The 72,089-nt window shown below is 48.6% G+C and overlaps 2 long non-coding RNA genes across 2 annotated transcripts; both read left to right on the forward strand.

Moving 5' to 3' along the window:
• The first annotated feature begins 1,493 nt into the window (after positions 1-1,493).
• On the forward strand, positions 1,494-12,094 carry LOC144334895 (uncharacterized). The gene is made up of 3 exons (XR_013405149.1): positions 1,494-2,036; positions 6,897-6,955; positions 11,063-12,094. It is a non-coding gene; the product is annotated as an uncharacterized LOC144334895 (long non-coding RNA).
• Positions 12,095-16,526: 4,432 nt separating this feature from the next.
• On the forward strand, positions 16,527-31,136 carry LOC144334896 (uncharacterized). Its single transcript, XR_013405150.1, has 3 exons — positions 16,527-17,596; positions 28,916-29,827; positions 30,390-31,136. It is a non-coding gene; the product is annotated as an uncharacterized LOC144334896 (long non-coding RNA).
• Positions 31,137-72,089: the final 40,953 nt, after the last annotated feature.

Raw genomic sequence — 72,089 nt, forward strand, 5'->3', positions numbered from 1 at the left:
AGTGAGGCGCCTTTGCAGGGACCCCACGTGGCCCCTGCAGCTCTCTCCTGCCCCCTGCTGGTTGGCCAAGCAGCCTTGCGACAGTGTGCTCATTGTGAATGTTCACTGGGGCAGGCCGAGGCTTTTGTTCCAGAAACACTGACTTCAGAAACGGCCGGCTGTGTGTGTTGAGCATGGCAAGAAAGACTTACGTGTGTCTTAAACCTCTTGAACAAAGCAAGTTGATGTTTCAAATGCATCTCAAAGGCTAATGACTTTGCTATGGTCAATATTCAGGAGAAAAGAGGGTTTGATGAAACAGAAAGACAGGAGTGGCAAGTGACATGCTTGTGCCCCGTATGGCTAAGCGATGTCCTGGCCGTTCCACACCACGGCCTCTGAGCAGCCAGCCTGCAGATACTGGGTCAATTTAGATATCCCTGATCTCTGTAGAGGTTTGATCAGGTAGCCCAAGAGCAGATAAACACAAACGCTGACTGGAAACCCTGGCACACGGAGACACTGGAAACAGCAAGCTGCTATTAACATCATAGTAAGAGACAGTCGCCTGCTCTCAGGGGTGTCCGTTTCTTTTGCTTCTAGACGTTCATCTGCGTTACAATACAGTTTTGCTCAGTTTATCCCCATTACTCCACTGTCTTCGCCGTTAAAGTCTCAGTCAGCACTTAGCTCTGACACTGCAGGAGTTTCACTGTGCGGCTGACCAGGCCTACCTGGCTTGGCTGTAAAGCAGGTGAGATTTTCCGGAAGGCAGTGACGAGAACCCGAGGCAGGAAAGAGTGTTGCTGGTCTACATATGGCAGTGCCCCTGCAGCAGAGCATGTACGTGCACGTTCAGGCTAAACAGGTGTAGGAGAGAAGAAAACCACCTACAATTAGTCACTTAAAATGCCACACACCCAACCCTTGAGACCCTAGCACATAGAGTAGTAGTGGTCTTGGAGATGGCAGGTGTGCTGAAGTCTGATTTTCTCACTTAGCTTTTCCAGCAGCGTTTTCCTCATCTCTAAGCTGGGGCTAACAACTGCCACGCGTAGATTTGTGCATGGAACCGTGCGTGTAAAGTGGGGTAGCCCCCAGGACCTAAGAAGGACTCGTGGTCAGTGTCGGTGGTCATGCGTGCTGTACGGGTCCCCCAGGAAGATGATTGCTACATATAACTCCCTCCGTTCAATGTCACTGAATGTAAAAGGTGGGACATTGGCTTCTGATGTGTCTGGTTTGCTGCAGGCCACGCTGCACCCCGTGGTTCCTGAGCCCTGAGCTGAAGTACATCCTGCTGCATCGCCTGTGTCGCTTTTGCTGTGTCACTTAGAGCTCCTGCCCTGGGAAACTTCCTCGCGCCTGACGAGCACCACAGTTTGCAGCAAGACCTGTCCAAAGCGTGGACTGCGAGAGCCCCGCTGTGGTCCTGTCCTCTCCATGTTGGGAGCGACTTTGTGGGGTTTGTCGGCCCTTCTCTCGGGTGTCCTGTGTCTCATGGATCAGCCGACGAGCCCCGTCTGGAGGAGCACTCTGCAAAACGTTGCCGGCCACCCAGATCTCCTAGCGCAGAGTGAGGCCACATCTGCAGACTTGACCGCACAGAGTCCCGAGGCATTCGGCAAGAAGGGGAGTGGGATGTGTGTGAGATCCCACTGCGGAAGCCGGCTCTGCTCCGTACTCTGCGTGCGGGGTGCCTGATGTTCAGACCTGCTGTGTCTATCGGGGGCCATGGCGGGGTGGTGGGAGTGGGGGCAGGGAGCAGCGCGGATGGATCCAGGAAAGGACTTAGTTGAATCCCAGCTGCCCACATACCTGTTGCTGGTCTTGGACAAGGTCCCTAGTTTCTCTGGGCTTTCGGTTTGATTGTAAGACTAGGACGCCGCCCCAGTCTGAAGATGTCGGTGTGTGCGGGAATGCCTGGCGCAGTCACCATGGGTTTTCCTTCAGCCTCCTCCGTGCCCCTCCCTGGGTCAATCAGTATCCATGCGTGCCACAAGTAAATTACAGTCCCTCCGAAAAACCAGTTGACCCGAGTTTTATGGTCGAGCATGGTGAGTGTCCTTGCCAGGAAATGCCACTAGATGTCTTGGGCCTGCTCCTCTACCTCCACAGCAATCCCCGGAACAGGCTGGTTCAGGACGTGGGAGGTGGGAGTCAGTGTTGTACCTAGGACAGGCTGAAGTCAAAGGCTCATTTGCTCTGTGAGGGGTGATCAGGATGACACATCAAGTGGAGCCCCATGGCTGACCCTGGAGGTGGACGGTCGGGTCGGATTGGCTGCCCTCCAGCACGTGTTTCGAGTGATGCCTTCCCTGGGTTACGCAGCCCTGATCTGTAGCGCACAACTTCCCAGCTCCAGCCAGTCTGGTCTTGCCATCTCCTTCCAAGAAGATAGGTGCGGCGCAGTTGCCTTTAAGCGGCTCCTTCTGGACACCGCAGGGCAGCAGCAAGCAAGCATGGGCGACTTTTTTCTTACGTTGACCACAATACGCCGGGCCAGCTTTGCACGATCCCATTCAGCATCACACGTGTGCATCGGCCACTCACCTGTCCATCTGCCACAGACAGGCTTGCACAGGACCATTGAGTGGCCTTTACGGCAAAGAGCCTAAAGGGCTCACAGGAAACCTGGACCCAGCGCAATGGTAAGAGCGCAGCAATACCTGTCATTGATCAAGGGGTATTCTGGGCCCGACATGGTGTTAAGTGATCCAGTTCGGTTAGCACTCTTAGAATTAACCCCCTTTTGCCTATCAGGAAATCGAAGACGGAGGGCATTAACGCCAGGGAGCAGGGAGTAAGGGGACACACAGAGGGGCTGAGGGGCTGGGCATTCTGAGCCCACGGATCTGCCCACAGGCCCCGGCTGCACGGGCACCAGGGCTGCTGCTCTGGAGGGGATGAGGAGCTCTGGGGAAAAGATGGAGCCTGACGTGGGTAAGATTTGGATATTTTCAGAAGAGATTTTCAGCCTGGAATGAGGGTGTAAGTGACTGAATCGGAGTGATGAGCCAGATAGCCCGGCTGCGGGAGCTCCCCTGTGGGGTGAGGGAGGAAGGCCTTGGGGGCGTGTGGCTGAGCAGAGGCGCTGGGTCGCCAGGAGCCGCCGCGGGTTTGGAAAGGGGGAGAAACGCAGCGCCCTGCACTGCAAGGGCACCGAGACGTGGTTGTGGTTCTTCCTGACCGTGACAGGCACAAATGGTGCTGATGGTGGAATGCACGGAGTTTGCCTTCAGAGAACTCCTGCTGTCTTTTAAAACCTGGGCCTCTCATTTAAACTTGGTGGCCTCAGGTGAATGGTCAGAAACAGTTTCTGATGAGGTTGCAGAGACTGTGCATGGCCTCTGATTGTGCACATCCTGTGATTGTGTATAGTCTCTGATTGTGGCCTCTGGCCTCTTTGTGGCCTCTGATTGTGTGGGTCTCTGTGTGTGGTCTCTGTGCAGCCTCTGATTGTGTGTGGTCTCTGATTGTGCTCAGTCTCGGATTGTGCGCGGCCTCTGATTGTGGGTTGTGTGAGTTTCCCGGGATTAAGTAGATGAGCCTCGTGCTGGGGCAGGTGTGCCTTGTGTTGGGCGTGTGGATAAAGAAGTTTAACCCATCTCCTCTTTGAGAATGGCAGGGCAGTAACAAAGGCGGTTGATTTATACATGGCCATCCTCGTGAGGTGAGGACCTGAAAGGTTTACTGCTTTCCCGGAAAGCTGCTCTGGGCGTCACCATCACTGATCATGGACAGCAGCTCAGAAGCCCCCTTAAGGTGCAGGGAGGGACCGGCGCTGGTCCTGTCTGTGCCCAGGCTGCTGGTCACCCTGACGGCCAGGCGATGGCTGCCTGTGCACGAAGCTGGGGTTAGAGTGCATTTGGGCAGTGTCGGCTTTGATTTAGGTCAAGACTGATCAGTCTTCCTAAAATACTAGCCATGAAAGCTTTCATAGATTGTAGTTCTTTGGGAGATTTATATGTGGTTTTTAAAGCACAGGGCCCATGGCCAGTGTTGAATTACATTTTGTTCAGTGTAACTGACAGGACACTGGACCTGAGTCTCAGGCCTGCCACAGGGTTCAGGGAGCTTCAGAGAGGGAGATGTTTGTGCTCAAGTTTTCGCAGATGGGATGGGACATGGGCATGGGGCTGGAATGCTCTAACCTTCAATCTTCAGTCATCGGTATCACCTGTGCACACGCATATCGTTTTCAAAGATGGACAAGCTTTTGGGAAATATCTGAAGACTTTTCCAGTTTTGAAAGAAGCCGGGATGACACTGGAAACGGCAGGTGTCTTGGCTGCTGATCAGGTCCATCACCACGCACATGGTCCCTAACCTGGCCCACCTCTGATCATGCACAGCGGGTGACGAGGTCCATAACCTCACACTTCTGTGCACAGCAGGTGACCAGGTCCCTAACCTCAAAAGCTTCTGATTGGGTGCAGCTGGTGACCAGGTCTGCAACTTCGCATGGCTCTGATTGTGCAGAGCTGGTGACCAGGTCACTAACCACCCACACCTCTATTCATACCCAGCGGGTGACCGGGTCCATCACCTCACACCTCTGATTGTGCATAGTGGGTGACCAGGTCTGGAACCTTGCACACCTCTGATCGTGCACAACGGGTGACTAGGTCCATGACCTCACGCCTCTCTGCACAGTGGGTGACCAGGTCCATAACCTCACACCTCTGATCGTGCACAGCTGGTGGGCACAGGACCCACTTCAGTGAGGGGCTGACTTCCCAGGTGTGAAGGGGGAATGCTGTGTGGCTCGCTAAGCCCCTCCATGCTTTGGGGGCTCCAGGCTGTGGCCGGCAAGTAGGAAGTTGTCCCAGGAGGCTGCTGTGTGTTGGGGATGGGAGGCAGCTGCAGGGTGGAAGTACGATGTTGTCGTAGGGGGCCACTGTGGGGGGGTGGGACGGGAGGCAACTGCAAGTTGGAAGTAGGATGTTGTCCCAGGAGGCTGCTGTGTGTGGGGGAGGGAGGAGGCAACTGCAGGGTGGTGTGGTGGTCCCCGTGCCACTGATTTCAGGTTAAAATAGAATGTGGACCTCTTTTTACCATAGTTTTTAATTACTCCGCTAGTTTGTGTTGCTGTCTCTTGCTATGAAGTCCACAGTCTGATGTCTCTGTGGTCCCCATGTTTCCCTTCTGCTTGTGTTACCCGATCCTGTGGGTCAGCTGTGAGGAAACCACTCTCCACTCCTCATCTGGAGTGGTCTCGAGCTGGGTGTGCTGGTCTCCTTGTGGGCTAAAGTGTTCTTCTGTTACTGTTTTCTCTGTTTCTTGACCAAATTTAGCAGACTTGCGTATGATGCAAACACTTTAAAAAATGTCTTTTGCCTTTATAAAGAAAACACCTGCATTGCTTTAAAATGAACCTTTCCTGTGTCTCCATCCTTCCTCACAGATTGCTCTGTGTTAGAAACTCGGTGGTGTGTGTGCTTCATGGCCTCATTCCATCAAGCACTGTAACCTCTGATTGCAAAAGTGACTATACTCAAGGCAAAAAACTTTGCAAATGTTGAAAAGAAAGAACAAAAACAATATATTGTTCTCTTGTCATCCTGAAATGGCTACTCTTAAGATTTTGATGTAGTTCAAACTACATCAAAGTCTCACCTACTCCTGTGCCAATATTCATCCTTCAGCTCTGCCTCCGTTCTTCCTTTCTTTTTTCATGCTATGGGGTCTGCTTTGGAGATGTTATCTACTTTCATTCTTCCAAAGTCAAGCTTCTAGCTTTGGTTGGAACTGCAGACCCATTTACCCATTCAGCAAATACTTTCTAAGCACATGGATAGTCACTGAGAATACCGTGGTTCACCAACATGACTGCGGCCCCTGCTCACACGAACTTGCGGCCTGATGGGGAGAATGGGCACTAATATGACAATCAGTCTAATGGGTTTCTGATGAAGAATTGAGGAAAGCGCACCAAAGAAAGGGAAGCGGGGTTCTCTAAATTTATGCTGTAAAAGAATCTGGCGTATCTTGGGATGAGAGGTAGAAAACCGATGCATTCTGGAAGGTATGATCCCCTTGCAGTCTGGAGAGAAGTAGAGGTTGCTTGTTGAGGGGGGTGGAGTGTAGGGACACCACGGTCTAAACAGAGATGGGGGTGCGTGCGGAATGCCTCTTGCAGCAGGAAACAGGCACGTGCAAGGAAGTAAACACGGGAGAAAGTGGCACAAGACAAGAATGAAGGCAGGCAGGCAGGGGCTGGGAGATGATGGTAGATGCTTTATTCTCTTAATAACAGCAACAGGATGCTGTTGAAAGCACTTGAGGGAGGTGGGGAAGTGGGTATGACATGTTTTGTGTTTGTAAAATTATCACATTGTCTTACCAAACTATACTCCCTATTTTTTATTTTTACATTTTCCTTTAAGTTCTTAGATACATATGCAGGTGTGTTACATAGGTATACATGTGCCATGGGGGTTTGCTGCACCTGTCGACCCATCATCTAGGTTTTAAGCCCTGCATGCATGAAGTATTTGTCCTAATGCCCTCCCTCCTCTTGCCCCCACCCCCCAACAGGCCCCCGTGTGTGTCGTTCCCCTCCCCGTGTCCATGTGATCTCATTGTTCAACTGCCACTTATGAGTGAGAGCATGTGGTGTTTGGTTTTCTGTTCCTTTTAGTTTGCTGAGAATGATGGCTTCCAGCTTCATCCATGTCCCTGTAAAGGACAGGAACCCATTCTTTTTTATGGTTGCATAGTATTCCGTGGTATATACGTGCCACATTTTGTGTATCCAGTGTATCATTGATGGGCACGAGATATCCTCTTAACATGTGCTCCAGCAATTGCACTCTTAGGTATTTATCCAAAGGAGTTGAAAACTTGTGTTCACAGAAAAACCTGCACATGGACATTTATAGAAGCTTTAATCATAATTGCTCATTTTATTCCAGCTTTATTCATAATTGCTCAAACTTGGAGGCAACGAAGAAACCAAAATGTTCTTCACTAGGTGAGTGGATAAATAACCTGTGATATATCCAAACAATGGAATATTCTTTAGCACTGAAGGGAAGTGAGCTGTCAAGCCATGAAAAGACACGTAGGAACTTTAAACATGCACGGCTACACAAAAGAGGCCCCTCGGAAAAGACTAAATACTGTAAGCTTCCAACTAAAGGACATCCCGAAAAAGGCCAGACTATGGAGTGAAAATGTCCGTGCTTCCCAGGTGTTGGGAAGAGGGAGAGATGAGGAGGTGAAACACGGAGATTTTTAGGATTTTAGTGCAACTGCTCTGTACGATGCTATCATGGTGGATACATGTCATGACATATTTGTTCAAACCCATAGAACAAGCACCAAGACGGAGCCCTCATGTAAACGGTGGACTCTGGGTGACAATATGTCAACGTAGGTTCTTCAATTATTACAAATGCTCCTTCTGGGCAGGAGTGTTGTTAGTTGGGGAGGCTGTGCACGTGGGGGAAGGGAAGGCATATAGAAGGTCTCTCTGCACCTTTCCCTCAATTTTTCTGTGAACGTGAAACTGCCTAAAAGATAAAGTGTATTTTTAAAAAAAAATAAAGGAAACAAAAAGTCCTCACAAAAATCAAATGAGAAAATGATCACACTGGGTGCTTCAGGTCAAAATGGAAGAACAAGGGCTGTATTTACCATCCCACCTGATGACTTTTTTCTCACTGCTTTTCAGCATTTTTTTGGAGTCTAGTCAGTGCAATAAGGCAAGTTAAAACACATAAAATGCACCCTTATTAGAAAATAAGATTTAAAACTATCTGTATCTGCAGGTGACGTGATCACCCGTGTGGAAAATCTCCTGAAATCACAAAAAGCCACTAAAACTACTAATAATAAATTACTTACTAATAAGTGAGTTTGGGTTTAGCTTGTATCTTGCAAACTTTCCATAAGCAGTATTTATCTCTTTATACACTGGCAAAGAAATAATTGGAAATGGAAATTTACAAAGTAATATTAAGACTAAATCTGACAAAAGATGTGTAAGATCTATGCACTGTAAAGCAGGCAGTGATGCTGAGATAAATTAAAGAACTAAATAAATGAAGTGATATACTGTGTTCATGGATCAGCAGGCTCAATATTGTTAAGATGTCAGTTCTGCCCTTGTGGAGCAGAGGTTTAATGCAATTCCAATCAAAATCCCAGCATGATTTTATTTTATTTTTTTTCAGTAGAAATGAACTAGCAGATTCCAAAATGTGTCTGGAAATTTAAAGAACCCAAAAGAGCTAAGACAACTTGGAAAAAAAATGGTGGAGGACTTACCTGAACTATCAAAACTGGGTTAATGAAACCTCCTAGAGGGTCTAGTAATAATCTCACAAACATGTTACCTATACATAGTGGATTTTTGAAGAAAGGTTCAAAGACATTAAATTAGAGAAAGGACGATAATGATGATAGAAGGATTAACTACTACAGGCCAAAAAGGGAAAAAAGAGCTCCTGTTAAATATCTTCACATTGTTGGTGTCACTCATGCAATTCAATTCACATTTTGTATATCTAAAAGTTGAACAGACTTCTTCATTCTCTTTCCCCAATTCACTCCACAGAGATGCTGATGTCTTTCCGTGGAACTTGGAAGTTTGCTATTCTTTTTAAAATGACTCTCTTAGATACTGTTTCTGCAAGAAGTTGTGGGACTGTAACTTACAAATACTGTTCTAAACCTTGGAATCACACGTTTCCCTTTTTCTCTACTTATCGTTTCTAGTCAGTTTCCCATTTCCTCTTCTTCATATTTGCACTGCATTCCTTCTAGTTCAGGCTCTTGTTACCCCACTTGATCTCTTGATGTGGTCACCTGAATGTCCTTCATGTTCCAGCCTCCTGGAATCCTTCCTTCATGACCCTGAAGAACTGCCCTCCAGACCCGCAGGTGTGACCCGGAATCAAGGATCTCAAAGCCGAGTGGGATCTGAGAGGCTATCTAGACCAATCCTCCATTACAGACGTAAACCTTTTGATGACTTCACTTCAGAGCCCAAAATATTTGCACTGCAGGCAGAATCACCTAAATCACTTAATGTGATGTTCAGTCTTCCCGTGGTATCTTCCTCTCTGCATCTCCCTACTTTCGGTCAGCCATTTCTCACTCATGACACCGAACCCTTCATTCACATCACATTATTGTTCTTCTCCACACACACTTGTTTGTTTTCTGCCTGGGTTTTTTGTTACATTCTTCCCTCTACTGGCAATATCATTTTCCAAGATCTGACTACAGAATTTTAACGTATTCCTCAGAATGACTCACATATCACATATTCGACCAAATGGCTGCAGATTCTGTCACTTCCTCTCTTGTCCTATGGCAACCTGGAGAATCTTCTTCTCTTAGCCAATAGGATTTATCATGGTCCTTCTTTATCTTAACAATAGTTTAGCAGGACTGAGAACTGGGAAGTAGATTTTTCTCCCAGGGGTGAGAACTGTCTTAGTTTAGCAGATCTCCCTGGGTCTCCATTCTGGTTGTAGAAAAGCAGCCCATAGGGCATGGTGGGGAGGAGAAGAAGGGGAACTAAGCTGTGTTGCATGAAGATGGACAGTTGTGACCCTTACTCCAGGGTTGGGAGTTGAGGCCCCTAGGAAGGAGAAGCTGTAAGGATGAAGACGAGGCATAAAAAGTGATGCAGGCCGGGTGCGGTGACTCACGCCTGTAATCCTAGCACTTTGGGAAGCCAACGTGGATGGATCACGAAGTCAAGAGTTCAAGACCAGTCTGACCAATATTGTGAAACCCTGTCTCTACCAAAAATACAAAAATTAGCTGGGTGTGGTGGCACATACCTGTAGTCCAGCTACTCGGAAGGCTGAGGCAGGAGAATCACTTGAACCCAGGAGATGGAGGTTGCAGTGAGACAAGATCATGACACTGCACTCCAGCCTGAGTGACAGAGACTTCATCTCAGGAAAAAAAAAAAAAAAAAAAAGTGATGCATAGTAACAAGACTGCCCGAGGAGAAGAGGCAATCAGCAACCTTCTCCAGGGTGGGATGGCTGAAGACCCTTTAAGAACAAAGGTGTCTACTTTCCTTCTTTAGGATGCTCTATCGTGATTTAATGAACCCTCCCAATCTACTGTATTCAGTATTTGGCATGAGTCCATTTAGGGGAATTCTAGAAAACATAGCTGGCTGTTATCAGGTTAATGTAGATTGGGAGGTAGGGAAAAACCCCAGGAGACACGTAGGAAGGACAATACGTGAAAACAGAAGAAACTTGGAGTCAGTTCACCCTTCAAACAAAATCCAGTTTCCAGAAGACATTGTGAGGGCTGCTGGGTCTTCCTCGCCTGCAGATGGGGGATTCCAGATAATTATTATACTTGAATCTCACAGGATGGGGTGATCACCACCTGCTCTCAAATGGGATGAGTTACAATATCTTCTATCGGGAGGCGGTAAATAAGAGGTTAGGTACACGTCTGTAGTCATCACAATTTTGTCAAGATTGCTATTTTTACTTCCATGTCATAGATGGGGAGCCTGATGCTTGTGGAAAGGATTTGCTCAGGGTCTCACCATTAAAAGTGGCAGAGGAAAGATTCCAACATGTTTTAAAAGCTGCAAACTGAGCCGACTCCCATCCTTGCTGTCATACCGACTTTGAGATTTCAATCCTCCTGAAGGCAGGAAACTTATTCCATTTGCTTTTATACCCTCCATAACACTAGTGAGCAAGTTTTGCTCAAAGTAACATGGAATATTTTGCTGACTCAAGGGGAAAAAGTAAGAGACTTAAATGACACCATCACAAGTCAACCCTCAAGGAACAGAGACATATTTAGCATTAGCTGTCTCAGTCCAATCAACATAGACATGCACGTTTATCCTTTACATGGCAGTAAGACAGCAAACACAATTGAAAAAATGAGCCAAGTGTAAAAAATGTGTCACAAAGGGATGGATTTAGACAGGAGAGCAGTGAAGTAGGTTATAAAATGGTCAGCATAATCCATTTCAATGAATTATTAGCTGAAACATGCAAAGCATTTAGGATTTCTGGGAGAAGGGTACAAACACACCAAATGTTTGCCCGACATTTTCTTCACTGCTGCTGTCTTTCCACAGGGCTGGAGATGATGTTAACCAACGGCCTTGGGAGGAGAGATTGCAGCTGAGCCCACACCCTCTCAAACTCCTTCAGACTGTTTCTGTTTTTGTAGACTTTACCATTAACAACAAATCCTAAGATTTACTCAATCAGTACAGCAGTCGCTGGCCAGAGTTCAAATTTCTGATTCGAAGGAATCTGCACTCTGCCTGCCAGGATCGACTATTAATGGCTTCGTCCATAGAGGAGCTGTGTCTTTGCTCACTATGGAACAGTATTGAGGCTTCGAAAGGGGTATTTTGCTGGTCACCTCCTTGGTCATCCTTCTGCTCACCAAGAGCAGATACTGTTCTCAGCCCCTTACATTTACAAGGTCGTTTAATTCTCACATAGCCCTTTCAGATAGATGCGACTATTACCCCCCTTTTACAGAGGAGGAAACCGAGAGGCAGAGGACATAGGTGAATTGTCCCAGATCACAGAGCTGGCTATGGAGCTGGGACTTGCACCCGGCCAGCCTGGCTCCAGAGTTCACTGCCCTCCTCCTGTACAGCACGTGTGACCTGCAGTAATCACCGCCCAAACAGGCAGGCACTGCGGATAGCCAAGCACACCTCTTCCGCCTTCAGCACGGAGGACGGTTCGTTTTCATTCTGGTGTTCAGCTCAGGACTGTTTTTATCACAAGGACGCACCACCCAGAAAGCTCAGTCATGTGCCGTTACCTTCTACGGTCATGGTTTTCTACTTTTTGGCCCCATTTTCCTGAGGACTTGGCCTGCTGGGACGTGAATGATGCGTTACTACTGTAGAGACAGAGGTTCAGGTCTAGTGGCACAAACAGCGACGGACCCCATGGAAATGCGGGCGTGGCCCCTCCATCCCAACAGCCTGCATGGCTGCTCCATTCTGCTCCCATCACACACATCCCCACACAGCCAAGCCCCTTCTCCTTTCCCCCACTGGATTCATCAAATCAAACCTCGCTGTCCTTGGCAAATGTACCATTAATTTCCTTTCTGCCCAGTAAAAAAGCACACTTCCAGTTAACATGACACCCCCGCTACGATAGAACAGCCTTAATTCACACATGACGCAGAGGAACAGAGGGAGGGAGGGGTCGAGGACCATCCTGGAATCGGCAGCTGTTTTCTGGGGGAAAGCCTCCGTCCCCCCTGAGCCCGACACTTGTGCCACACTATCCCCATGGTGTCTGAAAGCTCCATGAAGACAGGCTCACTCTGACCCCTTCACACCCACAACGCCAAAGAGGAGCAGGTGTTCAGGAAAAGTCTCCTGCTAGTGCTGAAGACAGGAATGATTCCTCGTGGTGCCCAGAATGTCAGGAGAAAAGGCACCATGTGGACACCTTCCAGGTCTGCTCAGTCTCTGCACAATCACAGACTTGAGACCTGGAGGGCAGACACCTGGCACTGCTGACCACCCCAAGGTCATGGCCTCTGCCCCTTCTCTGCTGCCCATCAGTTCCAAGCTTCTGGCAACACCGCCTGCTGCCCCCACTGCCTCATCGACTCTTCGTGAAAAGCAAATGTTGCCAGGATAGCGTATGAGTACATTTGCCAGGAAAGCAGCTCCGATTGACGCTGAAACCCCCTTCTCACACCCCTGGCAGCTCCCTTGCCCCCGATGTGCACATGCTTGCAGCTCTGACCTTGCTCAGTGTCCACACAGGCTCTGTTCACTGGAGAGCCAAAGGCAGACTCAATGTTGAGTCAGAAATACACAAAGAGGGTGAAGATTACGAACTGCCTGCCCCCCAAAACACAGGTTGAAATCCTCACCCTCAATGTGATGCTGTCAGGAGGTCTTTGGGAGGTGATGAGTTCCCGAGGCTGGAGACCCTTGAATGGGATTTGTGCCTCAGAAAGGGGCCCAGCAAATCCCTCACCCTCCCATTGTGTCAGGGCCAGAGAGCAGGTGTGTGCCAACCAGGAAGGAGCCCACACCAGAATCCACCCGTGCGGCACCCTGATCCTGCCTTGCAGCCGCTAGAACTGTGAGAAACAAATTCCTGTTGTTCATAAGCCGCTCAGTCAATGGTGTTTCGTTACAGCAGCCTGAGCTGCCTGAGATGACGATGCTCACCGCCCTACAGAAACGGCTACTCCCCTCTCCCAGAAAGAGGGGTTTAATTAAAATCCCTGTCTCTCCTCGCGGCCACCACAGATCTCACTCCCCCACCCCAAAAGCCAGCAGTTGCTAGGATTAAAGGAAACAGAGGATTGTTTTAGACCAGCCCCTCCATATCGATCTGAAGCCTATAACTTTGCCCACTTCCACGGTGGCCGTGTCACTGCAGTGCCCATGTCAGCTCTGTGTCTGCACTGGGTCCCAGGCTGTGCACAGACTCTTCTAGCTGCCCATCCAGCACAGCCATTTCCCCTTCTGCTTTGGAGGCTGTCCTTCGATATCGAACTCCCACCTTTCTGCAACCCAAGGCCTTCTGATCCAGACATTCGGGGTGAGCTCAGCCATGTACTGGAGTCCTTGACTCAGGTAACCCAGGCCCAAGGCGTTGGCACCCACGATCTACTGGCTGTGGGGTCTGCACAGCCACTAGCTGTCCCAGCCACTCCAGGGCCTGGGAGGGGAGGCAGAGGAACCTGTGAAGCTGCCAACAGCCATACGGGGACAGGGGCCCCTGGGATGAGGAGGATGCCATGGAAGGAAATTCAGAGAAAGAAAGAGCCCCAAGGCTGGACGGGTCATGCCCAAAGCCTACACTGCTGAATTTTCCAGGTTTCTGAACTCAATCGCTGACCCACACAGCACATGTTTCCTGAGTGCTGACCCCGCGTGCCATTGGATACGGCAATAAAGTAGGACCCCCACCCACCCCTTCCCCGACACATACACAGGCCTGGGCACCCAGTTGGCACCGTGAGCCAGGGAAGGGGGCCATTTCAGACGGACAGTGGGTGCAGCCTTGCCAAAGCCCAGCAGTCACCTGCACTGCCACAGCCAGGCTGAGTCCAGATCAGCCGCACAGAAACCTGACCCTCTCAAGGGCATGCCTGAGCTCATTAGGGACAGACACCGTCTCCTGCTGATCTCCAACACTTTCTCTGCATGTCTAGTTACAAACGGACGACGCAGTCTCGGAAGCACAGCTGTGACTCTGGAGACAGATCCCAGACCTCCCCCTGCTCCTCTCCGTGGTGCCATTGATGGGGAGGGGCCGGCATGGCCGCATACCCACAGCCACCATGCCACGGAGACACGGGCCTTCGACGGTTACTTCTGCCAAGGAACCCTGCTGCGTCTTGGAGCACACCATGGTGGGCGGGAAGCTCCACCCGGAGAAACAGCGATGCTTCTCCCCAGAGCCAACGGAGGGCACTCCCCGCCCTGCATGCAGCAGATTACTTACATTCTGGAAAACATCTGAGTTAGTGGGGAACAGTAAAATGAAAAGGTCACGCTAGAAAGTTTAGAAGGTTGTGTGGAGTCTCAGGAGGTCCAAAGATTTCTGAACCAAGACTGCTGTGGGCAACGAGCTTACAGGGAAAGTTTCCACACGGGCCTTCAACAAGCAACGCTCAGCAGGGAGGAGCCACGTTCTGGGCAGAACCTCAGAACAAGAACATCGCACACCACAAAGTCACATCAGAGCCAACAGCAACTGAAATACAGCGCTCTCCTGAGATGTGTGCGTCACCTGCAGAAAGTCACCACACATTAAGATGGGGGAAGAAAAGGATAAGGTTAGAAACAAATTTGAAATTATTTCTGCATACATAAAATTTCTACATCCACTGGCTTTCTTTCTGGGAGTAACAACTTTTACATGAGATGCACATCCCCGTTGGAAGGAGTTTGGGTTTTCCGTGGGCAGAGTCAAGGGCTCTCCAAGAAATGTGAACCTTTTCTCACTCACTGAGCCGCGTGCCCTGAGGCCGTCCTGGCCTGTCTGAGCCCCTCCCTGGCTCTGCCTCCAGCCAGCTCCTTCCAGCACTCACCCCGCTGCTCCCAGAGCCTGCACTGGCCCAGGATCTCCTCTTCTGCTGCTGTCAATCTTCCACTTTAGGGTAAATAAGTTGGAAACTAGAAAGTTATAAGACCCCTTAGCTTTTTAAAAATTTGTCTTCTCAGAAAACAAAGAATACTAATTCTACTTCCACGGTTTAACATGTTGCCCCCATCTGCATGTTCATGGATATGTGTTTTTCTATATATTTTAATCAGTACTTATAAAAGCATGCACTGTTGGCTATGTTCAGTTCAATTACATTTGATGTAAGAAGTTTTAGTTTCAGTGAATTCAGGCACTCAAAATTTAAGCCCTCTGACATCTATTAATCAAATGGAAAAATGACAGGTAGATATTACAAAAATCAAGAGAAGTGTTTAATATAAATCCTGGACTTTTAGATATTTCCACAAATGTAATGTATACATTAGTACACGACCTTGAGCATTTTCACAACTCTTTGAACTAAAATTCTGCTCTTAACTTTTATTGGTAGATCGACATCCATATGTGATTATAAGCAGCTCAAACATCAGCTCTTAGAAACAACCAGAAATGCTGTGGGCAAATCCCACCGAGCAGCAAATAACGGAACTGCACCCAACAACCCAGGTACCTCCCCTGAGGCATCTGGAACTTGAGGATTACGAGCAGCCTTTGGTTTTTGAGGCACCCGAGAGTGGGGACTCCAACTCCCCAAGTCTAGGAAGGCCTCAGCGATAAGGAAAACTGATCAAAAAGTCATCCCTGCCGGCCCCCTGCCATGGGTTCCCCCCTGCCGGCCCTCAGCCACGTGCTTACAGATCTCACTTCCTCTCTGTCCCGCAAAGCCTGACTCCTGATTCCAGCCCTGCTGCTTACTGGGATGTGGCCATGGACGTCAACTGCACCTGCAAGGGGAGAAGCCTGTCAGGATACAGGATCCTGGCCATCCTGGCAGCGCTCAAGCTGATACTGTAACTTGGTAGCGAGTTACTTAATGCAAAGGTTTAACTTTGAAAAATTTAGATGTGTGTATTCTAACGGAAATTCTGAATGTAGAACACAGGCCACACCCTCACACAGATGTTGTCTGGCCAGCACTCTTTTGTCTTTTCAATAGACATTGTTAAAAGCAGTTTTTGGTTCATAGCAAAATCAAGAGGAAAGTACAGAGAGTCCTCACCTATCTCCTTTCCCAGCACAGGCACAGCCTCCATCATTCTCCTGCCCTCACCAGACCAGCATGTCTCTACGACCGACAGACCCGCATCAACACGGCACCACCACCCACAGTCCACAGCTCACACGAGGACTCGGCCTGCTGCTGCTCACTCTGTGGGTTTCACAGACGTGGAACGGCATGCATCCCCCATGAAAGCCCCACCTGGAGTTGTTTCCCACCTTCCATATCCCCTATGCTCCTTCCATTGATCTCTCCCTTCCCCAGCCCCTGGCAGCCACTGACTGTTTGACTGTCTCCACAGCTTTGCCTTTTCCAGACTGTGCTGTGGTTGGACTCAGACAGCAGGCAGCCTTTCCAGATTGGAGTCTCACTTAGCAACATGCATTTAAGATCCTTCCTTGTCTTCATGGCTTAGGGGTCCAGTTCTTTTTAGTGCTGAATAATATCCCAGTATCTGACATACCACAGTTGATCCATTCACCTGCTGAAGGGCATCTTGGTTGCTTTCTAGTTTTGGCAATTATAAAGCTGCTGTCAACGTCTGTGTGCACATTTCCGCATGGAAGTAAACTTTCAGCTCCTCCGAGTAAACGTCCAGGACTGTGATTGCTCCTGTGGTCGGAGAGCTTAGTTCCACTGAAAACCGCCACACTGCCTCCTACAGCAGCTGCCCCACCTCCCCCAGTGATGAGTGAGGGTCCTGATGCCCACACACCCACCAGCACGCGGCAGTGTCGGAGTTCGGGTTTTGGCCAGGCCGATGGGTGCACAGTGACGCCTCACCCTATGACATAAGACGCGGGTCATGTTTCCACGTGTAGATTTGCCATCTGTGTATCTTCTTTGTTGGGGTATCTGTCCAGGTCTTTGGTCCATTTTTAATCAGGTTGTTCATTTTCTTGTTGAGTTTTGAGAGTTCCTTGCACGGTTTGGATAACAGCCTTTCTCAGATGAGTCTTTTACAGATGCGTTCTCCCCGTCTGTGGCCTGCCCTCTCATGCTCCTGAGACACTATGTTTTATATTTTGAAAAACACTTTAGACAGAAGATGGACCTCCCAGCCCACCACGGTTCTCAGTTTGGCCGTGGTCACCACCCTCCCAGCCCTGGTTCCCACCTTTCCACGATCTGCTGGTCCTATGGGTGTCAACCCATACTAAGTCCCTAACATATCTCCAATGATGGCAACGTCAAAGCCGGCAGTTTGCAGGTAGAAAGGAGCTGATGGAGGCCGGAGCAGAGTGTGAAGGCCAGCGGATTCATCCCTCGGGGACCGGCAGGCCTCATCAGATATCCCCCTGGGTCACCTCCCAAATGAAGTACCTGCTTTGGCCGTGGGCAGGAAGCAGGACCTGGCCCAGATCTCAGCATATTTGACCTGGCACGGCATTTACAGGTGAGCCTCCATAACCGGAAACTCGACTCTCTGGGGAGAATGCATTTTCATTATCAAGGCTTTTAGGCTTTTAATTAAGAAACCAAAGAGCAGTGACTGGAGTGAGGATGCAGGGACTCTGGGTGACCCACACGCTCGTTTCCACCTGGCACGAAGGACCCTGGAGTGAGGGTGCAGTGCCTGTTCTGAGTCACCAGCACACTCATCATTTCTACATAAACAACCCTGTGAGCCTGTCCCAGGACTTTTTAGCCTAGACCTAAAAATTCACAGCTCAGGAAACCTTCATCATTTTAGGAACCTGAGGGGTGGGCCAGGGGGATCTCACAGAGTGAGGTGCTGTCTATGGGGTCAGCAAAGTGCAGCTGGGGCTTCCCGCAAGCACTTCAGGGAGGCCGTGCACTGGCCCGAGGCTGGTTCCGCCTCCTATCCTCGGTTCTCATGCCCAGCCGTGAGGGGAGCCCCCCGCTTCAGGAGCGGTCCCTGGCTCCAGGCCCTAACGTCCATGTCCAGGCCCCTGGTAGGGCAGCTTCTACCCCAGGGAGGCTGGGACTGGAGACAGCCTGGAGCTCTAGGCAATCCTGGCAACCACATGCTTCCCGAAGTGGCTGCAGACAAACTCCTGCTTCCAAAACCTGGCACGGGCTGTGTGAGGCCTGGAACGCGGGAGGCGCGATTACCCTCTCATGGTTATCAAGTCAAGTCATGGTCTCTTAGACCTAAGTGTGACTGGAAGTATACACATTATGGAAGTGTATATAAATGTGAATACAGAAACGCTCATTTTCCTTTTATATACCTTACATATATGTGTATACGTGCATATGTATAAAACATGGAAGAAAAAACCATACTTAAGATTTCAAATCTCACTCACAAAAATCTCAGAAGCAAATTATTATTCTTAAATTCTAAACAAAGATGTAACATTTTACATTCTTACAAACAAAACGTTCTCTATTAGCATTTTATTTTAAAAACTAAGAATGCATTGCACTCTCTCAATTTCGATTTTTAACTCAGCTCACAAAGGCCCCTGTAGAAAGGCCTCCGTACGGCGGCAAGGATGGCGGTGGTCACACCTGTGGCCATTTATCCTCTCTACATCTAGCTCCTCTCCCTGAGGCAACACACCTCCGAAGTCACAGCCTGGCCTCCCAACTCTCCCCCGTCCCGGGCCTTTTGGCATGTTGCTCTGCTGCACACACCTCAGCAAATACTGCTGATTAGCCAGAATCGCCCAGAAATCTCTTAACCTTGATTCTGGCTGCTTTTGTAATTTGTAATATCTGTACTTCTGGTGTGATTTGAGAAACAACACATTTTAAAATTAGAGAAGATGTGGTTTTTATTCTCTCCTTTCTACTTGCAATCTTGAAAATTCAAGTAGCAGCAAGGGTTTGTTGAAAGTAACTTCCACCAAATAGAACCTATTACAAAGGTACTACAGAGTGCCAAATAACCACATAGATGTAAAATAGACATGCAGACACAGATATAAAATCCAATGGTTAAACCAAATTGAGAAATGCTTGCCAGTTTGATAGGACTTCTAAAACTTGACATAAATGTTGGCTGAGGGATACAAGATGCTATGAGATGAGTGAGATGCTTGGCCTAGAACCACAGGCTCTCTCCTCTTTACAGCAGAAAATCCATAAGGAAGTCAAATCTGAAAGAACCAGGTACCGTTGAACGGCATACTCAGCCATCCTTCTCCATTCCTGGGCCAGGTGCGGTGAGTGCAGCCAGTCGTTCACCAACATCCATCATCCATCCTCCAGGCCATGGCTACACTTTACTCCCAGGCTCCCTGTCATTATGTAGATTAGGTAAATCAGGGCCACTCTCACCTTAAGCCTCCCCCGCCAGCATGGCAATCACCCATTCCCAACCACAGCAAGGACAGCCGTGTCCCTGGGAACGCAAAGCAGGGGTCGGGAAGAAACCTGGATCTCTGAATACCTCATGGAGCAGTCACCAGCCTGGAACATCCTCCCTGACAGGTTTGCAAGACAGAAAAACTCCTTGGTTCCTCAAGCTACAATACTGCAGAGTCTCAGGTCACAGCATCCTTACCTACCCTCATCAGGAACCGTTCATGCTCATCAAGACATGAGAACAAAACTGCAGTGGCACAGTCACACTCAATGCAGACCACCTGCTGCTCACATTCATCGTATTAACACCAAAAAGCCACCGTGGTGGATATATCCTGGATGTGGACACTCGGCGGCTTTTTGCTGGAGATGTGCTTTGTGCATTTATCGCACAACCATCTTGGCGTCAGGAGGGGCTGTGCAGATGGCAGCTGTGCACGTCACAGGGAGTCTCAACTCGCTGGACTCTCAGCCAGCTCCCACTATCAGTGCCCGCAGAGTCCTCTCCTCCGGGAGCACGTGCTTGGACGCCACAGTGGCCTGTGGATCCACACAACAGCACTGTGTGCCCCAGGAGCTTAGAAAGTACCACTGCATCAATGCCTCCACAGGTGAGGCCGGGGGCAGAAGCCAACCTCAAGCAGTTACGGTCCTCCGTGGGGCTGGCGTCCAGGCAGGAAGGCGGCTCAGCGGCTCTCCTCTCACTGTGGAACTTCCTAGGTCCCCACATGAACAGAACCTAAATAACACGCAACGAACAACAGGAACGAGAACACGACCAGCAGCTTCTGAGATGAGCAAGCTGGGCTGATCGTGAGACACCTGACGGGGACGGTGCCAGAGCCCCTCCCAGTGACCTGTGTGGACAGCGCTGCCAGCATCTCCCTAAAACCAGCCCAAGTCAAGTTAGACTTGAGGCTTTCCAGGACTGGGTAGATCCATTCAATCCCACAGTCTGAACCTTCCAGGCCGTGTCTCATGGCCCTCATCTCACATATGGGAACCCGGACGCTGCACCATAGACGTGGCCCCAAGCCCTCGTTCCTTCTTCAACACCACACACCAGTACAGTGAACACTTAGGATCTGGGCATTCACATAAAATACTGCTTAACTAAAACTTCTGATTTAGAACATGTTTAATTCCTACTCACAGAGCTCAAAGTGTTCTGTCCTAGGAGGCGGTAGCTGTAACTAAGCATGAGAGAAGAAGGGATCAGAGTGGTGCCAAGTATTAAATATTCCTCTAAATCTATTCACCAGGTTGCCATGCTATTGTCACCTGCTTCATTTTCTGTCCTTAAAAGACAAAATAGTTACTTTTCAAAATAGACAACCTGTTTTACTGATGCTTAGCTATAAAGTAGCGAGCTACGTATCCAAAAGGGAGATATGGGAAAACAGAAAATGTCCACAAGCGATCGGGGTTGGGGGGCAGTTGCAGCAGCACCTGGCTCTGTTGCGTTGTGAGCCAGCCACGTGGGCTGGACAGCTCACTTAGCCACTGAAATTACATCATCTAAGATTTTGTTTCAGTTACTTTGATAAATTCTCCCTCTTGCTATGAAGAGTAAGGTTTGTTTTTTTTGTTTTTGTTTTTTGACTTGGAGTCTCGCTGTGTCACCCAGTCCAGAGTGCAGTATTACAACCATGGCTCATCGCGGCCTTGACCTTCTGGCTCAAGCAATCCTCCCGCCTCAACCTTCCAAGTAGTTGGGACCCAAAGGCGAGTTTGATTTCTTTGCTAACGAATTCCTAATTCACCTCGCAGTGGGCCTGTCAAGGCCATATGCCCGGACATCCATCTTGCCGACCGTCCATGTGGTCTCTAAGGTGGATGCACTCCGGTTGCCTGGGCTCCTGCACGTGATACTGAGTCTCCAAGTCTGCCGCTGTATAAGGGACTGACAGCCCCAAGCGTCTCGACGCGCCACCTTGAGCCGGGCTTTATTCCACAGGGCGACTCTGCTTCCCGTGATGAGATGCAGCACGTGAGCACAGATCAAAGGGTATCAGCAACTAACCCATTCCCCTGGTACTAAGCAGAGGACCAAGAGTTTAGTTCCTTACTTATTTGCTACGGGCTTGACTCAAAACAGCTTTCTGGAATCCTGGGGACAAACATCTCTAACTGCTGAGAATTCTGGCTTTAGTAACGGAAGAATCACCTAAAGCCCATTTTGTAACTGCTGTTCTTATCAGAATTTGAGGCCAAAGGGAAAAATAAAAGGGGGGCTAAGATCGTGACACCCCAGTTTGCACAAGGCCAACCAGCCTGCTTGAGGGGGTAAAAGGAATAGGATTTTTAAACTGCTGAGTTTTAAAAACATGGCTGTAGGCTGGGCGCACTGGCTCACGTCTATAAGCCCAGCACTTTGGGAGGCCGAGGTGGGAGGATTGCTTGAGGCCAGGAGCTCAAGACTGGCTTGAGTAACACAGCAATACCCTATCTCTTTAAAAAGAAAAAAAAAGGTTATTAAAATAGTAATAAAGGTTAATACAATAAATTACTATGTCAACATGGCACCCCCTGCCGTCAGACGAGGTGCAGTCTCTGTGGCTGTGAGGTCCGGAGAGAAATGTAACCGGCATCATAGGGAAGGTGGACCCCAAAGCCCCACAACATTACTCCTGTACAGTGTGTTAACCAGCATGAAGTCTCCTCCACAATCAGAAGCCTGGTTTAGAGGAACGCTGCCCACTGGACCTGGGTGGACTCCAGATGCCGGCCGACCAGACAGCCCCACCCTGGGACCCTGCCGGCAGCCCCGACTGGACAGAATGGCCTCATGAGTGTCCTTTCCTGCCACAGGCTGCAGACCCTGAGCCAGTCCTGGCTGTGACTGAGGCTGCGCATAAACGTCTGCGCCCAACAGCTCACCTTTGTACATGACACGCCCAGTCCACCTCATTTCAAATGTTACACTTGCCCCAAGGCGAACACGGATGTTACAGGTTAACTCACTGCATGTGTGCTAGACTTTCCCTGTGAGTGTTCAGACATTGCACAAACCGGATGAACAAACCCCACTTTCCCTGTAAACGTTCAGACATTCCTTGAGCCCGATGAACAACCCCGGAACGTGTAATGCCGCGGCCTCCTCCCCTCCTGAGGGGCGTGTGCTTACAGCTCCCCCAAGACCACATTTCCCAAAGCACAGAGTGTTACTCTGAAAATAAAACCTCCTTTTTCCTTCCTCTGTACATCTCGTGGTCGTGTTAACAACTATTGCTACAAATGCAGAGAAACGGGGTATCATCCGTGCTGGTCACCGAATTCCTAGCACCAAAGCTTCAAGGCCCCCCAGTCTGAAGGAAGCTTCTATCACCCTAAAGCCAACTCTGGAGACGAAGGCCAAGCTGGGGAAACGCTGTGTCTCTGCAAATCCACGCCACGGGGCCCTCTGCAGTTGTGTGTAAGGAACTCTTGGTCTGTCCTGGGGTTTGGGGAAATCAGGATGCAAGCAGATACCGTACGCTCTGCCACGGGACCGTGAAGTCTGCGGAACCTCAGAGGAACACGGAGACAAATGGCTGCACGACTCCCACAGGCCGAGCCTCGATGGGCGTCCGTGTCAAGAACACAGACACGCCGGGAGGGGCAGCCGATGCAGGCAACGCCTGCAACTCCAGCAAGCAACAGCGTCTGAGTGTGGGGGTCTCTGGCCAGGCTCCACCACAACTGCCATATTCTGTGACAAAATTTTAAAAATAGGTTTTAACTAGTTATAACTCTAACTTGTTTTACACATAAACAGAACACAGGGTACCAACAGGCTCCAAAATACTTTGCCTAGAACCAAGTCTAGAATGCAGATGGATGCTGCTCCGAGTGTGAGGAGTCCCCTTGTAGTGCCATAAATCCTAGATCTAGGTGACTAAGTGCTCTTCCTAAACCAGACGGCACCATGAGGCTCTGAGGGCACCCTCTGTCCCCAGGCCAGTCCATCAGGCCCTGCAGAAGCTTCTAGAGTAAGAGCCTGTGGATTTGTATTGGACGGATGTAAACCAGGCAAAGTCACAGGGGCTCGTCCTGGAAGCCCATCCATTTACCCACTCATGCCGTGGAGAGCCCTGCCCCCAACTCCACACCCGCAATCACGCTCAACCACAAGAACTGGCTTCTAGGCCCTCAAGCTACTCCCTCTCGACCCCGGACAGACGCTTCTCAAACCATGAGGCCCAGAGTAGTCTTAACAGGTGGTCCCAGCAGAACTGGCCACTGCATGAATTGATATTTTGTGTGTGGGGGGGTGGTTGTTCTTCTGTCACTCAGGCACAGTGCACCATAAGTACAGTGGTGCTATCATGGTTCACTGCAGCCTCAACCTGCCAGGCTTGGGTCATCCTCCAGCCTTAGCTTCCCGAATAGCTGGGACCACAGGTGTACATCACCTGTCCTATTTAATTTTTTGTAGAGTCAGGGTCTTGCTATGTTGCCCAGGCTGGTCTTGAATTCCTGGGCTCAAAAGTGAACTGCCCAACTCAGCCTCCCAAGGTGTTGGGATGACAGGTGTGAGCCACTATGCCCAGCCTAGAATTGGTTTTTCTTAAACCTGAGTTTGACACATGAACCCCACTTACATAGATATCAGCACACTCTCACAGCTCGAGAGTTTTCCTGAATCTCAATTCTGTCCGTTCAAGGTCAATATCTAAGAAAGGGTCAGAACTGACCCTCCCTCAGTGAAGCCTAAGAGCAAATACAGCAGCATCTCAGTGTATGAGGAGACAAAGTAAGAAGGGTGGAAAATACACACTGAAATTCTAGTGCTAGAATCATAATCACCAACACTTTAAGAGGGAATCTGCTTTCCAAAATATGTAGCTGCTGGATTAATTTCAAAGTCACCAGATTCCACAGGCAGTAGCTCACAGGGGCACAGCTTTCTAAGGCCGCACAGCCCGGGACAGCGTAACAGCCTCAGGGCAAAGCAAACTAAACAAAGGCTTGGTTCTCTCAAGGACGAAGGTGCTCAAGTGTTTCCAAATAGATTCTTCTAAGTAAGTTAGATGCCTCCTACAACACTGTTTAGAGTGCCAGTGTATTCAGAAACATGAAGTTGAAACTACATCTCAGGACCCCAAAATCACTACGCTAAAGGGACGTCAAGGTGAGGAAGAGCTTAGACCAAACCTGCCTCCCATGCTCTTCCTAACAGAGACAGCTACTGGGGGTGGGGGGAAAAAGCCACGTACCTCCCTCACAACCGATCCACAAGGAAATTCCTCATGGACAGAGTATAGAACTCAAAGTCCCCATCTGCACACGGAGATAAATGCGGATCTAACTGCCTCCTCTGGAAAGATGCACCAGAAATGCATTTGTCTGATCTACCTGTGACCTGGAAATCCCTCCCCGCTTCGAGCCGTCCATCCTTCCTAGACTGAACCAACGTACGTCTCACATGTATTGATGTCTCACGTCTCCCTAAAATGTGTAAGACCAAGTTGTGCCCCAAACACCTTGGACACATGTCCAGGACCTCCTGAGGCTGCCGCAGTGTGTCCTCAACCCCTCCTAAGGCTGTGTCTATAACCTTGGGAAAATGAACTCTATGGACCGAGGAGTGTCGCAGAGATCCTTCTGGTTTACAGGAAGCATTCTCTCCTGCGAGTATATCAATGAAATCATGTGGAATTACAAAATGCCACTTTAGTAAAAGCCAAGGAATTAGGGTTCTATGTGCTTCAAAAAAAAAAGTAACGTTCTATTTGTCAATGGACCATGAAGCCCACACCCCCTTTTGCAGTGAAGATGTCAAATGGGACGAGAGGCCCCTCCTGAGGATGCTACCCTCTGACCCCACTTCCCAGAGTCCAGTTTCCTGCTGCTCAGGGAACAGCAACCCCAGCTTCACGGGGCTCAGGCCTCCAAACCCAACTCCCACCCATGCTGGAGAATCACCCCAGGGACTAGCTAAGTGGCAGGTGCAACTCTCACCTCACCCCCTTAAAGGGGAAAAGGCACCTTCCCGCTCCTCTTCCTGCTGGTGGGAACAGGGGCAGGAGCTGGAGGATCAGGAGTCGGGCGGCAGAACGGAAGCAGCCTGGGTCCCTGCTAGTCAGAGTTGGCAACTGCCAACCATCCCCGACATTCACTTTGCAAATAAATCCTTCTCTTTTGTCAGGTCCCTGGTTATAAGTTTGCACCCGTAACTTAAAAAGAAAAAAAAAAACTCAGATTAAAAAATCGGTGTTTGGCTGACAATATTTCAATTATCTTGGGGCCTTGGGTCAAATGATGGCAAAACAGGAAACTGAACGCTGTTATTCAGGAAACTACCTTCCAGCGCCGTCTACCCTCCCAGGCTGTCACCTTATGGTTGTTTGTCTGCTAGATGATTAACAATAACTGTTCTGAAAAACTAGGTGTACAGAACAGACAAGAAGTCAGCTCGGGTTGAGGGGAAGCAGGATAAGACCCCCTTCCCCGCAGGATGGTGGAAGAGGAGGAACCTTCAGCACCTGGGTTTTCAGGATGCTGGATCTCTGAGAGCATTTCTCACAGCTCAAGTACAGCCAGACCCTCCTCTGACACAGCCTGTTCAGGCGAAGGTGGGCACCTGCCCTAGAGACCCACAGCCCTGTGCGGGGCTCAGCTGGAGCTGAACTTGCCTCCCTTGGTAAGAGTCAGGGCCAGGGGTGGGGAGAGGAGAGAAGCAGCAGGCCTGAGGGCCACTGTGGAAACTCCATGCCGCGCTAACTCTCGTCTGATGTGCTCCGGCCAAAGCCACGCTTCTCGGAGGGAGTTTCCCTTCACACATCCGGAAATCACCAACACATAGTCTCCCCACAGAACAAATCCTTCCCTAGGAGGCAGACGCTTGGCTGTAACACGGGGTAATGAGGGCCGCGCCTTCGTGCCCACTCTGTAGTGTTTCCTGTTACCTATTTTACCTTAAGCTACAAATGATTCCCGTTTACACGGGACACAGTGACACAGACAGCAAAACACATAAGATTCAGTGTGGTCCCACACCCGTCACTGCTGACCTCAAGTGCTTTGTTCGTTTTGCTTCTAGAGTTTGTACTCTCTCCCGGGGTTCCAGGCCTGTGGATTCAACCAACCATAGATCAACATATTTTTAAATGTGTTTGTACTAAGCATTCAGACTTTATTATTCATTAAACAACTACTCGCATGGTATGTCCATGGTATAGCTGTTACGAGCAACCCTGACATGACTGTCTGCAGGAGGATGTGCATATGTCATATGCAAACACGATGCCATTTTATTGCAGGGACCTGAGTGCCCACAGACCTTGGATTCCATAGGCAGTCCTGCAGCCCACCCCCATGGGCACTGTGGAATGGCTATAATAGAAAATACGGAGGTTTTAAACAGTTATGTACTAAATCTAATCTTTTGTTAAGAAATTAACGTGTATCACTTGTATTATTTGGAAGTCCTTCCTGGCCCAGAGACTTGACATGTTCTTATCTTTTTGTCCACGGATCTAGCCATTCCAGTAAGCTTGTTGAACACAAATCAATTTTACAATTAAATTCTTACAAGAATCACACTCAATCTGTAAGCTGCTTTGGTTTTTAAAGTGAAATAAGCAATAGTTTTGCCAACCTGCTATATCATAGAATAACAGGATAAAGCAGCCCCATGACATGCAAAAACATGGGGTTCAAAGCTAACCAGTATAAAACACGTTACAAACCCCTAAATATGAAAACGTTTTACAGCAAAACAGATATTCCAGAAAAAAACAAGATGTTCAAAAAAGCCCTTTGCAGAAAAGCACTTTCCCCTTTATTTTTCACACGGTTTCCTGAAGCTTGTGTTTGGTGATGACCATGAACCAGAAGTAGCGTCCGCTGCAACTACTGTTACGGCAACACAGAATATTAAGGCAAAAAAAAAAAAAAAGGCCGGGCGCGGTGGCTCAAGCCTGTAATCCCAGCACTTTGGGAGGCCAAGACGGGCGGATCACGAGGTCAGGAGATCGAGACCATCCTGGCTAACACGGTGAAACCCCATCTCTACTAAAAAAATACAAAAAAAAAAAAAAAAAAAAACTAACAGGGCGAGGTGGCGGGCGCCTGTAGTCCCAGCTACTCGGGAGGCTGAGGCAGGAGAATGGCGTAAACCCAGGAGGCGGAGCTTGCAGTGAGCTGAGATCCGGCCACTGCACCCCAGCCTGGGCGACAGAGCGAGACTCCCTCTCAAAAAAAAAAAAAAAGGACACAGCATATTTCCTATTGATGAGAACAGGTAGAGTGTTATAAAATGAGTGTGGCCTAAAGTCAACAAATGTTCAAATTCTAGGTCTCCCGCAGACACTAGACGGTAACCGCCAAAGCTTATGTACCTGGCAACGTTCAAGGAGACCAAGTTCAGAGCTGTCACAATGCAGCACCATCCTCACGCGATCTCAGGCACGTTTGAGGGCAAGTGCCCCCGTCACAGTGGGAAAGCTGCCCAGCCCAGCACTTCCTGAGATCACAGACCTTCGCCTTCCCACGTCTTCAATAGTTCCTTTAGACCGGGAACCAGACAACAAAACCTAAAACACTTCCTCAAATCTCAAGACAGTCTTTAGAGCTCTTTTCCTTGCCCCTTCTCTTACTGAAAAAGCCTATTTTGTAAGCAACCTGTAGTGCTTCCCAGAGCTGGGGCGGGAGGAGAGCTGGTGTTGGGTAGACCGAGTTTCAAGCGTGGGGAGACCAGGAAGTTCTGGAGATGGATGCCGGTGATCGTGGCACCACAGTGTGAACACACTTAATGCCACAAAACCATACACTTAAAAATAGAGTGCTGTGTAAGTTTACCACAATCAAAAAACTGAGAAAAGTCATCTATAATTACTGTCTCCAATATCTTCCATCCTGTAAGTTACATTTGCTTTCGGAAATCCTCAGAGCAATCATGAAAAACTAATACCCTGTCGTCTCTGAAACGCAAAGTCGTTCAAGGGCTTTGGTTATAGGAAAGTAGCTGGAAAGCAAAGCGTCCGTTAGGCACAGCAGCCGTGATAGGACAAACACACGGTAGGAAGGTGGTGGTCATGCTACACACAGATGGGAAGGGTGTGGGGAGCCACAACACCTGATTCTTGGGAGGCACCTGGGCAGGAGCTGAGAATGTACCAAACACGTTCGATCATGCAATATTCACGGACCCCGAGTCCATCCACCACCGCTGACATCCACTGTGGCTGGGGTGTCCTCCCAGCCTGTGATGGCTCGCTCCTTCGGTTAACTGCCTTGAATCTACTGGTTCCTCTCCTCATGGACCTCTTTCCTGTCATCTTCCTGTCATTTTTCTGTCAGCAAACACATTTCTTGTCATTTTCCTGAACTGACATGACATTTCCTGTCATTTTCCTGAACTGACATGACATTTCCTGTCATTTTCCTGAACTGACATGACATTTCCTGTCATTTTCCTGAACTGACATGTCATTTCCTGTCATTTTCCTGTCAGCAAGCACATGCGTCCAGCCTGACCTTGCTGATGTGCTCCAGCGGCCCTGGACTCGAGCCGCACCGTTCCATCAGTGTGGCATTCGCGAGTTACCTCCTGGGAAATGCCAGGTGATGGTAACATCAACCAGGAGGCACAGCTGAGAAGCAGAACGCATGGTGCGGTGCCCAGAACGTCACGTCCTTGAACAGACGCTCCGTATCTTCTCCTCTCCTGCCAGAGCTTCGCTGTAGGAAGGCGGCCATTCCTCCAGTGCTGCTACTTCCAACACCGGGGAAAGCAAGCTTCAGAAATGAACGGTGTCAAAGAGGGAGGACCCACCAGCAGGGCTACCGGCAGCCAGACAACCGCAGCCCCAGCATTCCCCAGCCACCATGACTGACAGCCCAGGCTCCAGAAATGCACGGCTTCAACCTTAGGAGTAAAAACCCTCCCAATCCAACTATTATTTTCAACAATGGGATTGAGGAATGAGGTGTTCTAACCCTGCCTCTCTCGACAGCACAGATCATCAGATCCCAGTTCTTATAGGATTGGGGAGTGGGGTGGGGTGGGGTGGTTCCTAACCCTGCCCGCCTTCATAGAAAAGAACTTCGATATGATGACCTGTGCTAGATTAGCACTTTGCTTCTGCCACATGCAGTCATCCTCAGCACCAGGAAAAGTCAGAATCGTTGAGTGATGACACCAATACCAACACACGCCGTTCTGCGGCTCTGGTAACTGGCTGCACAGATACAACCCGATAGTGGTGAGGTCTAAAGACATCACCAGTCTTCCCAAGGATTGTGTTCCTGAATATTTTGCGTTTGGAATAACGGTCTTCTTTGCCAGGGCTGAGCCATGCTTCCCTCTCGCCTGTCCTCTGCTTTCACCAGCTTCGTGTGCGCTTCCGGACAAGTGTTTGTGCAGGTGCTATCACTTATTTCCACAGCGAGAATATACACAGACACCACACAGAAATGGGCAACCCCGTTAGGAGCTGTGCAGAGAGATCTAACTCATCCCATGTGCCAAATTCCTGTTGCCATGGAAATTAAACTAACTAAACTAACGTTGCTATGATCTCATCTCTTACTGTACCACTAAAGATCATCCGGGTAAGAGGAATGTGCCTCTGCATAGCATTCAGCTCACATTTACATGTCGGTTTTTCCTGAATATGGTTATGTGAGATAGAAATCAGTAAGATGGGGTGTAACATACAGTATAGGATCGTTGTGTCTCCTAGCCTCAAACACTTCAAGATCCTCAGAAAATGAAGTTTAACTCTGGGGACGTGAGTTACATAGTAACTTGTTTTGGATACTATCATATCAACACCAAATAACTTCTTGAATTCCTTTTTAAATTGAAAAGCAATTTACAAAGCACAAAAGCCCCAATATTAAAGAATACAATTCAGTCTTTTTAGCATATTCTAAAAGCTGCACATCAACCACTAGTATGTAATTCCGGGACTTTTTCACCACAGGCCAAAGAAACCTTGAACCCATTAAGAGTCAGCACCTGGCTCCTTCCTTCTACCAGCCCCTGACAATCACCAGCCAACTTCCTTTTCTCTGGATTTGCACATTCTGGACACCTGTTGTGAGGAGAATCGTACAGTGCATGACCTTTGGTGTGACCTTCGGTGCTGACATCTTTCACGTCTAAGGTGAGTGGAATCTCAGTGAGTGACCGGTTGACAGACACCTGGACTGTTTCTACTACTATGAATAATGCTGCTGTGAAGATTCAGGCATGACATACTTTTTGGGAAAATGTTTTCAGTTTTCTTGAGCATATGGCTAGGAGTGAAATTGCTGGGTCGTATGGTGATTTCATGCTTTTCTGAGGAACTGTCGGACTTTTCCAAATCAACTGCACCATTTTACTTCCCCTCCCACTAGCAATATATCAAGATTTCAGTTTTCCCCAATTCACCAACATGTCACTGTCCAATACTGGGGTTTTACCCACCCATCACGGTGGTTGTGAAGTGTTATTTCACGGTGGTTTTGATTTCCATTTCTAAGATGACGAATTCTGCTAAACATCTCATGTGCTTTTTAAGGCATTTATATGTCTTTCTTTGGAGAGTGTCTATTCAAATCCTTTGTCCATTTTTAAATTGGATTTTTATTAAGTTTTTGAATATATTCTTGATATCAGGTCCTTATCATGATAATGTATCCTGTTCTGTGGGTTGTCATTTTACTTTAATAGTATCCTCTGAATTGAACATTTTTAATTTTGATACCGTCTTTTTCCCTTCAGTTGCTTGTTATAGCTCTAGACGTCTCAGCCAAGGAAACATTGCCTAATCCAACCTAACAGTTTCTCCAGGATTCTCCCCTAAAGGTGTTATGAGCTGAACTGTCCCCCTCCCCCAAGATTCCATGTTAAAGTCACAACCCCAGAAACCCAAAATGTCACTGTATTTACATACAGGGCCTTTAACTTGGCAATTTAGGTCCCATAAGATCTTAAAAGTAGGCCCTGATCCAGTATGACTGGTGTTCTTTTAAGAGAATTTAGACACAGTCCTCAGTGCTGCATACACGTAAGAGAAACCTGTGAGGACACAGAGAAGAAGCTGTCTACACAGCATGGGGTGAGGCCCCAGAGAATCCAACCCTGCCCTCACCTTGATCCCAGGCTTCCAGTCTCCAGAAAAAAGGAAATAAGACGCTATTGTCTAAGTCGCACGGTCTGTGGTGTCCGTTATGGTACCCAGCAGACTGACAGAATGGGTCTCAGTCAGCTCCTTACATTGGAACCATGTTGAGCTTTGCGCGTAGGGTGAGGAAAGGTCCAGTCCATACTTTTCTATGTGGATACCCCAGTTGTCCCAGCACCATTGAGTTGTGAAAGGAAAAAAGTAAAGCAACCCTTGCTGTCCTCTCTCCATCAACAGATTAGAAGATACACTGAAGAATCATGGACAATTTTGTCGGTTTAAGCCAGTGGTTTTCAAACTTTTGGGTCTCAGGAACCCTTTGCACTTTATTAAAGAGCACAAAAAAGCTTTCTCATCAGGCCGGGAGTGGTGGCTGCTCATGCCTGTAATCCCAGCACTTTGGGAGGCAGAGACAGGTGGATCACTTGAGGTCAGGAGTTCGAGACCGGCCTGGCCAACATGGTGAAACACCGTCTCTACTAAAATACAAAAATTAGCCTGGCATGGTGCTGAACACCTGTAGTACCGGCTACTAGGGAGGCTGAGGCAGGAGAATCGCTTGAACTCAGGAGGCAGAGGTTGAAGTGAGCTGAGGTCACACCACCGCACTCCGGCCTGCATGGCAGAGCAAGACTCCGTCTCAAAAAAAAAAAAAAAAAAAAAAACAACATAATTTAGTTTCTTTTACAAGGATAAAGTCATTACATCTTAACACAGTGTTAAAGAAGAAACCATTTTCCAAAATAAGCAGCAGCGTGGCAACAGTTTGTGCTGCTGTGAAAACACCTAACATCTCTGCACCTCAGACAGCAGGATTCTCATGCCTGCATCTGCGTTCAGTGGGCTGCAGAGCCATGGCTGAAGTTTATGAAGAAAGTCCGACCCCATACTGATATACAATTAGGAAGCAGTATTTTCATTGTGTTTTCAGATCATTTTAGGTATTCTCTGCTGCCAAATGTAACAAGTGGCACTTCCGTACAGGCTGTCTGCAACACAGAGTCTGTGCTCTGGTCGACGGGCCTTTCTGCCCCAATTCCTTCTAAATCGACTGGTCCGTCTTGCACTTGAATGGCTTTTACCAGCACACGATTTTGTAATCACACATTGGTTAGAAAATACTGGTTCGGAGTTATGAGCGGCTTCCACATTTCATTATATGTCCAAAAAAAAAAAAAAAAAAAACCCCACATCAGTATCACCATTGATCACATGAGAAAGTGGTGGACACAAGATTTTTATGTTTTAATATTCGCTGGAAAGCTCAAATGTCTATCATTGGGAAAAATGTAAGGTACTTTCCTTGAGATGAAAGTCATTTTGTTCATTTTTCAGGCCACACCTGCAAATACCTCCATCTGCAGTGGCATCTTTTGTAAGTCATTCTTTATATAAAGGCGGCCGTTAGTGGAACAAGTGGTTCTGCAGGTTCATAGTTCAGAGGCACCAGTGCTCTCCCAAGATAACCATAAAATCCGCAGAAGACGCACCTGTGCGCACTTCCTGTTTCTCACTCAGAACATTCCAGAAGGAACCCTGAATCCCAATGCCACAGCGGGACTGAAGTTTGCTCTCACCCTCACTATATAAACCCAGGGAGCTCCCCCAGCCCCCACCCCGAGGCCACAGCCTTGGTCCTCTATCTGGTCTAGGGGGGCTCCTGCAGCTCCAGCCTAACAGGGAACAGAAGGCACCCACATGTCACAAAGCCCTCCCAAGGCCCAGCGAGCACTTCTGCTTATGTGCCAGCCAAGTGCGTTTGACAATTCTACAGCCAGCTGTACGGCAGGTAGCGAGGTACCCAGCAAATACTCAGGGCTCACGTTACTAAGGAAGGTGCACAGCGAGGTACCCAGCAAGTACTCAAGGCTCACGTTATGGAGGAGGAAACCAGGCAGATAGTGAGGTACCCAGCAGGGTTCACGTTACCGAATAGGAAAGGAGGGTGGAGACAAGGGGGCTGGAACAGTCTGTCATAAGCTTTAGCATTTACAAGGCTCGCTGAAGATTATCTGATTTGATCGTCACAACAGCTCACAAGATAGGCAGAGGCAAAACTATTTTCACTTCATAAAAAGAGATCCCGAGAACTGATGATGACCACGTGCTCTTCCCACAGGCTCCCAGAAATCCTCCTCAAATCATCTCTCAGTTGTATACATGTGATAATATCTCAGTCAAGTCCCCTCTCTGCAGGGGAATTTTACTGCCGCCCTGCTGTTCCTTCGCACCCCTGCCCTCTCCTGCATTTCAGCCATGCCCACCATCCATGGGGAGTCTGCACCACCCCACCCCCACTGCTGCTGATGGCTTGGGTCACGCTTACCTTTCATTACCACCTACAGGGACCTGTTCTTCCTTCAAATGCAGCTCAAACTCACTCATTGTGTGAAGCCTTTCTGTCATGTGTAAAATCAGTCTGTGGAACGCTTCATTTAGGAGGTGCTTATGTTGCCTCATTGGCTGTGATCAGGACCAAATTCTGAGCAAACCCGGTGGTCCCCTCTCCCCATCTCTGCTCCAGTGCACTTAAAACAAGGATTCCTGGAAGCATCTTTTTAGTCCAATTCATGCATGAGTCTGCCCCACACACTGCAGAAAAGCCCTGGTGGTCGGTGGTCAGGGCTCAAGGCCCCCCAGGTAGGTAAGGAGAGCTTAGTGCCCTCTCTGGAGTTGTCGCTCAGAGACCCACGGCTGGAAGGGAAGAAACTTGCATCCTGTGAAACACCTAGGCCCCGAGACCCACTCAGGAGTGGAAAACGGGGAAGGAGCCTTGAACAGACCCTCGGGAGGGCAGACAGTGGGAGCCACGGAGGCCACCAGGAAAGAGGGAGGCAGGCAGTGAGGCCACAGGTGATGTGGCCGGGAGGGAGGCGTTGTGACCAGAGGTGAGGTGGTGGGCGGATGACACGGCGTGGTGTGGGGAGGAGATGTGGCCAGGGGCAATGTGGCCAGGGAAGGAGACACAGCTGGAAGGAAGTGACAAGGGGGGTCTCCAGGCCCCAGACTGTGTCTGATTTATAGATGACATTTTACTTAAGATGTTATATCTAACTTTAAAGAAAAGTAGCAATTTCGAACCATTGTGTACATTTAAAGCACGGTACAAATTGAGCACATTTCCCAAACCAAAGAACAGGGCATTGAAGAAAAAATTCATTTAAGATCAGAAATAAAGAGATCCTACAGCTCTTCCAGTCCAATCCCCACCCTAACGTGAATGGGGGGAAAAGGAAGTAGATTCTAGTCAGTCAGAATTAAAGGCAAAACCGATCCACTTTACTTTCTAGACAGAAAACAAGAAGCTCATCAAGGAATCCCTACAAACAGTAGCTTTAGTAGTTCCCGAAATGCAAAATTCACCTACAAAGTAAATCATCTGCTAAGTGTGTATAGAGTAATTTTTTTCATTATTGCCTTCCTCATCTGCAGGGGCTTTTTTACACCTTGTTTCCCCTTAATTGCCTCCAACACCCAGGAAATTTAAACCCCACAAGTAAACTGTGTCTCGATTCATGCCCAGCGTCCTTTGGAGCAGACAGTCCGTTGCTCTAAGACGTTCTTGTCACCTAAGCACCGAGTACAGCCTGAGAACGCACAACACGCACTCACACAAACTCAGACAGTCAACAGGTGAGATACGGCACATGAGGAGGAAGACAAGATAAATGAGCTTCACTGACACCCCAGATCCGACAAGAAATGACACACGCAGCCTGCTCTGGTGCAGGTGACTCCTGGAAAACAGCCAAGGACAGCATTTGGAGAAGCAGCACCGCAGGCCAGGAGGGTCTGGGGGCTTAAGAAGGGAGGGGCGCCCCGACCAGGTACTGGGGGATTCAGAAGGGAGGGGTGCCCCGACCAGGTGCTGGGGCTTCAGAGGGGATTGGTGCCCCGATCACTTCCTGGGGGCTTCAGAGGCAAGGGGTACCCTGACCACGTGCTGGGACTTCAGACGAGAAGGCACCCCGACCGGGTCCTGGGGGCAGCAGGACAAGCCCAGGGTTCCGTCGTCACTTTTCACTCCCTACTCCCGAATCTCGCCCTGAAGTTGCAGCCAGTCCAGGTATTCATTTACCCATAAAATTAAGTATCTGTGAGTAACACAAGTCACTAATCCACACAGATCTGAGTCTACAGATACCTCCCAGAGACGCCACCATCCCTTCTGGTAGAAGAACAGCCCAGGGGCCCACGCTGCTAGGAAGGGAGACTGTCTCCAGCCTGACGCTGCAGAGTCCTCAACACAAAGTCTACCTTCTGGAACCATACCGTCTCCTACAGAGGCAACTAGGGGCATGTAGGGTTTTTTAAAATCTTTTTTTTTTCTTAAGACAGAGTCTCCCTCTGTCACCCAGGCTGGAGTGCAGTGGCTCGATCTCGGCTTGCTGCAACCTCTGCCTCTCGAGTTCAAGTGATTCTTCTGCCTCGGCCTCCCGAGTAGCTGGAATTACAGGCGCCTGTCACCGCGCCTGACTATTTTATTTGTATTTTTAAGTACAGATGGGATTTCACCTTGTTGGTCAGGCTGGTCTTGAACACCTGACTTCACATGATCCACCCGCCTCGACCTCCCAAACTGCTGGGAATACACGCATGAGCCACGGTGCCCGGGCCATATAGCTATTTAAATTTGACTAAAATTAAATAAAATTAGAAGTTCTCATTTACACTTCAAGCATTCAGTTACCCACAGGCGGCCACTGACCAGAGGCTGGTAGAGATGTCACACTACACACTGCAGAAGGATCTAGGGACGAAATGGCTCTAAGATCATCTCAGAATCTTTATGTTGAAGCTACTGAAGTTTTACTCTGATTATTATAGACATCAGCATTCTCCCACTTAAAAATGTCAGTGCTATTGCAATGATCAGATCTGTGACTTCCCATCAGCTCTTCTCTTCCCGGATAGATAACTGTAGAGCATCTGCACTCTGCCTCCACACTAAGGGGTAGTAGAAGGCTCCGTGTAAAATCAGGGGGAGAAAAAAAAAATGAATCCCTAGTCCGCCTCCCACCCTACGATTTTGTGAAACTCCTCTTAATATGCACAATAACTGCCAGAGTTGCAATAAAGAAGCATCCCTTGACCAGGAAGCAGCAGGGAAGCAAGAGGAGGGAGATGCGAAGACCCTCCGTTCCCTCTGGGACCCCAGGCCCAGCCAGGACTGAGAAGGGCCGCATAGCCCGGCAGACCCGCACACCTGATGCAAACCATACACACGGCTTCCCTGGGCCTCGGTCCCCTGCTCTGCCCTCACTGGCCACTGTGGCTCTTGGTAGAGGCAGCTCCCTGAGCCCCAACACCCACAGCCAGTCCCCTCCTTGCAGGTCTCAGCTGTGCTCTCACTGCCTCCCTGACGCTTCTCATCATCCGCGTACCGTGTCCACTCTAACCCACAGCCCTTGCTACCGTCCACCCCACCACGGAGCCAAGCACACAGCAGGTGCCCAAGACGCCCCAGTGGGCGGGCATGCCAGGGTAGGGCTTGGAGTTCCAAGGGCCATGTCCCGCACACCACCACAAGTGCCGCGGAGGCTGTGGAAGGGGTCCAGGTTTCAGGCCTGTACTCAGCTTCTCCTGGCCCCCGAGGCCAAGAACCTAGCAAGGGAGCGCAGCCGGAAGCAGGGTCCCAAACCCCCTTCATGCTCCTCAAGAGGAAGGGGGCTTCGGGGCACAACCCCACGAGCGTCTTCCTCCTGCCAGGCTGCCTGTCACAGCCCCGACACCTTCACAGCAGGGAAACCCACTCCTGTGAGGAGAAAACCACCAAGTACAACAGGAGCCACGTCCCCCGCAGCGTCTGCTGAGCCCAATAGCGACAGCAGCAGCCGGGCCCCCACTCAGCACACACCGACTCCGAACCCGCCACGCACACCACAAGGCCGACCATCTTGAAGCTCAGCTTCCACTCGTCAGGGCCCTCTTCCAGGAGAGCTCGGCATGCCTATCTTCCCTGGGCTCACAGAAAGGAGTAGGACCCAACCCCGAGTGTGCACAAAGTTAAGCTCCCACTAGCTGTGCAGACAACCTCCCTAGCCCTGGACTGAGAAGGGGCCAAGCGCAAACAGCCATATTTTGCCCTCACAGGTACGGAATTCAGTCAGCTCTCTCAATGAAGTCGTGACAGGTCAACTCCAGGCTCCTCAGTGCTCTGGGGTTCACCTCGGGCCACTGCACCTTTGAAACGTGGCTGTGGACTCCTCTAGGGTGCTCACTTTCACGGCCCATTTCATTCAGACACTGCAGGCCCCTACCGTGGTGTCAATACCCAGGACACCCCTGCTGGCATCCTCTGAGATGCTGCTGCAGCTGCTGTGATCTGAGAACAGCCATGCACAGGCATCAAAGGGAGGACTTCTCAAGTCTCCTCCAGGGGCAGTGACTACAGCTTTGAAAGACGTTGCACTGAATCCTGGGTGAGCCTGGCTTGGTCCGCAATCTAATCCGGGTTGCTGGGGAGACACACTCTGTTGTAATTGACAGAGGCTGTGGGTGGCAGCTCTACCAAGACTGATAATTGCAACTAGTCTGAGATTTACTATCCATACTTTCTATTTGATGTTTCAAAGGAAAGCATCGTGAAGTTCCAGTAGCAAGGAATTTTCTACAATCTATCACATTAAGATACAGCAGAAATGTAGCTAAAATGTTCATAGGGTCTATGCAGAGGAAGAGATGGGTCTATTTCAGGAAAAGTGCTTGCTGGCTTTTTAGAAACATAGTGAAATCCCTGACAAGTAAAAGGTTGTTTATACTTTTTCTTTGGAACAGAGGGAAAGTTCTTTCTTATTATTTGAATACATTAACTATATTTAAGTGTTCTGGTAGACTGAGTATTAAATATTCAAAAGGAAGTAATTCTGTTCGGTCTATTTCATTCTTTAAATGTAGCTTTCAAAAACTGACAAATACCTGGCCGGGTGCAGTGGCTCACGCCTGTAATCCCAGCACTTTGGGAGGCCGAGGCTGGTGGATCACGAGGTCAGGAGATTGAGACCATCCTGGCTAACACGGTGAAGCCCTGACTCTACTAAAAACGCAAAAAATTAGCCTGGTGTGTTGGCGGACACCTGTGGCCCCAGCTACTCGAGAGACTGAGGCAGGAGAATGGCGTGAACCTGGGAGGTGGAGCTTGCACTGAGCCGAGATCACACCACTGCACTCCAGCCTGGGCGACAGAGCAAGACTCCATCTCAAAAAAGAAAAAATAAATAAAAAGTGGAAAACACCCCATATCTGCCCTGGCTCCGGCTATCTCCATGGAGTGGACAGAGCTTGAGAAAAGCTCACTGTGGAGGCGTAGAAGGCCAGGCCAGGCCGGGCCTTTGCTCAGCAGATGAGCAAGAGGGTCAGCCACCCTAGTGAAGAAGCCCATGTTTGCTATGTTAGTGATGATACCCACATAAATTTCTATTTGCCTCCCACACAGACCTGGGATCTATGTTTGAGCAAGCGACTCATACCAACAGTCCCTCCATGCCATCATTTCCCTGACCTCCCCCAGAAAAGCCAGGCCAGGCAGCGTCCCCACACGGGCACTGGGGCCCAGGAAGATCCTGGTCCTGCCCCTCTTCTCTCTCGTCCCTGCAGCACCCTGGCTTGCTGTGGAAGCCCAGCAGTGCTGGCTGAACCCACGTTCACCTGGGGCATTCAGAAGAAGCCTCTGTGCAGAAATCAACTGGGAAGGAGGGCTGTGTGTGCTGGTGCTGGCAGGTCACTCCAATGGATTTGCAGAACTCGGTTTTCAACACAGGTGCGCCACCAAGTCCCTCAAGCCCTTTGTGAGCCTAGAGCCACAGAGCCATTTGCGGCATTCTCACAATCTCTAACAACCCTGCACAGAGGCCCTGTTTTTCCAAAGGACCATAAAATTTTCCGTGTAGACAAAGTTTGACATAATGAAATAAAGTGAAGTCACCACTTCTATTTTCTATTAATCCATTCATTCAAACAAGTATCTCTTCAGTATGTGCATCGAATACTGTGGAATTAGGATTTAGTCCATGCCTTCAAGAAATATACATCACAGAAGAAAAGGTATAGCTTGTAACTAACAGTGCTGAACAGGCAAGAAATAAACATCATAGAAGGAAAGGTAGAGCTTGTAACTAACGTCATAGAAGGAAAGGTGTAGCTTATAACTAACAGTGGTGAACAGGACAGAATTTCACAGGCTAATCAGGAGCCACTGAGGAGGAAGCCATGATTCACATCCACCTGCAGTAGATAAATGTTTCCCGGATAAAGTAACTTTTCTACAGTGATATCTGCTCCTTATTGTTTAATCCTGCTCGATAGGGTATTAAATTACCACTTTATGTGCTGCTTATATAAAATACATCATTGTCAGGGGAGGTTATAAAATAATACTTCACACAAGCTTGGGCTGTGAATGGTGTGAGGCAATGGGACGATGTGTTCCCGTGTTCTCGAGACGCAGAAGGGTCAAGACCCTGCTTCCCTTCTCCTCCCCACCGCCCTGTTCCCAGATGAGGGGTGGAGGCAATGCCGTCGGGCAGTCCTAGAGCTGGCTCCAGGGCCACGACACCACGCCCAGACTCTCTGTGCCCCATGTGACAAATACAGACTGTGGGGCAATCACCAATTTACCTGGCAGTGGGGAGAGTCCTTCGTCAAAAGCCTGTGCTTCCAGGAGCCAGGACAAAGCAGGAGCCCCTAGGAAAACAGTTTCGGGTGCTCCTGAAACCTGGGCAGAGTCACAGTCTGGCAGGAAGCACCAGTGATGCAGGTGTGCCCAAGACTGGGAGGATGGCCAGATGCCTGGAGACCAGACCGGCCTGCAGGAGATGACCACCTCTCTCTGGTTCATTAGAGATAGACAGTCTGGGCTTCACTTTTGTATGTGGAGTCTCACAGTACAGAAATATCACAAAGGGATTAGACTTCGTATACCCCAATTTTTTAAATTAAAAAAACACAATTATTTCAACTAATTCTAAATCCAACAAAGAAAAATAAATAAGTATATAAACGCATACCTCCAAAATGTAAACCACAATCTCTTTACCCATAGGAGACCCAAAATTTAGTTTACCTTTTCTTCAGTATTATCACTTTTTTTTAAAGCCATTACTGAGGTGTCTCCTCACCGCCCCATGAGGAGGTTCATGGGCTCTTCAGGGCTGTTTGCTGTTTCATCGTTTTTTAGATTTAAGGGCAGGATCATTTTCCCACACTTGCTTGCTTCCCTGATCACCAATTTTTCACAAGGACATCATTGTGCCTCAGAAAACCTAGTAACTGAACTTCATTAAAAGTGAAAACGATAGGGACATGTTGGCTGCTATGACAGCATCCTCAGTCACCGAATCTCCCTGGGGGACCCGACACACCCCCAATCTCCTTGGAACTCCAGCATGCAGGTATCGCTGTGGCGGACAGGACTGACCTACCCTGGGGGGGCATGAAAGCAAAGAGAAGAGAAAGCAGGTGACTCATTTAGGAAACTTCGGTGATTCTCTCGAGTCACGTTTCTCAAGGTGTCAGGGGAGAGCCACATGCAGGGAACCTCCTTGGCCTGGCAGGTGGCAGACTCCTGGGACCCTCCTCAGACACGTTAATCAGAGAATCTAAAGGCGGGTAGACTCTGAAAAGTATCTGTAAAGGAAGGACGTAGCTCTGCTGTGACCCCACTACACATGGGGTCACGCAGGATGCTGCTTCCGGCGTCCAGTCTCCATTTCACTCTCCTGGGAGGAACACCCGTCAAGTCACAGAGCACGGTCTTCAGCGAACACCTTCCTGCGCGACCTCCACTGTCTCCCAGCCCTGCAGGAGTAGTCGCCGAGTAGGGGAAACAAGTCTTTGCTCCTGACCCGGCCACCTTGACGCTGGGCATAAGACCAGCACTGCTACGTCTCTGGGGAAAGGAGCGGCCCTGGGCAGGAATGCACTTGGCAGCCCCGGGGAGTGGCCAGGTGTGGACTACCAGGCCTCTGCCCGCAGACACGTCAGCACAGCATCCTGGAGCAGAACCTCCAGCCCAGCTGAGCCTACAGATGGCTGCAGCCCTGGACAGCATCTTCACGGTGACCCGGGGGACTGGGCCAGAGCCGCTCAGCAAGGCTGCCCTGAATTTGCAACCTGAAGAAGCTGTACAGTCGTACGTGTACTTTGCCTTAAGCCCCTAGTTTTGTGGTCACTTGTCACACAGCGACAGACAGTGGATGTGCACGGACTCCCAGGCCACGATGGCCTCTGCCGGCCTCACCCGGGCTGTCTCATCTGTTCCCGTGACATCACGTTTCTCAGAGCCAAAGGCTGCCAGGATCCCCTCTTTTCTTCACGACGTCGTTACAAGCTCACGATACAAACTGAAAGAAAACAATCTGTAAAATACAACGTATGACGCAATACAAGGGGAATGCCCAGGCACACACACACGCGAAACAGGCACAAGTGTGAAACAGGCACATGCACAAACAGATGTACATGCGTGAAACAGGTGCACGCGTGAAGGTGTACACTCGTCAAACAGGTGTACATACACACATGAAAGCACCCGACATGAAGGGCTGTCTTTGGGAGCCTAGTTTTTAGACATCTCCCTCACCCTTTTAACATCTGCACGATCACAAACACAGCACGCCACACTACTGAGGGGAAGCCCCAGCTTCTCATGGGGGCACATGAGGCTTTTTATTTATGCCACAGGTTGCATCACTACATTCTAGAACTGCAAGGCCCCCCACTGCCAGGACTGGGTCAGGTCCACCCTGTGCTCCAAGGACCAGGCCGCCTGCCAGCCCACACGGACCTGCCCCTCGGATGGTGCGGCTGCTTCTAAAACAGAGGCTCAGCCCCACCCAGAGACCTGCAGTACCTGTTATTAAATCAAGACTTGGCTGTGGGTAAACGTGAAGATTTTTATTAAACATGACTCTGGAACATTCAAAGGACCATAACTGAATGCTCCTTTCACAGCCACGGCGTGTCCAGACGCTCATGGAGAAGGCCAGGGCGTGGGAACCCACGGAGCCCCGACAAAGCAGACTCGGAGCTGAGTGGCGCAGTTAGCACCGATTTTGTTTGACACTTGCCTTTTATATTCAGAATAAAATAAAAAACAAGACGCAAAAGTAGCTCACATTCTATTTCAATTCTCTATTTTTGTAGTAACTGGGCCCCTTTCCCTCTGCTTTCCCAGCCAAGCGATAAATAGGCCCAGCTGGGATTTGTCAAAGTCTAGACCTCTGTTGTAGAGTAAGTGAGGAGGGTAGGGAGGGGAGCAGGAGTGGTGAGGAAGATTGGGGGACAGGGAGGGACAAAGGAAAGGAGAGAGAGAGAGAAACCCCCGAGGACTGGAGGCAGGAGGGATGCTCCCTGGCAGCCTCAGGTTCCCCATTCCAAGGTAACTGAGCTGGCATCACGCACGCGGTACCGTCATATGACTTGGCTGACACACGCCAGAATGACAACAAAATGCTTGAGGAGAAGACTAAGCACCAGCATCTTCAGATTAAGGTAGTGTCCCGGTTTCACGCTTGCCTTGTATGACATTGTATGAATTGTAAAGATAACGCATTTTCTTACCAGCCACGCTGTTCCCCAAATACTAACTATAACAAAGATCAGACAGCATCTGAGTACTGAGCGTGTGTTAAGCCCGGTGAGGTAGGCATCATTTACTTTGCTAGAGAAAGAAACAGGCTCTGAGAGAAACTTCCTGAGGCCAGGCAGCTGTCTCCAAACCCACCTCGTGCCTCCTGACCCTGAAGGTGGAGGACCCAAGTCATTCACGTCAATAATTTACCTACATGCATGTCAGATTGAGATTCAGCCCCCAGATCTAATCATCTCTATGCAGGAATGTGTCAGGAAGGTATACAATTCTATGAGTTCGAGCTGGGGGAACAAAGGCAGGCACCCTCGACACAGATGTAGGGCGGAGGTGGGCGCCCAGCGCAGGAGCATGTCCAGCCCTGCCCAGTCACACAGCCACCCTGCCATGCCAGTGCAGGAGCCGCCACCGCGTCTCGGGGAAAAGCAGCTTCTCCTGCACAGGAATCTACCCCTGAAAGTGTGTTCCTGAGAAGGTGTGGACCAACATCTCAGAAATTAGACACCGTGTAACACGCTTATCTATACAGGCTGCCTATGTCAGGGAATCACCAATAATTCCCATCTCGCCATCAATTATTTCTGGTAAATACTGATTATTCTAAGTTAACTGAGGCAACACAAGAACAATATAATGCAAATGTCAGAGTCAATCAGCTCCACCTGCTGAAGAGCTGGGACTAATGATGAAACCTAAGGAATCCTGGAGAACGCAGCAGGATCCCAGACCACGCGGACCACCCCAGCCTCCTTCCACAGGAGAGTTAGTCGTGGGGCCAAGGAACGGCTTTCCAAGGAATCTCAGAGGATCTCAAGGTCTTGAAAGTTTAATGGGAATTGAATATTTGCATCTGAGTCACACGAGCACATTAAAAGTAAAATTTCCTCTTTCCACTAGAATTATGAGCTTGCGGCAGCGACACTGGCTGTATCTCATGCTCGTGAGAGGTTTGGGCACAGCCGTGCATCTCTGGTGAATCATTTATAATAATGAAAGAAGTGCTTGGGCCCTCGATCCAGGACCACAGACCCTACCAACGAGGGTCTAAACAGGACAAGCCTCGGCCTTGAGAGGCTGGTGTCCATTGGGGCTGGGAGGAGCACCAAGGAAACTCAGGGGCAAGCCCCACCCAAGCTCAGCATGTCCTACCCCACGCAGTCGACATCAGCCACAGGGATCTTTTGTTCTTTTTTGTTCAGGAAGGAACATATTAAAAAGCCCGGGGCCCAGGGCCTGGACTCCTCAAAGCTCTCCACAGAGCCGGGTTAATTGGCACCTTCCGTCATGTTAAAATCAACTATATATGGCTGCTGAGGGCATCTCAGAGCAGGTGCAACGCTGAGCTTTCTCGCTGTCTGGGGAAAGCAGGAATTCCAGGCCTCTGCCTTCCTACCTCCCCAGTGGCTCTAGCCCAGATGAGCTCAACTTCTCCCAGGTGAGGAGCACAGAAAAGCTTCCCACATGCCCCTCAGGTCACACACGAGCGGTGCAGACCCTTGCACCTTGGCACGAGCCCTCCCAGAGGCAGAAGCCCAGCCCTGTGGCCCCGGCCTGGCAGGAGGCAGCTGCTGGGGCCCCTGCTCAGGGTTCAGCACAGCGAGGTCCAGCCACAGCAGGTGAGACATCCACCATCCGGCCATTCATCTTTAACCTAAAACAGACACAGGAATTTGGCAAGGGGTTCCTTCCCCTGACAAACCCATCCTTCCTGTTCTCATCTCTCCCTCCTGCCCCAGTACTGCGCCCAAGGCCACCCAGCACTGCGCCCAAGGCCTGACTCCCAGTTTCACAGGGAATCCAAGACAATTAAGAATTTGAGAAACTGGGAGCTACACAGAAAATGAGTCGGTAAAGCCAGTGTCCACTGATCCTCCCCTCCCCACAGCGGAGAACAGTCCTCGGGATAAAATCCACGGGGCAGGGAAGACGCGATCAAGGTGGGCAGGACAGAGGAGCCACAAAGCAGGTGGTTCGGAGAACAAGGCCACGTGAACACAAAGCTAAAGTGCTCAGCGGCTGGAAGACAAAACACAGGAGACAGAAACACTGACCATTTAAAAAGAAAAGAAAAAAAAAGCCTCACTCTTAAGAGTCCATCAAGATTTAAGTTCTCAAGTCACAATGTATCAGCACAGACTTCTCATAATGCCTGAAACTTGGCGCAGTAAACACGTGAATCAGTTCTCCCAAGTCCATCGTTTTCTTTGATGAGCCTCTTGAGTCTCAGGCTGGTTTCAAAGTAAGCCCTTCTCTGCTTGTTGATGACTTAATAATTAACATACTTGAAAACACATTGACTTCCAAATTAATCTGCTAATAAAATATTAATTACTACACTGGCTGTTATCCACAGAAAAAAACAATCACTTTCTGGTTTTAAAAACATTAGAATTCGAAGCCCCTTTGCCCATCTGAACAGCCCCTGCTTTTGACAAGGGCATTCCAAAGCTAATCTGAAAAACTAGTCCAGGCCATGATTGCTGGGGGGTCGGACTTGCCTCATCACCCCACCTCCCTTCTGGAATTAGACAGAACTTAGACGCTTAGTCTGATGGGAAACATTTACAATCTATTCTCTCCAAAGCTACCTGGAGGATTTCCTCCACATGACAAAGCCTTGGTCTCCACAACCCCTTATCTGACAACTCTCTTAACCAACTGTCAATCAGGAAATTTTCAAATCTACCTATGACCTGGACACCCCTGCTTCCAGTTGTCCCACCTTTCCAGACCAAACCCATGTACATCTTACTTTTATTTGATTGATTGTCTTATGTCTCCCTAAAAGCTATAAAACCAGGCTGGGCTCTGACCACCTCGGGAATATGTTCTTAGGATCTCCTGAGGGCAGTATCAAGGGCCATGGTAACTCATTTGGCTCAGAATAAATCTCCAAATGCTTCACAGAGTTTGACTCTTTGCTGACACGGTACCTTTCATGGGTATTCATCTGGGGGACTCACAATCAACCGGAGGCATCAGCTGCCCACTGTGCAGAAGTCTCTGCAGGACTGAGCCTCTGGCACGGGGACTCCAACCCCTGAAGCAGCAGCTGTCTCACGTCGCATGGCCTGATAGACCTGCACCTCCAGGGCTTCTCATTTCAGAGTCTCAGCAACAAATCTACCAAACGTGATCAACATCACAGAATATTCCTCGGGGCTTTTGGCTGTTGTTTCTCCCCAAGTTTACTCTAGAACCAGAATGGCAACACTGGGAACAGGATGGTTCTCAGTCACCGACCCTCCTGGTAAATACACTGTCTCCAAGGCCCTTTCCCGCCAGTCACAGCTTCCTTCATGTCAGGCTCGAAGGCCACCTCCCCAAGAAGGAAATCTCTTCAATCCAGCAATCACAGCTCCTGTTCCCATCTAGAGCTTGTCTGCCAGGAAGGGAAGACTCCTCATTCCAGAGACAGCAGGTGCCACAAACTCAGGGTATTAGCCATTGCGAAGGCAAACACTCATGAAATTAATAGACTTTTTCCTCCTTGGATACTGACGTTTTCTCTTCTGGAGGTCAGCCAAGGCCATCTGCACGAGTCACGAGCGTGATGGCTCCAGCCCCTCCTTCAGTGTCAGGAGTGTGGCTCCACTCTGAGACCCTCCTGCATCAGCCAGGCCATGCACCTGTTCCCACGACTGCTGTCAGCGGACTACAGCGATTCTAAGATAGTCAGCAAGCTGACGTTCCGAAGAAAGCATTTTAAAGAAAAACGTGTAAGTTTTATTGCATGAAACCAGCTACATCTTTTGCTACTCCAGAGGCTTGTTTTGCTTTCCTCAAGGTTCTCTACAATGATCCTGACAGTCAAGGTTCCCAGTTACAGGCAGAGGGTTGGGCAGGCCGCGTCTGATGTGTAACACACACAGAGGATCCACGTCAAAGGATTTTCCCTGTTCACCAACATCATCAGGACAAACTTTAAACAGTAATAATCTGCCTGTCTGGAAAACTGAGCTCACTTGAGGACTAATGCAACAAATGTATTTGACAAAGTTGCAGGTGGACGTTTTAGTGAATGAATCACCATTTCAAGGAGGATAAAGGCTCACTATTCAAAGGCATGTTTTTGTCAAGTTTTCTAATTTCAGCTTCATGCATTTAAATCATGAAGTGAGACTTGTACCTGATACATTACAGAATCTCTACAAAATAGACAAAATTCCAATTCTGTACCTTCACTCTCATTCTTTTCCATATGTGTACAGATGGTCGTAATTTAAGTTGGCATTCCAACAGGATTTCTAAATTAAACTGTCTTCTACTTTAAACACTACGTGTTAAACATTACACGTGCCATTGTTCAACATTTATAGCAGGGTCTGTATGGCCCATTTTAAAGATTTCTTCCTCACTAAAAACAAGCGTTTAAACAATAAACGGTTTACTCTAAAATATTCTAGAGACAGAGATACATTTGGAGAGTGGACACACTTAACACAGAAGTCCGCAACATCAAACAGGCACAACCAGCAGTGAGGGTGGAAAGGGCGCCATGTGAGTGCCCCTAAAAACACACACAAGCCTGGCTGCTTAAAAGGAATGAATATAGCTCAACACTCCCATGTGAACATTGATGTGTCTACTGCCTTACAGAATCCTCCTAGCTGAGCTGCAGGAATCTTCTTTGGAACCTTTTCTCACCTACACTGCCTACAGGTGCCCACTGGGCTCCCTGGGCAGTATCATGTCTTTGTTTAGAATATCACACTATTTGGAGGCCTGTTTAATCCCAAGTCAGAGCCTTATCATAACTCAGACACCATCCCTCAGGGCTTGTGGGCCAACTTCGGCTAATGCAGGCTGCTCCACAGTGCCCTGCAGATGGGCTTGGTGCATCCACACGATTTTAGGATTTGGGGCTGCAGTTTTCTGCAGTCACAGATGCGGACTTACATATTCATCATGACTGAAGGCAGCACGCATTTTTATGTTCCTTCTGTAATGGTAATAATCATGGCAACATTTCCTCGATCCTTAGAAAAGCCTCCTAACAGCAGTTGCATTCCACCCCCTTCCTTAAAATTAATAGAATTTACCAAACTAGGTGAAATCAGTCTTCATGAGAAAGTGAGAAATCAGTGTTCACACAATGGCATAGTAGCTGGGCATAGAGTGTACGTCAACATCCCAAACTAAGCACCCATCACAGTTATTCCCAACTCGCAGGAAAGCTAGAAAATTTAGAAGGCTTAAAACATAATTTTAAATGAAAATAACAAGAAATCAAAGTTTTTGAGGAGCATTTGTTAGCCAAGCAAGGAAAGCCATTAACCAGTGCTGATTACATTGCATTTGATTACAGCAGCCAAAGACGTGTCCAGAGGAAGAGACTTTTAAAGATTAGTCTTTCGGTAAGAATGGTTGCTTAACAAGTTCAGACTACTGGGGTACACCAATTATCAATTAAAAAGCAAGGCAAACTAGTGTGAGTCATTTTCCTTAATCCTTAATGCGTCAAAAATTACCACATTGGCCAAGCTGGTCTCCAACTCCTGACCTCAGGTGATCTGCCCGCCCCGGTCTCCCAAAGTGCTGGGATTACAGGCGTGAGCCACCACGCCTGGCTGAGAACTGTTTGACAGAGGCTGAGGGGAGGCTCCTGTCCCTTCCTGGGACATCCACATCCCACCCAGTTTCCCATATCGACTATGACACTCGAAGCATCACAGCAAGGGCAGCTGCATCCCCGCAGTTCTCTGCACTCATGCCACAGCTGCGTGAGCAGCCGCAGCCCTGGAGCTGCCACTCAGCCTTATCGTGCTGGCACAAGCACATCAGAAACTACCAAGCCCCCAAGAGGGAGGATTGGGGACCCAGGGGAGTGAACCAGGAGGGAGGAATGTGGCCCAGGAGAGTAGGGAGGAGTGGGGGCCCTGGGGAGTGAACTATGAGGGAGGCGTGGGGGCTCAGGGCAGTGAACAAGGAGGGAGGCGTGGGGGCCCAGGGCAGTGAACCAGGAGGGAGGAGGGTGGAGTTCGGCCCAAGGAGTGAACCAGGAGGGAGAAGTGTGGTCCAGGGGAGTGAGTCAGGAGGGAGGAGGGAGGAAAGCGGTCCAGGGAATGAAGCAGAAGGCTCTGGGGGTAGCAAGTTCACACACCACAAATACCTCCCAATCCATCCGCGTGCAGGGAGGGGATGGAAACCACACAGGACCTGCAGCACTTTCTCCTCGCAGATGAGGAGTGAGGATACCGACTCATGCACAAAATCAGAACTAAATTTCTACCACGGTGGGGAGACGCTTCATAGACCCAAATGGGTACAAAAAGAAACCAATCATACAAGATCAGTGGATGGAATGGGATCAGAAATTTAAGCCTGTAATGAGTTTTCAGAAAAAACTTCACTTTATCTGCAAGATGACTGCAGCTCTGCTTGATCATTTCTGCAAATGTCTAACTCATGATGAGCCATCTCAGAGCCGTTCAAGAGGAGTAACAAAATCAAAACGCCACGGCATCCTCCGTATTTTAGATAGCCTGCAACAGTATGGAAATGAGCAGTGGTGCCAGAGCTTTCAAGTTTGTTTGAAGTAAATTCCAGCATCAGGGCAGCATCTTCCTGGCTGAAGCAATGAGGTAGGCTCCTGTTCACCGCATGGGAGTCCAGCTTTCAGCTAAGCTGCTGTTAAGGGTCTGCAAACCATGATCCCCGACCGAGCCTTGGACAGGGATTTTTACACGTTGAAGTTTTCACAAAAGAAATATATGCAGAGACTTCTGTGGCCCTCAAAGCATAACACGTTGCCTACTCTGCCCTTTACAGGAGCTTCTAGCTTTGCTGTCAGTTACAAAGTGTTTCTATAAAATAATGTCACTGATTCTCAAGCATGCCAGCAAAAGTCACACTTCTCAACAACCCTCAATGGAGATGCACCATCCTGTGTTTCACACAGATTTTAGATTTTTAAAAGCCAAAATCAGGGAGGTAATTCAGCTAAGTATTATAGTAACACAATTTGAGATACTTAATGATGTGTGACAACAGAATACTTGGCATTCCTGTGAGGCAATAAACTAGCTCAAACACAAAATAACAAATCAAAGCATGTTTTGGCCTCTCAAAGTGATCAGTGAAATTGGAAATAACATTCAGTTAAATGACACTAAAAAAAAAAAAAAAAAAAGCACAAACAAAACAAATACTACTACACCATCACTCCTTAAATTTATTTAACTACTGCTGCCAAATAAAATGGAGAGACTTCTTACTGCAGGGTAATAATCGGCCATTGTCATCATGAAATAGACCGCTGTGCAGGCTCAGGCCCTCCAGCCCACAAAGGCAGGGGGAGGGAGGAGAAACGATGGCCAGAAACAAAGGGACAGGGCAACCATGACCTAGTCAGCAATTGTACCCTCCCACCTTTCTTCTGGACTTACAATTTTGGAGCCATCTGGGTTTACCTTCCTATGTCCATAAGTCAGCAAGTTCTCGAAGCCAGAAATCTACAATGCTTCTGGCAGCCAAGTCCTCTCGGCCTTCCCCCCATGTTTTAGGGCCTCATCAGCTCACCCCTGGATAGTATCAATGGCCTCGGAGCTCCAGTCAACCTTGCACTCCACAGACTCAAGTATGCCAAGAGCCACTCCAGGCTGCCACTGCCATGACCAAAGGCTTTCAGAGACAGTCGCCAGCACTGCACAAATCCATGTGGCTTCACCAGGCGCAAAGCGGCTCCAGCATTCCATCCAGTCTGTCGCTGCTACCATAGCTGTGAGTCTAGGATGTGTCAGGAAGGGAAGGAAGACACCATGTACCTCATCTCATTTAAGCTTCAGTGTCACAAGGTGGATTTTGTCGTGCCCGTTTTATGGATCAGGAAAGTTTTAAGGAGGGCAAGCACAGGGCCCTGCTGACACAAGAGCAAGACCCGCAGAGGCCTGGGCATGACCCCCGTCCCACGCTCCCTGGGTCCTGATATCCACTCCTCCCCCGTGGGAGCCTGATCCTGGGTCTGCCTGAATTGCTACCATTCCTAAGACACGACTCACGTCTGTCCACCTCCTCCTTTATCTGTTTCCCGCAGCCCAGAGGCGTGTGTGCTCTTCCATCCAGACAGACATCACACTTCAGCACCTGCATCTGACATCACTTCAGCCAAAAGCTTCTCTCAAACCTCCCCCCACACCTGCCGGTCACACAGGTCTGCACCCATCACCTTTCTCACACGAATTCTCACATATTCCTGTGTAGCACCATCCAACTGATGATAGTCTGAGAGGAGGAAGCTTTGTAGATAAATCCACTTTCTACTTTGCTCCCAGCCCTCGGTCTTGCGTCTTGGATGAGGCAACCGATTAACAGCAATTTCATTTCAGCACAACATTTCCATTTGAAGAAACGCAGAGCATAGGGCTCTGGTCATAATTAAAAGCTTGTTTCATTTGTCATTTGAAATTCCATGTACTGCTGCAACAGCAGCACCCCCTCCTCGCCAGGCTCTGCCCTAAGGACATCTTTCCTGGCAGTGAGAGCCCCGCAGGTTTCCCAGCGCCTCGGGCTGCAGCTTCCACGCTGGGCCGGCACTGACAGGACCGGAATGGTGTCCCCAACAACTACAGGATTGGAAGCTGGTCGACTGCTCTGTAGGATGGAGACATGTTAGTAATCCCCGACATTTCCACTGACAGGCTGCTCAGGTAAACTGGGAAAAATCCACAAACTAGAAAGAATCCATGGGGAGGAGCACTTCTCTCTCCAACCTGGCAGCAAACGGTGGCTGTGCAGACGATCTCTTCAGGAAAACTATCGACTGTATCTCAGGTCAACAACAGCCCCGCTGAGGGCCAAAAAATCAGCTCCCCCTGGCCCTCACTTCCTAAGGGTCAACCCTCCCAGGCCACCTCTCCTGGAAGATCAGCTCTGACGCACCCACGACGGTCAGGAACCGGCTCTGGGACACATTTCCCAGGCTCCTGCCCACCGCCCTCTCTCTTCTTCCTCCTCCATCTCCCTCTTCACTCCCATCCACCCTCCCCCCCTTTCGCTTCCCTTCTCTCCTTTCCTCTCCCTCCCTCATGTCCTTTCAGCCCTCACCTTCCTCACTGCACTTCCCTATGCAACTCAGCGGATGCATTCTCAGGTCAGTAGAGTTTTCTTTCACTCTGTTTTTATTGCAATGATCATTCTTAATGAACAGAAACCTGTTTCGGACCATGTGGATGCCACCTCCTGACCAACTGCTGCCCCGTGGCTCCGTGTCCACTCAGTGACCTCACGGCGCAGGTGCCCAACAGTATGGCTGTGACCAGGGGTAGCAACATGGGACATGAGAGAGGTATCCCAGCCAAGAGGCCCTGCAAAGCCTCCCCGGCAAACCGGAGCAAGGCCCAGGGCGGTAGGGAGAGCGCCGTGCTCACGATGTAGGCAGTTCAGCTTCCGCAAACTGTCCATCGACTGCAACTTACTTTGTTTCCATGGTTACAAAAGAACCATAAGCATTCTGAAATATGTTCTTGGTTTCATGTGTTGCGAAATCTAAGCAACATTATAAGAAAAATCACTGAATTCTGCCTGAGGCTCTAGGGGTGTTTTCCTCTCTGAAAGGAGCCCCCTTCCAGGACTTGGGATTGAGTGACAGCCTTCAAAATCACGGTTATCCTGGTGGTAACAGGGAACTCCTCAGCCCGCCAGGAGCTGGGGCCCTCGACAGCCCCCATGGCTCCAGACGCCAGTGTTCTAAGGATCACACATGTGCAGATAGCAAAGCTTGCTGCACACACGCCAGGTGCTAACAAGCCCCAAACGTCTCACTCATACTTGCTAACCACATCGCTTCTCTCAGCCTCCACGGCGTTTCACACTCTGCCTTTATATAGAGATGAACCATGCGTCCTGAGCGCTACAAAGATTCAACTCCTTCCGGGAAGAGGGGTGCATCTTTCCATCACGGGGTCCTCACTCCAGCTGGCACAGGATTTGCAGAGTGGGCGAGTCTAATGTTGATGACACTTTCTCAATATTCCCTTCACACCCCTCCAAAAACAAGAGTGCTGCCAGCTTCTTACCGACGTTGTAATGAGCAAAATATTTTTCTCTTATTTGTCACTTTTTAACGTAATACTAGTGAAGAATGTGACTCTGCATGTACACTGTAAGCACCCACACCGTGAACATTCTGCCCTCCTGTGACTGTATTCACAGGTCACAAGGACAAAACTTCTCCATAGTAGCCTATATATATATATATATATTTATATTTATATATATATATATATATTTATATTTATATATATATATATTTTTAACATGACTTCCACTCATCTGAAAGTCACAGATGTAGCTTTTCCTTCATAAAAAGATCCAAATGATACACAAACCAGGTTTAATAAACACATTGGTCCAGGTGGGAAAATGACCCCTCAGTCTCCCTCCCCTCAAAGACCAGGGCAGCCAGGAAACTGCGCTCTCCAGTAAATGACAGCCGGCAGGATTCCCTAAATAAGCAGCCAGAAGATTCCCATCTCGCAGAGCACACCTTTCAAGACTCAAGATGCCCCCGCTCCCTGAATATCCGACGAAGAACAGGGCTACCCAACGGAGGACTGAGGCAGTAAACAAACATGTATTTGGCCGGGGGCGGCGGCTTATGCTTGTAATCCCAGAACTTTGGGAGAAGGAGGCAGGCAGATCACAAGGTCAGGCGATCGAGACCATCCTGGCTAACACGATGAAACCCCCGTCTCTACCAAAAATACAAAAAATTAGCCAGGCGTGCTGGCGGGCACCTGTAGTCCCACGTACTCGGGAGGCTGAGGCAGGAGAATGGCGTGAAGCCAGGAGGCGGAGTTTGCAGAGAGTAAGATCACACCACTGCACTCCAGCCTCGGCGACAGAGCAAGACTCCGTCTGAAAAAAATAAAATAAATAAAATTTTAAAAGTTTTCAGCAAATAGCATCATCGACCCACAAATGAGAGGTACCGTTTTCATTCTAGGAGGGAAACACTACAAAGCACGTATACTTTAGCCCTGTAAGTGAATTCTTCGGGCATTCCTGTGTCCGCTATCAAATGCAGCACATCACCTCAAAAGGCAAAGTTCTATAAGTCACATCCAAGGAAGGGAAAAATCATTCTAAGTTTTAGCCATCCAGTAAGAACCTGATCCAGAGAAGCCTACTTGTTCCAGACTCTAAGCGGCAATATATTGCTACAATGTAATGAAAACAAAGGGATAATTAAGAAGATTTCAATGCTAATAAAAGGCAAAAACATAATTAGATTTATTCTACTCTAGACAGAGCAGCCGGGCAGTTCACCCATACGTTATGAACGTTGCTGTTTTTCAGACAGGGTCCCAACTCTGTCAAGGCTTGACAGCAGGGGCGTGATCTCCACTCACTGCAAGGTCCGCCTCCCAGGCTCAAGCGATTCTCTTCAGCCTCTGGAGTAGCCGGGACTACAGGTGTGCAGCCATCATGCCCAGCTAATTTGTGTGTTTTCCGTAGAGATGGGATTTCACCAGGTTGCCCAGGCTGGTTCCCTGGGTCTCGAGTTCCGAGGCTCAAGCAATCCGCCCGCCTCGGCCTCCCAAAGCGCTGGGATTACAGGCGTGAGCCATCACGCCTGGCCCATTTTTTTTTCTTTCCTTTTTAAGCGATTAATGTGCTTCAGAGTCTTGTAGGCATTTAAAAAAAAAAAAAAAGAAAAGAACAAGCAAATTCTGTAAGGGAAAGAAACCATTAACATGTTTTACACACCTCAAAACTCAAAACAGAAATACTAAGAATAAAATGTATTTTATTCACAGAGGCATTCTTAAAGTTCTGTAAAAGTGACACCATGGACACCACCACATCACAGACGAGTGTGGCAGGACTGCTCAGATTCAGAACACAGTCTAAACAGTCCTCCTGCCACTTTCCTCAGTGGGAACACTTTATTCTGTCTTTTATTCAAATTAAGTATCTTGCAAGGGAGTTGAAGAAAACTGCAGAGCAGATTTTAAAACTTCAATGCTTTTCTCTATTTTCGTCACATTCTGATGCATTTTTACCTACTACACGGCCAATAAGTTTAAAGCTTTTTGCATCGATAAAGACAATGCTCCTTGTAGCAATAGGCTTTTTCTTTTCTATACAAAGATCTATAACTTAAGCTAGTAAACTGGGCATTTCACAAAGATTTTGCACAATTCCTAGCACAGATTTTAGCAATATAAAACCATTATCTTTCTGCAATTAAATAACCAAACATAGGAAACTGCACAGTTAAAATAACCATTCCATTATTTTATATAAACACAAATGATAAAGGAGAGTATGCTTTGGAAAACAGTGTTTCCATAAGCTAATGATGAAGCAGAAGACAGTTCCTCAGCCTCATATGACATTTGACAACCGAAGTACTCTGGCCCAAGCCCAGCCCGGTTAAATGGAGGGGAAGTAAACATGTGACCGACCGTGGTGGGGCACTGTGATAGCCACAGTCCAGGAAAGAACAGCTGACATGTTTCTTCTTCATGGGAAAACTGAAACATACTCGAGACACCTTAATTCTTTAAAACACAGTCTGCCCCAGTACTAACCTTAAGCTCCCATTGATAAAGATTGCGATAACCAGAGGTGTTTATCCAGGCCCTCGAAAATCACGGACATGGTACATACACAACATTTTCAAACACTCAATGCTGCCAGTATGTTAAATGCGCTGTGATACCGGAGGTCTTGTGCAGGACCAGAAGCATCGCAGCCTGGTTACCTTCCTGGTGTTCAATGCTTTGTATGTGCAAAGTCTGCTGTTACAATTTACTGGGCTTAATGTCATTCAGTTTGTCACAGAAGAGAGCTATGACATTTACTTAATTCCACACACAGATTCTCAAGTTCATCTTCCACCAATGACTGCCCTGTCCACAAGACAGCGGAGGGAAGACCCAGGAAAGGCCTGGGAGATGCCAGGTGCTCACAAACTGCTATCAGTCTGCTGGTTCTGGCTTAAAGGAAAACAGACATAGAAGAAACTAAAAGGACTCACTATATCTAATATCACAATGTTCTCAACTTTACCTTAGCCAAAAATAAAAGCGGAATAGCAAAACTACTCCAGGGCATGATTCCAGGGCTAATCTGAAACATGAAATATTTAGAAGACAAAGCTTATTGTGAGTGCAATTAATATACACACAAAACACTGGTTTCGCAAAACCCAGTCTTTGCGATTGCTTTTATAAAAAGTAAAATTCTCATGAGGATCACAAACACTAACTGATTTTCAAATGAAGGGACTGGTAAACTTCAGGGCATATGATTTCTGCCACACACGAGGGGAGCAGTGAGAGAGAAGAGCTAGGATCAAGTGTGCTGAAGCTGTCCTAGGACTGAAATTCAGTTTCTGCCAAAACAAAAACACAGGAGGCTGTCAACTTCGATAGCAAGCTCTGCTTGAGAGCGTCAAGATGCTAAAATTGCAAAGGGGCTTCTCCCTGCTATAGGCACGCGTGATCCTTGCAAAAACATAGCTCAGCATCATCAAAAATCAGGAAAGAACACAAGCTTTCCAGACACGAAATCCAAGAGCAGAAGGGAGCAGAGTCCAAGCTTGCTCGGCAGAACTGTTCCCGGACAACAGCACAGAGGACGTCACAGGGAGGGCAGGGCAAGCAACAGCAGCTTCCGTGATGCCGCAAGCAGGGCCTGAGCCAGGAGAGCAGTCTCCTCCAACCTGAAAGGAGGCGCGAGGAGCCACAGAGAAGTCAATTCAGGGTCTTTTTCAGAAAGGGGCAACAATGAGAAAATCTGGTCTTACCCAACCAGCCCCATCCACGGTAACAGCTAAACTCGCACGTGCGTCTGTCACCTTCCCCACCCCCTCTTGCAGATGCTCTTCCTGCACCCGGGTGCCTGTCTCCGTGCTGCTCCTGAGGCCACACCTGTTGCCATCCAGTAGTGACCACGAATTCACCTTTGTCCGGGCGAAGCAAACGCAGAGTTCACACACTCTTGTACAGGTTTGCTGGCCGAGAATCTAACCGAGCTGTCCAATTCCAGATGTGCTGGTACCAAGGAGAACGCTCGATGTCCGGCATTTATAAACGGTACAGTGGGTTCTCCTGGGAATCCCAGGCAGCCGAACGAGGGAGGGAGCTGTTGCCCTGTTGCCCCGAGCCAAAGCAGCGCTGCGAGGCAAACACCACAGGCCACATCACACTCGAGCACCGACTCTTGACAGTTGCTCGTTTGTGTGTTCAGAGTTCAGGGTACAGGCGACAGACAGGCCTGATCTCAGCCATGGGACAGCAGTGATTGCCCACAAGTCCCGTATCTAAGCCCCGACTTGCCCATCGGCCTTCCTTCAGGAACAATGCCCACCTCACAGTGCTGCCATGAACGCTAAGTCAGCACGTATATACACAACCAGATTCATTGCAATTGTGCTTTCTACCCCAAGTTAATACAACCAGGTGCTATCATCGAGACTGAATAACCAATATTAGAACAGAAGGTCAGGCCAGCGATGGTGGCTCAGACCTGTAATCCCAGCACTTTGGGAAGCTGAGGTGGGTGGATCACTTGAGGTCAGGAGTTGCAGACCAGCTTGGCCAACATGGCAAAACCCCATCTCTACTAAAAATAATTTATCCAGACATGGTGGCACACACCCTGTAACCCCAGCTACTAGGGAGGCTGAGGCATAAGAATCGCTTGAACCTGTGACGTAGAGGTTGCAGTGAATGGAGATTGTACTCCTGGGCTCCACCCTTCCAGCCTGGGTGACAGAGCAAGATTCTAATAAAACAATAAAAGGTCAAGATGAGAACTGATTGCCAAGGTCCACAGTCCATATACTTAAAACATAAAATTCATTAGCTAGTACTTGATCAAGTTGCTGCTTTCTTCATTACAATCTTGTATATCCTTCTAACACGGCTCAAAATGTTTACATTTGAACACACCTCGAGTATAACAAAAAATAAAGTGCCTGTATTTCACAAACGAGCAATTTCCAGTAAGGCTGCATCCTGCTCTAGTTAATCCTTTGACAATGTAAAACTGAGCCATCCTGACATAGCACTGACACATGGTGCAAGAAGAATGACCTCCAATTAAATCGCTAGATTTAGAGAACACGTAAATATAGTTTATCACTAATTCACTAGCCATTAGCAAGATTTTAAAGGAAGAAAAATTATCAGGACTGTAACTAGGAATAAAGGCAAAAATAAACATGAAGAAATTAGTCACGTTTAAATCAATACCCTTTCTGTGAGGCCGTAACAAAGTATACACAGCAGGGGCACAAACTGTCATGCTAAACTGTCACCAAGCTCTCTATGGAGGTAGTAAGAGCGTCCCAAGTCGCAGAGCCTCGTCTTCCTATTTAAACCCTAAACAGCCAACACCACTCAGCATGCAGTGAGAGCTCTGAAAGCTCAGAGGAATGCATGATGGGATGAAGGGCCCTAGCCCTGCCATCACCCTGCTGCTTATTAAAAATATAAAACAAACCCCTGCCTTCAAGGTGCCCAGATCTAACTAGTACAAGGTTTTGCTTTTAACAAGTTAACTACGAATGATGAAGACTCTCAACAGCTGTGCGAAATGTAAGGCAACCTCATAAGAGGAACTTGGCTGAGACTAAACCCAGAGATAGTTTTTTTAACCACAGAAGAGGAAAGAACTGAAGAACCTTACAGAAAGTTGACAGCAATTTCTATTTCTCTATGGTACAACCTGGAATTTACCTTTGAGACAGACTGCCCTTCTGTTCTGAAAAATCAGATTATTCTTGCAATCCTCCATCAGGACTGAAATTCCCAAAGGCATGGAAAACCAAGTACTAATTTTAACCCCCCCCCCAAAAAAAAAAAACTACCTATGATCTTAGATGTGAGATTTAGTATTCTCAAATTCCAAATTTGGAAATATTTTGCACAAAGTCCTTATTTTCCCTGTTTACTTGAAAGCTCTCTATTCTTTTGTCCTAAACATCTTCCTTCTCATCCTTCCAAACAATATCTGAAGATGAACTTACATATCGTTTTCAATGTTACAAAGAAGATACTACATTTGTCATGAACTGTTTATATTCACAGCTCTAGGAGGGATTTTGCTACATCGTGAGGAATAACACGAGGCAGTTAATACGCCACGAATAAAGAACAGTAGAAAGTGGACACATTTCCTGATGAGTGCCGATTTCTCATTGAGCTGCTGACAAAGTTATAATACAGAAAGCTAGACAGCTGCTCTGTTAGTTCTACCTCACTTAAGTGACCGAGTCATTGTTGTTTCGGTTCCCTCTCTCGTCTGGGGATGAGGCACACCTCACAGAGCTGTTTATGATTTCAGGAACACACACATCAATGAAGTGACTGTTCCTAAATCGTTGCAAAGGGTAGAGTAACCTGCCAAATTTCAACTAGGTTGTAACAAACAACTGTTTTCATCCTACACGCTCCGGTGCCAGCGAGATGGTGCGTTCTTGGATCCCTGCGGGAGCCCTATTCCTGGTGCCATAGAGCGCACACACACATTTACATCCACATAATGTACGTATATGGCACACTGTAACACGTGTACCTGCATAGAGCGTACACACATCCGAATACGTGGAGTGTACATGAGTGCACTACGTGCGTACAGAGTGCACACACATCCAGATCCATGTAGGGTACATGCATAGAGTGTACACACATCCAAATATATATAGTGTACAAACAAGTTCACTACGAGTGTACAAGCATAGAGCATACACACATCCATATAGCAAATGTACATAGGTATGCTAACATGTATGTACATGCAGAGCATGCACACACGTCTATATGCATACAGTGTACACAGGTATACTATAACCTGTATGTACATGTATATGGCATACACATGCACATCCGTATGTACACAGGTATGCTATTTGCTATATGTATACACATGCATATAACATACATTCTTATCCAATGTACGTAGGTGCACTACAACATGCATACACATGTGCAGGGTACACATATGCACATGTATACAATGTACATCAGTACACTAACGTATAAAACGTATACACATATGCAATAGTGTACGTACATATGCAGCATGTATACGTATTATTGTGTACATATCCAGAAGTTTATTCAGTGTGCATAGTGTACATGCATGCTTGTGTGCACATATGTATATATACATCTGCAGAAATAATGTGCACATACCCACATGGTGCACGTACACAGGTATGTATGTGGCATTAAATACATGCATGTATGTACACATGTAGAACAGATAGGTGTCCAACTAGTGTGCATGTAATCATCCCCGTAGATACACACATATACACATGTACATGCATGCCTACAGCATGCACGTGTGTAGGACACAAATGTAGTGTACATACCTATACACTGTAAATACATGCAGTGGAAATACACGTAGTATGCGTACACCACATACACACATGTACATTTATACAGTACGCATACACCGAGACCCAGAACGGGTCATGAGTATTAACATGGCGCAAACGCTTCCAGTTCTACCTCAGTGAATTTTTTTCAAACTATAATAGAACTCATATAAAAAGGGTTTTAAGGAAATCAATACAGCTAGTGACAAAAACAGTGGGAAGGGCACAACCACTTTCCCTCAGAGTTCTGGGCCTGACCGTGGAAGTTCAGAGGTTTCCTAATGCAGTACACATCAGAACTGACTCACAATGAAGCACTCCTTAAAAATTAAAAATGTGTCCTCATGTTTTGGCCTTTGAGACAAAGCCTCTTAGTTAATCGAGTTCTGACTGAATTTGACTCACAGTACTCTGGCAGATTCTTCATTTTCTGGTGAGACAGACGAATGTCCCAGGGTGAGGGCAATGCCAGCCGTTTCAGGGTCAGCTTTTCGAGGAGCGATGTCTGGCAGAACACAATCCAACACCATAGTAGGATCCCCCACCCAGCCACTTAGACGCTTTCTGGTACTTACTCTGTCTGCTTGTTTCCCTTTCTTGAATTCAGCTGGGGGGAGAAAAAAAACCAAAAAAATCAAAACCAAAAACAAACAGCCCATGTGTTTGTGTGTCTGAAAAGTGAATACATCCACATCCAACTTTCTAAATGATACACGGCAGGTGTTGATGGTCACCACAGTGGCCAACCAGTTGACAAAATACAAAGTCATCTGCAAACATGAACGAGTTTCTAGGAATACAAAAGTCAAGGGAATTTACTTCACATATTAAAGCTCTCAAGGGTGCTCATCAAAAATATATTTAGAGGTTTTCCTTTCAAGTTATTTTTGAAGATTTTTAAGTTGCAATACTTAAAAGCCTCTGGGAAAAGAAAGGATACAGGTATCTGGAAGATTTATACTAAATGATTTTCATGTCTTTTTGATAAAGTTAAATAAGGTCAGCCTTGAAGTAATGGGTTCCACTACTCTGAGGCTGTGGATGGAATCCACACCACCACCAGACAATTGAATAAACAGCAAGGCTGCACACACAGGACACAGGCAGTGAGCCAGCCTGACTAGTTGTCAGCTTCTGGGTCAGTTCTACCCAGTTCTGGCCAGGCCCCACTGGAGATGAAAACCTGCCCTTTAGAAGCCTTCAAACCCCACCTTTCAAAATCTAATCCTCTTCAACTGAGGCCCAAGTCCAAAAATCTACTGACATCTTAGCCCGCGTTAGGCCAGCTGTCCCCCAGCCTTTTTGGCACCAGGGATGGGTTTCATGGAAGACAATTTTTCTGGGGGGTGGTTTTGAATTGCAACTGTTCCACCTCAGGTCAGGCAGCGGATCCTCATAAGGAGCACCTCCGAGATCTCTCACAAGCAGTTTACGATAGGGTCCCAGCGCCTAGCAGAACACACAGCTAATGATAGGGTCACAACACCTAGGAGAACATGCGGCTTATGATAGGGCTCCAGCACCTAGGAGAACAGGCGGCTTAGGAGAGGGTCCCAGCACCTAGGAGAACAGGTATTAAATGAGTTGGCAAAGCCAAAATCCACCGGATCTACCACTCCAAAGCAAACATACACCACTGCCCAATATTGATGTGAGCCAAAAACAGGGAAGTCCTGAGGGCCCACACTGACCACAGCCAGACGCCACTTCTGCAAGAAGCAAGCACGCACCTAGAGATCACCAGTGATGACCCAGGAGAGCAGCTTTGAGCAGAGACAAAGGTGAAGGAGAGGCACATGGGCCAGGGTGCTGGGTGTGCCCGTCTTTGTGACCTCACTGAGATTGCTTACCTCTGGCCCTTGGTGTCCCTTCCTGTGGAGGTAGCAGCCCCCAAATCCCTGCCTCCCTTCAGCACTGACTGAGGCGGCCCTGAAGTCTCCCCAGGACTGAGACTGTTTCTAAATCCTGTTAACTGCACACCCACATGAAAAACAAAAAACAAAATATCAAGTATGCAGACAGGAAAATAAAAATACGTGAATCCTCCCTTATTCAACAGGCATTTAAAAAGTAACAGGAAAATTGTGATAGTCTTTAAACAACCACCAGCTATCACGTCCTCTTGAAATGTTTTAGCTAATCAGGAACATCTTTACCAAGCACTTGTGTGTTCAGGAAATCAGTTGACAGGTCCCAAATAACCTCGGAGCCTGCGACCTGACCCCCAACTCACGCACATCACCTCTCCAGAGGAACGTGTCCTGGACACCTTTCAAATGGTGAGGAACAGGAACAAGGGTAGCTTTCCCTCAACACCACAAAACAAGCTCGACCCCGAGGAGCCCGGAGAACAGCGACGTTTGTTTAGATGCTTTCCCACTGTCCTTGTCAGAGCAAACATTCCCATCCCACACCGCCCGGTGTTTAACTCTCCCTGGGATACCAGCAGCCGTCAACCCTCAACAAGCTGGAAACAGAGGCCAAGCTGATAGGAGGCCTCTCTCCATTCCTTACTGAATTCGCTCAGGACACGGATGTTCCCAAACACATATGGCCCCGAGTATTCCACACCTGGGGAACATTCAAACAGCAGACTCTGCAAAGACGTTCCCCTCAAGAGAAACTCAGTTTCTAACTTCCCTTAGGGAAAAACAGGAGACCCAGAACTTTCCAGAAAATCAAGTGTGAGAGGAAGCCACTCACCTCTGGCACTTCCTAAACCTGCCTTCCCGCGGGTGCTCAGGGATGTCCCCGCGACAGCCCCGTCCACCCAGGACGGCAGCAGGTCTCAGGCAGCCAGCACCTGGGCAGCTGGCGAAGCAACCCCAGGGTGAAAACGCCATCCCAGGCACCACTTCCCGGAGCCCCTCAGCAAGAAAAACAGAGGTGGGACAGAACCGAGGGCTGACTCGAGGCTGGGGAGCCACAGACCCGCACAGCTCAATCATCGGACATGCTCTTCTGTGGACAGAGCCCAGGGAGAGGCCAGCACAGAGACCCTCGTGCCGGCTCCACGGGCCAGCGTCCTCCAGGGCTGCAAGTTTGTGATCACAGCTTCAGAATTTGGTTCCAGAATCTTCCGGAATCAAACACGCACCAAACTGTAAAGCTGCCAGGACAGCAGGGCCCAGGAGCAGGCTCAGGGGAGGACCACTTAGAAACCCCACACACAGCATACACGTGTGCATGCTTACTCCACACATGCCACCGCTTCACCCAATAGTATACACGCAAACGCATGTATGTACTCCATACACACCCTCAAATACACTCACTAAATATGATGCGCGTACACACTCCACACACACCCTCAAATACATACGACACACATGAACATGCTCACTCCACCCACACCTGCTAAATACACTCAACCACACACGCACAAACGTGACACACGTGCACACTCATTCCGGACGTCACACCCCTCACCAAGTACACAGGTGCACACACCTCCAAGTTCAGAACCTGTAGACTCCACAAGCTTTGGTTTCCCCCACTGTTTCTCTCATCACATGAGATCCACACACAGGTGTCATTTACTGACATCTAACACGCGGGGAGGCCCTTAGAACTGCACTCACAAGTCGGCTTCATTCAGGCATTCATCACCAGCCTCCTGAAGCCACCTCCTGTCCCCAGGGGGAGCGGGGGCCGAGACCGGAGACGTCACTGGGCTTACAGATCCCCAGGCTGGCAACCCAGCGAAATGAGGAGGGCTGGGCCACGGCCCTGGAGGGAGACGGGTACTGGCTCAAGTATGCGGAACATGAGTCCTCATTTCCAGACAGTGTCACCTACGACAGCGTCAGGTGAAAGCCAGTGGTTTGGCATTCCTGGGATAGACAGTTCTGGAAATACAAGGGAAGCTTTTTACTCCTCCCCTCTGAACACATGAGGTCCATGGTCCCCTCACATCTAACACTGGGAATCCGAATCGGTGACTCCTTGTCCACCTGAGGACCACCCAAGAGGATCCACACACCTGCTACAACAGCAGCACCGCACCTGGTCTGCAGGGGAGCAAAGCAAATCCCACCTTTATGACTAAAACTGGATTACCCTGACACTGGCAGCCTGCAGTGTGTGTATCGTCAAGCCCCCACGTCTGTGCCACCTGCAAGAGGAACACAAGCCCTTAGTCCCAGGTTCTCAGGACGGCCTGTGAGGTAGATGCTGGCACCTTCCCATCTCCCAGGGGAGAGGAGAGAAGGCCACGGTCAGGGCTTGCATATCAGGAGGGTCGGGATTCAAACCCCATCTGCCTCACAAAGCAGCCCTTACCATTCAAGTGACTTCTATCATCAGCCTTAAAATGTACCACAGTTACCAGCAATTCTGAGTGCTGTTCCTTGGGACATCATAAGCAAACATTTTGTTAGAAAGGTTTTGCCAAATCTGCTTTCAAAATCCTATGCTATGAAATGACTAATGAAAATTTGAGCTATGAAATAAAGCGCATAGTTAAATGAATCCCAAAATGACTATCGCGAAGGAAGTTTTAACTTGAAGTGAAAAATATTCTCCAAATGACACCAGCCAGAATTATCTTCAATCATTACTGATCCCATATGCTTCAGGAATTATACAGCATCATCTCAGATATGAACTTAAAACCATTAGCTGAATGCACATTTCAGCACAACCAAAGTTCTGCTATAATAAGCAGCACAGGCGTCTCTGGAGAGGATTTTAATTGGGACTACAAACGATGTGCACGATCGTGGTAAGAGGTTTCATGCTGGCTGTTCTCCAAGGTGCGACACAGAGAGACACCACTAACCTCAAAGACACCTGCTGCTTTGTAATGAGATGAGAGACGATGTGGACGGACTACTGTAAATATTCGAAAAGGAGAAACAATGCAAGGAAAGAATCGTATCAGTTACCCTTTACATTCTTAGAAAAAAACGATTTTTCTTTTGGGATGATTTTAAAAGAAAATGACATTTCTGGATTTTTTTTAACTTTTCTTTCTGAGACAGGGTCTTGGCTCTGTCGCCAAGATTGGAGTACAGTGGAGCAATAGCAGCTCACTGTAGCCTTAAGTGATCTTCCCACCTCAGCCTCCAGAGTACCAGGGACCACAGGCACGCACCACCACACTCAGCTAACTTCTGTTATACAGATGGGGTCTTGCTATGATGTCCAGGCTGGTCTTCAACCCCTTGGCCTCAAGTGATCCTCCTGTCTTGACCTCACAAAGATTTAGCCTAAGCGACCATGTCTTATCGGAAAACAGACATTAGAGCAAATGCATTTCTGTAAGATTTTCTACCTCTTTTCACTGGAGAAAAAGGTAACTTGCCTCCAAGGGTCGGAGACAAAGACGTTACTGCAGACAAGAGCGCTGTGCATCCCGGGAACCGCTACACCACGAGGCACGGCCGTGCACACTGGACGCAGGAGTAACAAACGAGGCTAGCACAGGCCGATGCTGGCCCTCTCCAGAAGCAGGCCTATCCTTCCTCCTCTCCTCAGCCCCCTCTCCCTTCAGGCCTCAGTGGCTGCTGACAGCGGAGAGGCCACAACTAGAGGAGGCTCTCAACTCCACCAGGGACAGGAGTCCCGGACGCTGGGGACTCAACTGCTGTCCTCCGCGCATCCACCTCCTTCTGGTCCAGCCTTCTCAGGAGCCAGGCGTGGCCACTTTGACCCTCTTTTCCCTTCTGTGGCTCCTACAAAAAACCAGTTCAGAGAGCCCAGGCTGCCTTGCACTCCAGGGATACCTGGCACAGGCCCCCTCCATGTCCTTATCCAAGCTCCTGGGGCCAGAAGGGTCTTGCAATATTTCACTTTCCAGTTGACCATCCCCAGCCTGAAATCCAAAGTGCTCTAAAGAGCATTTCCTTCGAGTGTCATGAGGAAGCTCAGAATGTTTCAGGTTTTGGAGCATTTTGGAGTAGGGACTCTCAGCCTTAATTTGAACCTCTTCAAGGAAGCCACACACTGAAGCCCCCGATGTCCACCCTACACAATCCCAGCACACCATCTGAAGTCCTCAACAACAGATTTTCTTTCTTCAAAAATAACCACAAGTCACAAACTCACACGCAATCACAGAAGGGGGTTGTGGACACCCACACAGATGATGAAATTTAACTGTCACATTTTTACCTACGTAATTTAAAGTCATTCCTCAAAACACACCTGTTTTACTGAGTTGCATTTTAAGGTGAACACACACAAATCATTTCAGGGAAACAAACGTCACTTTGGGCTGCGTGTGGTTTCTTGACTCCCGTGAATAACTCAGCGTTCACCCTCACTTCTGGATAAGGGAGACGATGCAAAGAAAACTGTTAAAACAAAGACATGAAAACAAGTTTAAGAAGGGTTTGAAAGGTTCCTCCTGTCCTCCTGGAGGGGAGACGAGGATGCCTGGAAAGCTCACGGGGGACAGGAGCACAGCCTCCTCGGTGTGTCATGGACGCTGCCTCACCAAGGGGAGAGGATGATGCCTGGAAGGCTCACAGGGGTGGGAGCACAGCCTCCTCAGTGCTTTCTACAGTCAGCAGCTTCAGAAATTCCTGCAGAAGCAGAACACATCATGAGAACTGAGACTGGAACACCCCAAAGAAAGGGATGAGGGGTCAAAAAAAGCATTCGATCATTACCAAGGAGCGCGGGCATGAAGCCGCTTCAAAGACCGTGTGAGAAGTCACTCATAGGCGTTTCAGAAAATAAGGGTAGTGCGAGATTGCTCGATCAGCTCAAACAGGCTGCCGTCCCTCAGGCCATGAAGTCCCTGAGATGAGCCTGTCACTGAGCAGAAGTCACTCGCATCTCTGCCAGAGAAAGTACTACAAGCTGACACATAACCTCATGAAACCTGGGCTTCAGCCGGTCGACAACAGTGAGTCTGACATGGTACATCCCTCCAGATAGTTAAAGACCCCAGGGGTTCATCGGACAACCTCGAAGGGCTGTGTCTGTCCAGCTCCTTTTCCAAGTTCTGGATGATTTTTCCTAATGCACTATAAGCAGCATGTTCCAATAGAGATGTAATTAACTGGATGGGTGTCCTCTTAATTTTGAAATTAGAAACACACTTGGCCAGGCACGGTGGCTCATGCCTGTGATCTCAGTACTTTGGGTGGCTGAGACAGCTGGACTGCTTAAGTCCAGGAGTTCAAGTCCAGCCTGGGCAACATTGCAAAACTCCATCTCTACAAAAAATACAAAACTAAGTCAGGCATGGGGACACATGGAACATGTGCCTGTGGGTCCTGGCTACTCAGGAGACTGAGGCAGGAACATCACTTGAGCCTGGGAGGTTGAGGCTGTAGTAAGCTGTGCTCACACCACTGCCTGGGCAACAAAAAGGTTTTTTTGCCTGTCTCAAAAAAACCAAAGAGAAAAAGAATTATATACCTGACTAGGCCAAAATAAAAGAGGCCTTCGCTGCCTACATAAAGGGCTTTCAGAATTCACTTCCATCCTTAGGAAAGGCGGCCAACACCAGGCTGTCTCCCTTAAGATGCCCTGTCTCATATGGGAAAAAAAATCAAGAGAAATCAAATAAAGGCCATAAAATACATCAGTTTCAACACTAAAATTTGATAGTATGCTTTAAATTGAAGATGAGTTAAGTCACATTTCCAAACCTCTGAAAGCACGGTTACTGGGAGGGAATGGTTTGCAACACACAAACGCAGCTCTGTAAAAGTGCCCAGGCTGGATGAAGGCTCAAACGTCAGTGCAAGGAGAAAGTCTGAACAAACTCTCTCCTGCCCTGCTGCTGTCCTCTTCCAAAACACACTGTTTATCTGTCAGTTTAGAACAAGGCCTAGGGAGGTGGGAGGCAGGCCTGGGAGGGTCACCTAGCATCCAAGCTCCTCACCCACACAACTGCACGAGGCTGAGCTGAGCAGCACACACAAACACAACTAATTCTCCCCAAAAAGAAGACGGAAGGCAGCACACTGCCACGCCAGGCACCCTGCAGATGAGAAGATTGAGGGGAGCCAGAGGTACCTTTAATCTTGCTTGCATGGTGGAGGGAGAGGAATAATGCCACTCACTTGAGTGTTGCACAATTCTTTCTAGCACTGAGTGGCAGAAAACAAAAATTATAGATGCTTCCTCAGATAAATGTTTCTGAAGAACTGAACATAAATTACGTTCAGGAAATAGCATTATGAATGCCTTAAGTGCTTCTGTTTTCAATAATCCCAGAGTAATTCTATAAACCCGGGAATCAGTCTCACCCAACTCCAGGATCACGGCCCAGGTGACGTGGGCACACATATCCTGAAGCTCCAATACTCAACTAAAGTGGGGCGAGTGAAAATGATCCTGGGTATAATTTACACGGACACAGGAAGGTGGCTGAGCCCCAAACCCCTAAACCAGGAAGACCAGTGTCCTTCAGGGGCCTCACCTCTGTCCTTTCGCAGCCTCTGGGAACCACCACTCTGCTCTCTACTGACACAAACGCCCCTCCCAAGGTACAACACCAGGAAGATCATCATTCAAAACTGAGGAACGTGGCAGAACAAAGCTGTCAGGAGATTTTAATCACCAACACCACTTGTTACATGACCCAAAGATGATTAAAATCTCAGGCCCTTCAAGACTGAATGCTATCTATACTTAAATGCATTTCATCACCATATTGGGGGGTTATTCCTTTGTTTTGCTGCAAATATATCCAACTGCTGTAAAAGGAAAAGGCAATTTGTTAACGAAGCTTCTTGGAGTGTCTCAACAGGCCTCGAGGTAGGATAAAAGGCAGGACTTCCTGGCAGAAACGCTCAGCTCTGAGGTCAGGTGGAGTTCTTGAGCACCAACCAAGGCAAAATAAGGTCGAAGACCACACCACACTTTCCTCAATCACATCTTCATTCCACCTTTCCTTCTATTTCTCACGACTTCACTGGGAGAAATTGTGCTAAAAGAAAATGGAAACACAGACATACATAGGAGACCCTACAGATGCTGAGAATGGGTGCAGCCATCACAGTCCGAATGTCCTTTCAGGGCCATCTGCCCTGGCTGGGATCCAAGTATCCGAGGGCAGGATTGTATGTCAGACCCGTGAAGCCAAGATTACAGCCACTGAACGGCAGTTTTCCATCCCACGGAAACCGGCCTTGCTAGGGGCTTCCTCGGGGACCACCGACCTCAAGCCACCACCCGTCAACTACTTCAACTAACCTACATCATGGCAGAGGCCTCCCTAGGCAGACCAGCCCTGCCCAAGTCCTGCTTCATGGCAAACCCTCCAGACAAACGTCCTTGGTCTCTTCCGGGAGGCTGTGCTCGGAAGGTGCCCTCATTTACTTCTGTGGCTCTGAGACATTTAACTAGAGCCCAACACATTTCTTCCTGTTCACATAGTATTGAGTTAATAGATTTTTATGAGTAAACTTTCACTGGGAAAAATACCATTTCCGGAGCCCCAGTGACCACAATGAAAATGTTTTTACCTTCCCTTACGTGACATCGGCAACGCCAGGTCCAGGAAACGTTCTGGATCTCAGATAATGGCAAATCCACCCATAGTAAGTCTTGGTCTTGTTTCACAAGCTATCAAATGCTGCCCAGAAGCAGGAAAAACCCCACAACGTGGCAGGGAGGGGCGACCAGCGTGAGTTCTAAGGCCAGACCACCCGGATCTGCTGACAGCGTGGTGAGGGGCAAACAGTGCAGGGTCTAAGGCCAGACCGCCCGAGTCCCGCTGACAGTGCGGCTTCAGGAGTTTCCTAAACCCTCTGCTCTCCAAGTTTCATGTCAGAAAAATGCAGTGATAACCGTGTCCACCTCGTTTAAATATGTATATATATACACACACATATATATATACTCCAAACCTACAGCCCTATAAAGGTCATTAATCCTAGTTATCCTCAAGGCATTGAGCGATCAATAATGAGCCATCCCCCTGGCTGCTGACCTGCCACAGCCCCACCCTCCGGAAACCCCGCATCCACACCAGCCACACAGGATGAGGCCAGGGAAGGAGCAGGACTGTGTCTTGGGAACTTAAACTCTGGAAGCTGAGTTAAATCAGTGCCGCTCAAATCTTGTCACCAACTATCTTGTTAAATTGGGAGATTCCATCTCTGGGGATCTTGAAGGAACCTGAGGTTCTACATTGAGTGAGATGAGCACTCGTGCTGCAATGAGACGGCAGGGAAAGCAACCGAATCTGGGGTCGCAGCTGCCTGAGGCTTGGGTCCCACCGGGAAAGTGGCACCAGGGCCCTCAGGACAGTGGCGGAGGTCCCAGGAGGCAAGTCCTGGTGCAGAGACTCATGGACCCAAAGATTGCTCCAGGGCCAGGAGGGGCTGCTGCGCTGACAGCCACGAGGCAGGCAGCCTTCGAGCTCCTCCAGCTGCCATCCTGCAGGCAGGGAGGACAGTGCCCAGACCACCCTGGGGCTCCCCCCAGCCTGCCAGGCTGGTACTCTTACTCCAGCCACTGACAAGAGTCCCCATGTTGCAAGCTAGGTTGAAACAGTGCCTCAGGCCTCGGGGCACATGCACCCCCCTGCAGGGCTGGGATGGCTATTCCCACACATCCCCAACTCACAGCAAAACTTAAAAATGAAAGTTGGAAGATACAGCCAGGAAACCAATGCTCAAGAAGCAACTCCAGGGTGACTCTTCCAAGAGCTATTGCTATTGAACATCTTTAAAAACATTTCCAGGGTGACTTCCTAGAGCAATTGCTGTTGAAAATCTTTAAAATTCTTCATTTCAAAATTAGCTTTTATTACACTGTCTTCCCTATTCTACCAAGACTCTAGAAAACAAAACCATTACAATTTCCAATTCTATCTTATGGCAAGTTAGAAATACACGTTTCCTCAAAGGATTCTACATGTTTCCTTGGCAATATCCTTTCCACGCCCCGTACTACTGCCCACAACAGAGAAGGCTTTTCCAACTCAACCCAACCCAACCCAACCCAACCCAACCCAACCCAACCCAAGGGCCCTGAGATAGGCCCCTAACGAATCGTCTACAAACTCTTGAGACAGGCTTGCCCTGACAAATCATCTGCAAACTCCATCTTCCATTAAAAACAGTACCGAAAATGAGCATATTACCACTTTTTAAAAATTACTGTAAAGTGGACAGTGTTCAGTTCTGTGAATTTCGGCACAAATATTCCCATAATCATCATCACACAAGCAGAACAGTCCAACAGCCCCAAACCCACTCACGGGGCCTCATAAGCATACCCTCCCATTCTCAGCAACCACCCTCTCCGTGTCCTCCCATGACTCGGGTCTATCTTTTGCGAGCGTTGTGGCAAAACACTCGCAAAATCACAATTTCCTGGGCATCGTGCTTGGAGGTGCACCCAGGGTGTCCTGTGATCAACAGCCAGGCCTCGGGGCTGCTGGGTATTTATTATTCCACATATGGCTGTGGCACATTGTAACCTGTTTTGGACAACTATAGACAGCGCTATTAACATCTGGGCACAGTTTTTCTTAAACATCAGATTCTGTTTCTCTAGGGTAAATACCCAGGATTGGGGTCACTGGGACCCACGTTTGTGTGAGTTCAGTTTTGTAAGAAACCGCCAAGCTGTCTGCACCGTGCTGAACCCCAGCATCGCACAGGAGTCCCGA

The sequence above is a fragment of the Macaca mulatta genome, chromosome 15, assembly GCF_049350105.2.
Source record: "Macaca mulatta isolate MMU2019108-1 chromosome 15, T2T-MMU8v2.0, whole genome shotgun sequence".
In the NCBI taxonomy this organism is placed as follows: domain Eukaryota; kingdom Metazoa; phylum Chordata; class Mammalia; order Primates; family Cercopithecidae; genus Macaca; species Macaca mulatta.